General features: G+C 37.0%; 1 long non-coding RNA gene across 1 annotated transcript; it reads right to left on the bottom strand.

Annotated features, from left to right (window-relative positions):
- Nucleotides 1–7,056: 7,056 nt before the first annotated feature.
- Nucleotides 7,057–56,559, bottom strand: LOC143663482 (uncharacterized). Its single transcript, XR_013165954.1, has 6 exons — nucleotides 56,269–56,559; nucleotides 49,210–49,263; nucleotides 18,204–18,248; nucleotides 16,131–16,330; nucleotides 7,901–7,954; nucleotides 7,057–7,132 (listed from the first exon to the last, which is right to left on the bottom strand). It is a non-coding gene; the product is annotated as an uncharacterized LOC143663482 (long non-coding RNA).
- Nucleotides 56,560–59,545: the final 2,986 nt, after the last annotated feature.

Raw genomic sequence — 59,545 nt, 5'->3', positions numbered from 1 at the left:
CCAAGAGGGCTTAGAACTATTTCTTAGATTGCTTCAAAGCCCTACTCCAGTGCCTGAAGACAGGTCACCACTATTTCAACACATGTCTGAGGATGAGATGATTCTTACACATAAGCTATGGCATGCACACACTGACATGTACAGAGTAATTGTCCTTTATAATTGAAAATGTGACCACTGACAGTTTTATGTACCTGACAGTCAACCAATGTCAACAGGATTTAAGGTAAATTTACAGGAGCAAGCTCTGGGTCCTGGATTAATAGGCTTCTGCCTCTGTAATAGGGACCCATTAAAAAAAAAACAGATGGGAGGGCCTCTTAAACACTGGCTGATGTTCAGTCTCAGCTCATGTGAGCTCTGGGGCATTAAACGGTTTCCCAGCTCGGGAGTCGCATTTCCTTATAAGAGCAGCCTGATTTCACCTTCCAGTCATCCGGGTCCAGGACCCCAAGACTTTTGGCAACGAATCATCCTATCAGGAGCAGACCACCTCCCCTTTCCACAAATCTTGGGGAAGATTCCTCTGTGATGCTTGATGTTTAAGAAAGTGTGATGTTAGAAAATAAACCAGCAGCCCTGAACCTCAGTCTGAGAGGTTCAGAAATCAAGACTGCCAAATTTCCAACTACTGCAAGTAACTTAATGAGCAAGAGATGGAATTAGCCCTCACTGATGAGGGGCATGAGAGCTGCAAATATTACTTTGGCGGCAAGACTTCACAACACACATACTCTCAACATGTGCATTTAATTAAAATGACATCTACTTTTTCAGGCACTTAAAATGCCAGACACTATGCTAAGACTTATTTATCCTATTTAATCCTTAAGAGAGAGCTATTGCCATCCCAAATTAACAGCCAGGGAAACAAATTTAGAGATGCTGATTGCTCTGCAGGATGAGGTTTTGAACCCAAATCTGTCTGACGCCAAAGCCTGGGCTTTACATGCACTGTTGTATGTCCTTCTTCAACTTCCATCCCCATCTCCTCTCTGCTCCCCATCAAATATTTCATAGTCAAGAAGAGTTTTTAGACAATGAAGGAAAAATCTGACCATATGTCCCATGGCAAGGAGAGAGAAAGAAATAGTGTGTCAGTGAATGCAATAGATGTCCACAACCTCTAATGGGAAACTCCTGGGGTCAAACATGCATTGGGGTTTTCTGGAATTTTTGATTACCTATATTATTGGTCTCTCCCAGTACGGCCTGGAGAGCACCACATAAACAAATACATTAATATTTCTGCAGGGAAATGTGAAAATGCAAACTATGTGCAGCACATAATGGTATGAACAAATTCAGTTTCAAGCCATGTTTTACTTTCAAAATGAGTGTAGATAAGGTCAGCTCTGAGTTGTTTTCTAATGAGTTAGGAAACTAGACTTCCATTCTCTTGCCAAAGTCTTTAGTTTCTTTCAAGGAATCATCTTATGTAATTCTCAAAAACATTTTCTGGTGGAGAAGAAATCATTCCCTCTAGTTACTATCTGATGTCCTTTTGGCATCAAAAAGGAAAGTTCCTTGCCCAACACCTCCCACCACTAATTTGTGTTTAGACCTAGAATTCAGATGCCATAACTCCATTTCTGTGCAGCAATGGACAAAGCAGAAGGTTGGGGTCAGACTGTTCTGGGATTCAGATAGACCTGGATTCAGATGCAAACTCTTTCTGTTTTCCTCCTGTGCAATCTGAAATAAATGAACTCAAGTCTCTGCCTTCAGTTCCTGAGTTCCGAAATGGGCACAATGATATTGCCTCCTGCAAGCAGAGATAGGGGACAGCAGGCCTCCGAGGACCTATTTTGTGTGTCTTCCCTTCACCTCATCTAGAGCTCTTTGCTGTACCATAATCCTGCCTCCCTTGCTGTGATTCTCCAACTTTACAAAGTGCAAGTACCAAATTCTTCCATGATTATCTGGATGAATTTCTTAATGTTTACATAGTACCCCCCTTTCTCTTTTCCCTGTTTTCCTGGCTCCAGAAAGTATAAAGAATAAGAGGAAAGAATAATCCACCTAGTCAGCCACCCAGCATATGTGTTTTGTTCCCATCTAGAATGTGACCTTGCCTGCATCAAAATGTTATTGTCTGCAACAGACATCTGATTTACCAGATGTGAATGACATATGCTCACCTTACTTTTCAAAGAGAAAATACAGATCAAAGCATGTGATCAAAGTGTAAATGGTTCTATAGAAGTGTGGCACGTTATAGGTTCATTTTTTCACTCAATATATATTTGCTTCTCTTCTGGGTGAAAATCCCCGTGCCAGGGACTACATTATTTTTATTATCAAATTTAATTTTATATTTTAGATATAATATAACACATTATAGAAAATCTTGACAGCAAACCAAAAAGGAAAAGTAAAACAAATCCACTAATACTCTCACTTTGTTCCTTTTTAATGTGTCTCCTTCCCAATTTTACCTATACATATTTTTAACAATTTTACCTATAGTTATTTTTAACAATTTTTTTACCATAAAGGAATATAATTCCATGATTTTTAATACTTTTTCCTGAAGCATTTGTTACATGTGCTGTGATGTAATTTCAACAAGAGTGAATTCTCAAAGCAGTCTGCCTAGGTTGAAAAGTGGCTCTACCATCTGGTAGATTTGTCAAGTTGGGCAATAGTGTCTATCTCATAGAGTTGTTGTGAAGGTCTAATGTTACCCATCAAGTGCCTAGTAACAGTGCCTGGCATGGAGTAAGTCCTCAATAGATATTAGCTATTCATTGGTGATTACCCAGTTTCCCCATCTGTTAAGTGAGAGTAATGACACCCACCTAATAGGCTTGTAGAAAAGGCAGAGGCCACATGACCAGGAGCCTATTGTAGATTTGGAAACATGGAGGGGAGAATAAATTCTAAACCTTAAAAAAAGAAAAAGGAAGTAAATATGTTCAAATAAATATATATTTGAAAATATCTTTCCCAACTGTTTAGTCTTATATCTAGAAATCAAACCAATTGATTGTTTTGGCCCAGCACATATCTCACTTTTCCATACGATTTCTCCACAGAGCTCTCTTTATATCATGGGAGGGTGAAGTGGGGGGTGGGGGGTCATTCTGGTTACTTACTGTTATGTAACAAATTATCTCAAAACTAAACAGCTTAAAACAACCATTTAACTTGTTCTCAGATTCTGTGGGTCAGGAACATGGGCAAGGCATAGCAGGAATGGCTTTATCTGTGCTTCATAACACCTTGGGCCTTGGCTGAGAAGACGCAGTAGCTTTGGTGCCTCAATGGCTACACCCTGAATCATCTGAAAGTATTTCATTCACATGAGTGGTGGTGGCTGGGACCTCAGTTGGAGCTGAAAACAGGAGCACTTGCATGTGACCACACTAGATGGCCTGGAATTCCTCATGGAATGGTGATTTCAGAAAGGTCAGACTTCTCTCATTGGGACCCAGAGTAAGTTCCCTGTGACCCACATGGAAGCTGTATGTATTTAATGAGCTAGCTTCAGAAATCATACAGTGTCACTTCTGTGAGATTCTGATCAGAAACAAATAAGTCCCTAAAGTTAGACCAGAAAAAAAGAGAAAACAAATAGATACCCCTGTTAACAAGAGGAACATCAAAGACTTTGCAGACATGCTTACAAACCATCTCAGGAACTTTAGCCCTGATTATCACCAGAAAATATTTATTGAACCAATGAAATTAGAGGTAGTATCTAACCCAAGACTTCTGTTGGTTTATGAACAGTCTCTTGAGGGAATGGACTTTTGTTAGAAACAGCTGCATCCCTTATTCTACTCGGCCCAAGGTCCTCATGGATTTGATGATCATTGATTGCTTTCTGATTTACACTGAGCACTACTGCATTAACTTTTTCCCAGATTTCCATTATTATAGTGTCAATTGCACATATATATTAAACAGATCTGTTTTAGATGAGTTTTGCACTTTGGTTTATGCAAGGTTTTTTCCCCCTTGAGAATCAAATAATTTAATTTTTATAACTTGGTAGAGTTTTTTCCTAAATAAAAATTCACAAGTAATACTACTACTAATAAAAATTTGCATCAAACAATATGCTCTTATTTGATCTTAGAAAAGAATTACTTCTTTTAGATACGCTAATAGTTTGCCTTTTGCACATGCTAGCTCAGGCAGGCTGATATTCCACTAAGGACACAGTCTCTTGAATAAGATAAAACAGGTTTGACATTGGGTTCTGTTCCTTATTAACTGTATTAATGAAGGTAGGTGAATTTGTTTCCTAAGAGTCAATAGTAAACTAGAAAATAGTCATAAAGTTTATGTAAATAAATATGCATATAGCACTAAGCATGATTTTAGACAAATGGTAAGCACACACTCCCTTATTCCTCCTAACAATCTTATTTCATATAGCTCACTTTACTGATCATGTACTAAGAACTAGGCAATGTTACAACTTCATCACAAACTATGTGGTAAGAACTTTTACTGCTCTAGTTTGTAAGCTGCCAGAATGCAAGATAGAATGGCTTTTAAAAAGGTAATTTATTAAGTTGCAAGTTTACAGTTCTAAGGCCATGAAAATGTCCAAATTAAAGCATCTAGAGAAAGATAGTTTAACTCTAAAGAAAGGACCAATGAAGTTCAGGGTTTCTCTCTCAGCTGGAAGAGCACATGTTAATGTCTGAGAGCTTTCTCTCCTCTTTTCATAAGCTTCTCTGGGGGCATTTTCCTTCTGCACTCCAAAGGACTCTGGCTCTGTGGGCTCTGTCAACACCGAGCTTTATCCAAAATAGCTCCCTCTTAAAGGGCCCCAGGAAGCAACCCCATCTTGAATGAGTGGAGACACATCTCCATGGAAGCCACCTAATTAAAAGGTACCAACCATAAATGGGTTGGTCTGCTCTCCTGGCCCAAGGTTTCTTGGCTTCAGACCTTAGCTTCCATGGTTCTGCCTCTGAAGTTATTTTTCCTTCAATTTGTCCCTTTACTCCAGACTGGCAGTGGTTCTGTTTACATAGGTCCTGCAACACTCTTGTTAGTTTTCTATGTAGTATGCAGGACTCATAACCATCAGACGATAGGACTTGCCACAGATCCTTCCTGGATAACACCATCTCAAATCCTCACTTGTCCTGAAATGTCTGACTCTTTCTATGTTTGGATAAATCCTCATGTGTGGTACTATTCTCTGTAGTCTCCCTTTCTGGAAGTGCAGAATTTTCTGGAACATCAATTTCTGGTTTCTTTGTGCCCAAGAATTCAGTTCTCAAATTATCTCTTCCCCATCACATTTCATTATAAGCTGCAAGGAGAAATCAGTCTGCACTTTCCACATTTAATTTGGAAATCTCTCCTGCTAAATATCCAAGTTCACGGTTTTTAAAATATGCCTTCTATCCAAAGCCAGTAGTCAATTTTTCCAGATTCTTTGTCACTTTAAAACAAGCATCACCTTCCTTCCAGTTTGCAATAACAAATGCATCATTTCTGCCTAAGACATTATCAGAGGTATCTTTAGAATCCACATTTTTACCAAGAGTCTCTTCAAAAACATTCTAAGCCTTCTTTACCAAGTCACTCACAACTCTTTCAGAATCTTCCCCTTATCCATGTAAAAAGTTGTTTCAACATGTTTGATATTTGTAAACTACAGCACCCCACTTCTCCAATAACAAAATACATTTTTGTTTGTAAACTGCTGGAATGCAATATATCAGAAATGGAATGGCTTTTAAAAAGGGAATTTAGGGCAGGCACGGTGACTCAGTGGCAGAGTTCTCACTGGCTGTGCCAGAGATCTGGATTCAATTCCTAGTGCCTGCCCATGCAAAAAAAAAAAAAAAAAAAAGAGCATTCATTAAGTTGCAAGTTTATAGTTCTAAGGCCATGAAAATGTCCAAATTAAGGCATCCAGAGAAAGATACTTTAACTTCAAAGAAACAGCTGATGAAGTTTGGAGTGTGTCTCTAATCTGGGAGGGCACATGGCAATGTCTGCTAGCTTTCTCCCTTCATTTCATAAGGTTTCCTGGGGGAATTTTTCTTCTGCATCTCCAAAGGTCTCTGGCTCCAGTAAGTAACTGCACCTTGAAAGTGGAGACACATCTCCATGGAAACCACCTAATCAAAAGTTGCTACCCCAATTGAGTGGGTCACATCTCCACGGAACCAATGGCTTTGCTGGGGTATACAACAGTTTCAAACCAGCATAGTTATCATTCCCATTTTATAGATATGAGGACAGAGCCTCAGACAGGCTATCCTGCACGAGTTCACAACTTGTGACAGAACTAGTCACCTAGCCGGCAGAATTGAGTTTCAAACCTCAATTTCTATCATTCCAAAATACATTCCTTTGTGCTCAACTTTCTTTAGAGACCATAGAATGGGTCAGAAGCACTATCATTCCAGCATGCTGATCCTATGAATCTCCAAGGTTTTCTGCTTTTGATTGGACTAATTCACTATCAAGATAGAAGCCAATAACAAATATCTATTACAATAATATGAATAGAAAAAAAACAGCATTTTAGAGGAAAAAAGCAGAAATGGTAATATGGACTTTAAAGACAAACCTTAATTTCTTCTCTGTCACAGTGTAGAGCACCAGGAAACGTTCAACAGCAAGGAAGAACAACAAAGAAAGTCATTATTTGGTGGAAATATAAAATCTATATAACCTTAACAGACACGAAGTTTTTCATTAACCTAAAGTTCATGGTAGGTAGGGATGAATAGCTAGGCACATGGGTTTCTCTACTCTCCTGTTGCAAGATAAGAGCAGTCCCTGAGACAGCGGATAATATCTGAATCCAGCAAGCTTAGAACAGGAAGGGGTAAGGCCTCCCTGCAATTGGTACAGCAGGTGAATGCAGGCGGAGAGTAAGTAGTCTCCAGAACTGGTTTGCAACCAGGTATAGGAATCACCATTGCAATGTTCTAGGACACAGCACAATTGCAGACACAGAGGTTTCTTGGATGTTTCTATGAATGCTGTTTCTGTGAATACCCCAATGCTGGCCACCAAATCCCCAAATGGATCTTCTTGGGCTCGAATATTCATGGGGTAGACTTGAGGTCACTTACCTTGGCAGACTGACTGCAGAAATCATTCTGTCAGTGGAACTCAGATGGTGGGAAGAAAAGACTCAAAGTATCTGAAACAGTTGGAAGGTTCAAGTTCTTTTAGATAACAGGAAATAAGACATCTGCCTTAAAGCGTTTTGAAAAGGAAGCACTTTAAAAAGCCTCCTATAATCTGATCAATGTTGGGATGCATGTAGTATGAAGGAATTCCAGGTGTGGCTGTGCTTTGTAAAGCTGTTATATGCAGCAGGATAATCAAAGGTGAGTAAAGTATTGAGTTTTATCATTCACTAGGGAAAACCAGGTTCACCTCTTTGTGGGTGGGAAAGAGTTGAAATGATTTAACATAACTTCTGAACTGCGATGGAGTACATATGAAGAGTATTCTAAAGAAAACCAAGTAGCCTACAGGGCCGTTATAATCTGGATTTTCCTGGACAATAAATTCCCTCCAGGGGTCCTATACATGATTAAAACTTTTCATTGAAAAACTTTAGAAATTTCAATATTTTGTCGCTCAAACTATAGTCTCTATACTTTTTCTTCCAATTGGATAGGAAAAAGAAACTATCAGAAGCCTTCTGGATATACAATTTCATTTAATCATTCTACCATCCTTTTATAGTCATTATTAAATGCCACAGTTGTAGATAGCTTTCCTAAAGAGCCTTAAGTCCTTTTATAAGTAAATTGAAGAGACGATATTCATTTTTACATGTATTACTAAATGGATGGATGAATGGAGGAATGGAAGGATGGAGGGAGAAAGTATGAGAAGGAAGGAAGGAGAGATGATAGAATGGGAGAATGGGTGAGTTGATGAATACTCAGTTATTTACTTCTATCCTGGTCCCCATTTCCTGCAGAATGAATGACACCTTCTCTGACCAAACCTGAAGTGGAAGGAAAAAAATGTTGAAGTTGTGTTCAAAACTTGAAAGCTCACTTATTTGTAACTATATAATTTTTATAAATATATTGAATGTCAAATTTATAGCTAAACTGGCCAGCTGTATGAAGGTGAGATTGTGACAATATAAACATTGGAATAAAATTATTTATTTCTGTGAGTTTCAAGTTACCATATAACTCACAAGTATTGCTGAAGTCTGTATATTCCAGAGGATACATGCTATAGTTTATCGTGAGAAATGGTTCATAATTCATTTTCTGGGCTTCCTTTGGTATGCCCAGCCTGAACATTTCAGGATAAAATTCCTTTTCTCTTTGCAGAAATAGAAATGCCACTGTGATTTTCTGGCAGAAGAGTTATTTGTTTCAGAACAACTGTTTTAAGAAGCATTTGAATACGTGGCTCTGTTTGACAAATGCCAACAGTGACAGGCAGGCAGTAGAGACATCTATACTGATGTCACTCCACTCCCCCCTTTCCCAGCTTCACCCAGATTTCAAGGATCACCCAGTACTACAACAGAGCTCAAGAACTAAACTTAATGTAGCATATGTTGATACTTTTTAAAATTCAGAATTATTATAGAGATGACTAAATAATATAGTGTAACTGAAAGGAAAAAATGCATTGCTTCCAATGCAAGCTGCTAAGTGCTGAATTTTATTTCCCCCAAAAGATATGTAAACTTGTTTGGACTTAGGGTCACTGCAAATGAAATTAGTCTAGATAAGATCATACTGGAGTAGGGCTTTAATCCAATGTAGCTGGTGCTCTTATGAGAAGGGGAGTAAAAACATAGACAAGAGGAGAAGGCCATGTGACAATAGAGGCAGAGATGAAGTACTGCACTTGCAAGCCAAGTTAACACCAAAGGTAGCTCACACATACCAGAGTCTGGAAAAGAGGTAAGAAGGGACTTTTTTTCTATGGGTTTCAGGCAGAGTATAGTTCTGCCAGCACCTTGACTTTGAACTTCCAGCATCCAAAATTATGAGAAAGTAAATATTTTTTGTTGTAAGCCACAAAGTTGGTAGTAATTTGTCACAGCTGACCTAGAGAAACAAGCCCACTATCGACAGTAGTTGGTTTTAGTAATTTGATAAATATACTTAGATATTAAGCATTCCATAATGAGACTGCTCACTTAGAGCCTTTCCCCCTGGCCCAAATTCTCAAGTATGGTTATGGGAACTTTCTCACCTCTACCATGCATAGGGCTCTATGTGATTTCCAGAGATACAGTGAGGCAGGCTCCACCTGGGGAACCAGACAGGGACTAATGGGATCTCCTGACATGACTGGGCATTGCTCCTCCTGGGCCACAAGCTAAGGCAACTTGGGGAAGTCCAAGATAATGTCCCTCCTATATTTTAATAGCAACACAGGAGAGATGTTTAGACTACTGTCCCTCATTAGAGACACAATGTCTCTAATTTGCAGGCCTTCTGTTCTCTAGTGATTCTTCTTGCTTTTTGTATAAATTAGTGCAGCTTTCCATCCCACTGACTCTTTAACATGTTATGGTATGGAATGTACCATCTCCCCCCAGGCTTGCTATTCAGAGTCATGGTAGACCCAATGGAGAGTCAAAGTTTCCTTCTAATTCCCCGGTCCACTGTTTCTGCAAAGGGAAGGAAGACGAAGATTTGTGCCTCCACTATTAATCCATCTTCCTGCATTGCAGAAGCAGTTTTAGTTTGAAATATCTTGTCCTTCCTAGCCCTCCTTGCAAAAACAATGTAAAGCACCTTACAACTGAATGCTTAGTATTGAGTTTTGCAGTGAAGGAGCAAGGAATGATGTGGATGGAGAGTGTGGTCACATTAGTAGGAAATGAAAAATCTTAAAAAGTACACAGCTGATGTGACACAGGATAGGTTCCCACACCACGGAACCATATCCCTAAACACTCCTAATTTTAATGCTGAAAATGACAAGAATAAGTCCTCTGCTCTCTATGCCTGAAAAACTGCTCCAATGATGTTCATAACTGACATTCATACTGGGTCTCTGCCATCCTCCAACAAATATCAGCACCTGTGAGTTAGGAGAACCTCTCTCTTTCCTAGGTAGAAGCACAGATGTGGGAAAGCAATAACTTCAGAGGGTTTATTTTAGAAACAGAAAGTTGTCTCCTAGTGACACTTCATTGGTTATGCTGGCAGATCACCCTCTGCTGATCTGTTTTGTCATTTAGTTGTCTGTTGAGGAGACAACAAAATGTTCGTGAGCAGCTGGTAGCGGAATTATGTTTTATGTACAAAGCGTGGGAGAAAATTTTGGCCCAGTGTTATAATTGCCTGATTTGATAGGGGTTGGAGAATAAGCTATGCTGTTATCAAAATTAAATGTGTTTTCTTTCCTCCAAGTTCAGCATCCACAACTCTGATCAAAGTTAGTATGTAAAACCCTTAGGTTTTGTGAATTTCAGATGGGCTGTTGTAAAAAAACATGCTATGAAGTTGCTGGTAAGTCAGGGTCAGCCTGGAGTCTAGCAAGAATTTGGTGATGTGATTTCTTGGTCTGTCTGCAAGTAATCAAGACAGCCCCAGAGAAGTAGGTTCTGACAGTAAACTTATTAGCAGAAGGGCTGACTTGTGAAAAAATGGGGAGTGTGGGGAGTAAGCCCAGCAGCAGGGGATAGAAGGCAATCTGGTCAAACAGGAAGGACCCAGGAGAATAGAAACTTTTAAATCCAGTTTCTCTATTCCTTTTATATAACACAGTATCTAATAATCATGGCATACAAATTGCTTTGGCAGGTAGAGCCTTTTCAAGTACACCATATTCCTTTGCTTCAACAACTTGAGTTGTATGCTTCTAAAGAGTCCTATATTGTTGTTCCACAAACTGTTTATGCCAATTGAACTTCTTATATTAATTAGATCATTAATATTACCTACTGCTATATGAATATAAAAGGAAATTTATTGTTTCTTTGGAAGTTCATTTGAAAAATTTGTTGCAGTTGACTTATTATTGTTTCGTTGTGAGAAAGTTCATTCTAAGAATTGCAGAAAAATCACAAAGATCAAGAGGATCTACCCTATTTTTATTTGCATGTGTCCAAAAGATATCACTCCATTTTAAAGAATTGAGAATTAGGTATCAAAATGGTTCATTACGATTTTTTTCACAAAATAGAATAAGCAGAATGGCAATCATAGTACGCATGTTCAAAGAGGAAGAAATTAACCTTATACCAAAAGATTGGCCAAAAATGACTACTTGAAATGCTTAAGGTATATGTCGTGTATAGTTACTGTATAGCTTTCGTCTTTTGTCACTGTTTTGATCAAGTTGCTAGTCTCAAATCTGGATCTGATGCCTGGAATGTATAAAATCATTCCAGATGGTAAATTGGTAATGTCAGGGGGAAGCAGGAAGAGAGAACGTGGAACAGGAGCTTGGAAGAAGGGAGACACCCACATAGATAGATTGCAATAGGGAGGATTGTCATCAAGAAACAGGATCAAGTCTTTGATGTAGGTTTAGGGCTAAGGCTCATGTGAGAAGGGAGACCGGCTTATCCTACAGGGTCTGGGGAAATGGGGCAGTGAATAACAGCATGGCTGAAGTACAGAGAACAAAAGAAGGATAAGTACAAATACAGAAGAGCATTGTTGAACAGAAATTTTAAGCACTTTCGTAGCCCAGTGGAGCTGCAATGCTTTGCTGCTAGAAAGATAATTATTCTTTTAGAAGATCAGTTTCCTCATCTTGAAACTCTGGCTAATCATCTCTTTGTCATAGGATAGTTAGGAAGATTAAAATGATACTATATATGGATTTCCTGATACACATATATTAATTGCGCAATAAGTTTCTTCTTTTCCTCCTTCTAGTCATCTATTTAGTATTTACTGAGCATCCATTGTATGCCAGGAACTGTTCTCTTTATGCAGATAACATAATGAGTAAAACAAACAGAATCCTGCTCTTATGGCGCTTACACTTGAATGGGGAGACAGGCACTAAATAAATCAGAATATAAATTCCAATAAATGAGAATATAACTTAAAGTCAATATAAAGTCAAGGTGCTATGAGATAAACAATCAATCAGGTTAAAGAAAAGGAAAACCTTCATGTTCTTATGAGGAGAACCATAGGGAATAGGGTGGGGTATATCTAAACATCTTCATACAATCTCTATTTTTATTCAAACTAGAAAGAAGGCAATATGGCAGTGCAGCTATTGCTGCAATTACTGATGACTCTGCAACTGCCTGCAGCACAGAACAGGAATGACTCTTTGCTAGTAAGATTTAGAGAACTCTTAATTTTTAATTTGTAATTAAAACCTTTTTATGAGTTTTGTTCTGATTCTAAGTGTTGTATAATCTTGTTGTAAAGAACTCAAAACAATTCTGTAACTTATTAAAAAGTAAAGAAATTAAAAAAAAAAAACAGTACTCAAAATCCCAGAATCCAAACATGATGATTGTAACAGATTTATTTTTTGTTTTGAAGAAATTCTTTAAGACATCTCTTAGTGCTTATTAATTCCCTCTTTCTGTATGTAAAGTGACTATATTCTAAGGGACATATAGGAAAAATAGAGGCAATCACCAGAGTTCTTGATATATGTATATATATATACTATGACCACACCACACATATATATGTGTATGTATAAAGAATGGGAAGAACGAACAAAGCATTAAACATCTAGAGACAATCATTGACTTGTTCTGAAAGTTGGTATGTGAATAAGATGGTAATACTTCCTCAATATGTATTTGCCTCCTGACATTTCCCAGCTGCCTTACAGTTGTTCGAGTTCCCCTCCCCTATGTGACTGGTTTTGCACTAAGGCCTTGACAAGCCAAACACAATTCTCCAGGGATTCTTTTCCACTGCAAGTACCAAGGTCAGACGGTGCTGGACCAGGAGCACCACCAGCCTGGTGCAACAGGAGAGCAAAGCCCTCCCCAGTCTGCAAGGAGCAAGGATAATGAGCAGGAAATAAACCTTGTGCCATGTGAAATCACTGAGTGGGTCAATTACTGCAGTGTGATCCAGCCTACCCAACCAACCCGCATGAGAAGACATAGCTCAGTCTGTCATGGGGATTAAAACAAGATGAGGTATGAAGTTCGTAATAGAAACTCATATTCAGCTAAATACTAGTTCAATCTGAATGACGGGGACCAGTAGAAAGGACATGAGTTACACCACAAATACTTTGTGGTAACTTTGGGGGGCAAAATAAATAAAATACTGATTAGAATTTACAAAATAACTCCATATTTTGTCTTTTTTCAGAATCTCTTTTAAATTTTTCCATGCTCATTCCACCTCTCCCAGTTCCTCCAGTCTCAGGGACCATAATTAAGAAAACACTACACGTTAAAGTTGTCCAGTAGTTATTTTCCCACCAGTATTCCCCTGACCCACTTGGTCCAGCCATTCTAACGCTCCTGGCTCACACACAGCAATGTGGTCCTTGCCTCAGACCTACTCACCTCCCTTCCTTCTGCCTGCCATGCATTTTCAGTTGGTCTGTCCCTGGCTGGCTCCCTCTTATCACTCAGGACTTAGAAATAACCTTCTGGGTGAGGAATTCCTTGACCTAACACAGTGTGGCTCCTTAATCCTCATACCCTCACTTTCCATGACAAAGTCCCCTTTTATATTTCCCTGATTCTTATCAATGCCAAAAGTCAGTATACTCATGTACTTACTTATTTACTTTCTGTACCCTCTGTTAGGTTGTATAAGTTCCATGAAAGCACTAATTTAGCCCACCTTGGTATATTGACTGTTACATTGCATTCAATACCATTTGTTGAATAAATTCATAGATACTTACTGTATACTAGACACCGTGATAGGTGCTATAGTAGGTATATATTCGAATAAAATCAAGTAATAAGAAATAACTGCTAATTAAAGGCAGTGACAATTTTCTATAGAACTATCAGTAGAATTTTCTGGAGGCATTTTGAGAACTACATTCTGAACTATGGAGAATAAGATTTAGAATCATCAGCTATAATGACAGTGAGAAGAGAGAAGATAAAATAAATTCCATGACAGTCAAAGAGTAGAATCAAGACTCAAGCTCTGAAAATGCAGGACCCAAGTCAGCAATATTGAATTGTCCAGTGGAGCTGAACCTTACGTGGTTGAGAGGAAAGAAAACTGCAAAGGAGCACAGTGCCCACTTGTAAAGAGGACTTCTATGCAACACTGTGGAATGGACATAATTTTGTCCAGAATGGAGAAGCATGAAAACTTTGTCAGCAGGGACCTGACACTATAGATCTGTGTTTGATGTTTGCTCTGACTGCAGAGTGGAGGAAGACTAGGAGAGAGGAAAAAGGGAGGAAGCAGAGGGATGCTGCTGTGGTAGTGCAGGAGAAATAAAACTTGATGGCTAGAACAAGGGCAGTGATAGGAGGGGATAGATAGATCAAGAGACAGTCCTCAGTGGGGCTCATTTAGGACAATGATAAGCAGAAATAAAGGTGTTAATGAGGGACCTGAAATGTTACCATGGACTGAAAAAATGTTTCCAGGCCTTCATTTTACTAAACCCCATTTGTCATATATTTTTATCCTGAGCTAGAAAGCCCCCTTCCAGGACTGGGGAAAAAATGTGCAAATAATAAACCTTCCAACGAGGGGATTTCTGATATTCTTGTGAATATATGTGATTGCTGTAAGAGCTTGCAATCTAGGACCCTCTATAATAGGCCCAACCTGATAACCCATGCTCTCAACTTCAATTCACCGAGTTTTTATATTATAGTTAGTCCATTTGAGTGAGGCATGATAATATTTGTCTTTGTGTTCCTGACATTTCATTCAACATACAGTCCTTAAGTTTCATACACCTAGTTGCATGCCTCACAACTTTTTCCTTCTTGTGGCTGGTCAGTGGTCCATTGTATGTATACACCACCGTTCCTCCTTTCATACCTCAGTTGCATCCTTAGGCCACCTCCATTCATTTTTGATCAGGAAGCCAGAAACACCAGTGTGCAAATGTCCGTTCCTGTCCCAACTCTCAGTTCCTCCAGGTATATACTGGGCAACAGGGCTTCAGGATCGTATGACAACACCACACCTAGCTTCCTATGGAACCACCAGGCTGCCTTCCAAGGGGCTGCACCTCTCATTTTCCCTTCTGATAGCGAATAGGTACATCTCTTTCCCTGCATTTTTTTCTAGCACTTATTTCTCTCTGTTCCTCTTCACTCACACATTGTATAATCCACCCTAAGTGTACAGACATGCCTTTGCCACCATACTCTATTTGAAGACATTTCCTTTTCTTCCACGAGGAATCCATACCCCTTCCTCATGCCCTCTGCCTGTTGACATTTTAGTTTTGCCTTTGTTACATTCAGTGCTAGCATATTACAGTGTTACTGTTGACTATAGAGTCTAGCTTGCATTGATTGTACTTTTTCCCATATACCATCTATTTTCAACACCCTGCAATATTGACATTCATTTGTACTCCCTCATGCAAAACATTTTTTTATTTGTACATTTAATCACCATCATTGTTCACTCTAAGCATTCCTAAATTATACCATTTCAGTCAGTACACTTTATCTTTCCTTCTGCTTTCATATGTGCCCCCAGCACTTCTCCCTCTATCATACTCACGTTCAGCTTCATTCAGTACTTATAATATTGTGAGTAGCATTGATTCTTGAAGACATCTGTATGACTATATAGCTTTTACAGTGTGACCATGAGATTGTAAAAACCTTGTGACTGACACTCTCTTTATCCAGTGTATGGACAGATGAGTAAAAAAATCAGGACAAAAATTAAATGAATAATAATGGGGGATAAAGGGTATGGGATGTTTTGGATGTTCTTCATTTTCATTTTTATTTTTATCTCTTATATTTTTTAGCAGTAAAATTGTTCAAAAATTGATGATGATGATGAATGGACAACTATATTATGATACTATGAACCACTGATTGCACACTTCCAATTATTATATGGTATTACTTGTATCTCAATAAAATTGCATTTAAAAATGGGCTAGAAAGGGTGAAGCAATTTTAGCCCCTTATCTCAAACTTCTTGAAGCCTGTGTTGGCTCATCTCTCAGAAAAGAATATACCAATTACCCTTCCTCACATATCCACTGCAATAAGGTGGATTACGTATCCCAAAGAAACACACCTTCTTGGTCTTGGTCTGTGTCACTGTAGGTGTGAAGCCATTGTAGATGGAATCTCTTGAAGGTGCTGTTTGAGTTAAGATGTGGCCCCACAGAACAAGGTGGACCTTAATATGATTACTGGAGTCCTTTGTCCACAGAAGAAATTCAGACATAGTGAGAGAAAGCCTTGGGTTGAAGTGGAAGCAGGAAGTCAGTGTACCTCGGAAGACAGAAAATAATGCCATGTGATGAAAGCCAAGGAACCTAAGGACTCTTGGCCAGCCAGGACACTGCTGACAGCAGGAAGAACCAAGCCTTCCAGCCTCTCAAACTATAAACCAGTAAATCCTTGTTGTTAAGCCAACCACTGTGCTGTATTTGTCACAGCAGCCTGGAGACACACCTGCTGAGACTGCTACCAGGCATTGGAGAGGGATGTGCAATGTGTGCTACTAATATTTGGGCAGTTTCAATGTCTTCATCAACTCCTCTCCCTTTTGGGGAATTCTGAATAATGTAAATAAAGAAGATGTGGTGGAGGAGAAATTATTAGCGAAAGTTTCCTCGGAAACAGAGGCTGGATTATGAGGTAAGGCTCATGTGCTGACATTTCACTTAGGAGGTGCAGCATAAGGCATCCAGAGTGAGGGAAAAGGAATGGGAGGCAGGGAAGGATGGGGAAAAGATACCAGCTGTCCATACTCCCAGAAAAAATACAGCCATACAAACTGTGCTCACCCAAGGTACATTTCTCTTTTCTCTCTTTCTCTTTCTTTCACTCTCTTTTTTTCTCTAGGACATGGATGATTGACTTCTATTCCACCCCTGTCTATATTAACAAAGTCATTTAATGAGTGCACCCTTCCCATCTTAATATTCACATAAATAAAAGATTTCTAAATGTGCTCCAGAGCATACCCTCTGCTGTTATTCCCTGAAAGCTACACATGCCAGTTCTCTGGTTGTCTGTCATGGTCACATGAAGAAAGTCCTAATTCTAAATATAATTTTCCCAATGTTACATAAACAATCACATTTTGGATATCAAGCAGCCCTTCTCCAATCTTCATTCTTTCATTTATGTGTGATTGGAGTATATAGCTCAGCCAACTATATGTCAGTTATTAAAAACTTCTAGAGAAAAATGATATAATTGCATTATGTTTACTGTGGAGTCTTATGCCTTCTAAAGCCAGTGGAGCCTGAGGAAAGAGCTGAAGCCAGCCTTAGATATTTAATTTCTATCTTCAAATCTTATATGTCAGGAGAGGTTTGGGGGTGGCCATACATGTTATTTAGTTTTTTTAAGTTTAGGAACCAAAGAAGTTCCAAAAGCTTGCTCTCCTTTTCTATTTTATGTCATGGGACTTTCATTTGCTATTTATCTCCCAATTCTGATTCTCTCTACAGGAACTAAAACCCCATTATTCTTAAATGTTCTAGTTTGATGGCACCACAGCAGTGAAGCCATTATGATTCTCCAGGGCAATTTTTTTCCTGGACTAATAACGCTCCATTAACATCTTTCAAAGCCAGAAGAAAATCTGTTTTGAGGCAAAGGGATAAATGCAGCTAAAAGTGAAAAGTAGAATAAAATGCATCCCAATGGCTTTATGTAATTCTTTGCTGACATACGATTTCTCAATTAGACAGCCTCCTTATTCACTGCTGGCTAAGGAAGGAGAATTCTATTAAACTCGGGAAAGGTCTGCTTTCTTTTGCTGGCTCTGCCTGTCAGCGAACACATAGAAGTGATCCTTGGAACTTTTTTACCCCATGAACAATCCAGATGAGATGGAAAAAACTGACAGAATTGAATGCAGTTTCATCAAATTGGGAGTTAATTATGGTTATGTAATATAATATCATATATCACAAAACCTTATTTTTTTTAACTATTAAAGGTCCATGATGAATAAATATATAATTTCCCCCTCTTAAAAGTGATAATAATTATAAATTGTAAATATACATATATAAATTGTATATGTATATTTATTTGAATATGTATGTATACGAATTGCATGTATATAGGTAGCAGGAATAAATATTCCCTAGCATTTTCATAATTTTCTACCATCTATTGTTCTTACTTTAACTCTGCGGACTCTTCCACTGTCATTATGTTGGTCAGGATACTGGTTAGAAAAAACAAAGAGATAAAATTATTTTGTACTATTGAGGATGCTAACTGAAGAAGCAAAACATATCCTGAAAATTAGGCAGAGTAGGAAAAAGTAGAATTCTGGCTACGACTTCTTAGAAAGAGTTTCAGAGACTTTTGGAGATTGTGCATGCACGCCCCCTTCAATGATGTTTAAAATTATTTTTGGATATTTAACATTTTTGTTTTTGATTGCTGCATCCTTGGAGAGGAGTCATTAAGCAGCAACCCAGCTTTATAGTAGTATATATACAATATTAATATATAATATACTAATAAATAGGTGAATAAGCATACAAACCTAGTTTATAGACTCAGTTTCAGAGTGATATCGATAAATGGTGGTAATTTCATCATCTCTTTGCTAATAGCACGTTTTTCTCAACAGAAGTTCTTTTTGAATAATTAATATATTCATTGAGCTTGGAAACCAAGCAGTAAATAGAGGTGATATTGTATCTCATGAAATAATCTTGTGAGTGAATAATTTCAAGTGAAGACAGCATCTCTGAGCTCAAAGAATAAACTTTCACAACCATGTCATGACTTTGTCATACAATATTATGGATAGATTGCAGGCTTTAGAGCCAGACTGCTTGCCTTTGAATCTTATCTCATCACTTATTAGTTGTATGACCTTGGATAAGTGACTTAGACCTTTATACCTCCATTTCCTCATTTTTTAAATGAGGGTAACTGTACTTATCTTGCAGGGTTGATGAGAGCATTAAGTGAAGTAATGCATCTAAATCATTTAGAGCTGGGATCAACATAATCCTTAGATGATGAATAAATGTGAGGTACCATCTGCTGATGACTCAGTTCTGCTATACACCGAATAGAAATGATCTTACACCCTGCACAGGGTGGTTGCAATAACTAGAGAGCATGTAGTTAAAAAGTTCCTATTAGACTGCCTGCCATATAATCTTACTTAAGACACAGTCTGCTCTCACTGTTGCTTATAGAAATGTTGTATAGACTAACAAAATGTACGATAACTACATGCTTCACACATTTATAAAGCACTTCATAAGTTACAAAGAAGTTGATGCTAGTTTCCTTATTTAATTCCTATAACAACATTCCTAAGGTTATGCAACTATTCACCTATCAAATGAGAACTAGAATAGTGGTAGATTTTTTTTTAGCACCAACTCTTACCAGTAACTCCATTTGTCCTTGAACATTCATGATGCTATTTAATCTTTCAAAAATCCCAAAAGTTAGAGATGATTATACTCTGGGATGCAGAAAGCATTGTTTTCTACAGCTACAGAAGTGCCAGAATTTGTCTTTGTGACCGAGTTTGTCTGTAGATTCAGGCCATTGATGCTATTAAATAGCACATTGCATTGTGTGCATAGGAGCATATTACTTTTATGATGTCATGTTAAACTAAAGAAGAAGAATTGGATACCCATATATGTAAAATGCTGATTACATCTGTGAGCTTTGGAGCAACACATCTTCCTAGTTCCCATTTACTCACTCTGCCCTATATTCACCCAAGTTTCATTAAAAGAAAAGAAAAACAAATTAAAAAAATAAAAAATAAAAAGAGAAAAGAAAGGCAAGGCAAGGCTCTAGCAATGAAAGCTGCCCGGGTGTGTGTGCCAGTGGAGGACGTCTCTGGGGTCCGGATCAGCAACGCTGTCCCTTTTATCTTCTAGTGCCTTTAGCTACTGTGATCTGTTCAGCCTTCTGTGGCTACATATGTCTCCAAGCAGAGTGATTGTTCCTAACAGTGTGAAGTCTGCATTATCGTCCCCCCTGCCTTTTGAATCACTCTAAATTAAGCAGTGACTGTTTGTACTGGCAGAAGGAAAAGACTGCTTGTGTCCAGTCGAGCCTACTGATGTTTATGAATTCCCCACCCCACCCACACACACTCAGCACACACACAAGAAAGAAAAGAGGAAATCTAGCTCCCTTCTTTAAAACATAATATAAATAATTCTCTTTCCTTCACATAGACAGAAATACCAAGAGGGTAGATCTCATAAGAGATAAGTAAAATTATTTGTTCAAACAATAGCCAGTTGGATTTGTTGCCAACAGGAGGCGGAATGTAAAATTCTCAATGTGACAAGAAGGAGTTGGCATTTAAGTGATAACAGGAGAATGAAAGGCAGGAGAGAAAGAAGAAAAATCAAATAAATGAAATGAACTTAGTGGGAAGTATTGCTAAATTGATCTCAGTGAAAGGCCAGCAATGTAGAGGCTTGTGTTAAATGAGCACAACGTTGCCTGACACTCTGCTGGCTCCTGGCATTGAAGAGGTTTATCATTTGTGTATCAGATGATTATTGAGAATCTCCTATGTGCAAAGCATTCTGCTCAACATTCACAGAGAGAAAGGAAAGGGTGAGGTAACCAGAACATGAATCCCCCCTCAAATGGCTTAATGTGGAGTATGGTAGTGAAACCTGCCCAAAGAATATCATGGGGCTAAGGATGGTGGAGGCAGGAGGTAGCTGAGTGAGGACAGGGACATCTCCGAATAGGAAAATTAGATGCCACATCTAAATCCAGACTAGGCGCACGGGATATAGGCTTAGTGGGGTCTGAGTTTGGCATCCTAACTTCTAGACTTTCCCCTTCCTCCAGCAACAAGACACTTGCCTCCTGCTCCCCGCCCCCCCCCATAGAATCTGTGCCCCACACAACTGCTTACATTATTCTAATGCAAATTTGACCATCATCCCATCTGCTTAAAACCCTTCAGTTACACACCTCCATGCTTTACTGTACAAGATAAACATCAGAGATTCTTAATAAGATATATAAGACTTTTCATGATCTTGTCCCTGTTTTCTTTCCCTCTATCCTTTTCTCTGCTCTGCTGACTCTCCCTCTATGGAACTAATTGAAGTCCCTTCAATGGGCCATATTCTCTCTCTGCTCTGTATTTTTGCACATGTTATTTTTTCTCTCTGGAATATCCTCATCCCTTTTCTCTGTGCCTCATACATATTTATCTATCAGGTCTCAGTCATGTTGCCACTTTTTCTAGAAGTGTGGTTTTCTACCTTGGTTACACATTAGCATCACTTTTGGAAGATTTAAAAAGATACCATGCCAGGTCTCACTCCAAGTCTACTGGGGTAGAATCTGGGCATTAATATTTTGTAAAAGCTCCTTAAGTGACTCTAATACCCAGAAAGCATTGAGAACCACTGTGAATAGTATTATTTCCACTTTTCCCAAAACTGTGCAAAATGCTTCATCTTGTAGAACAAGGTTCTGCTAACTTTTTCTGGAGCAGATTCTGTCAAAACACCTCAACTCTATCATTACAGCTCAAAATCAGTCATAGTCAATATGTAAATAAATGGGCATGGTTGTGTTCCAACGAAATTTTATCTACAGAAACAGGGTGTGGGCCAGATTTGGCCTGTGGGTTGTAGGTTGCCAAACTTTACTCTATAGAATACCCTGATGTCCATATCACAATGGATTACTATTGTCATATATATATATGTGTGTGTGTGTGTGTCATATATATGTATATATATATACATATATACATATATCACACACATATATCCATCTCTCACACTCAACAGTAACCTTCTTAAAGGCAAACACTGTCTCACTCACCTTAGTAGATTTCTTGCCCATTACGGTATGTGACATACAACTGAAACCCAATGAATCCTTGTTGAATGAATACCTGAGTAAATGAATAAAAGGATGGAGAAGAGACAATGCTGATATTCTGTTTCAAGACTGAGTTCATATCAAAAACTACTTTTGGGCTCTGGGTTTGTGAAGCAGTCTGGATGGAGGGAAGGGACACTATATCCCAACCCAGCATTAGGATTGATTATGGAGTTGCATTTTATAAAATCTATCCTGGTTCTGACATTCTGTGACATGAGAATCATCTTTTAGAAAAATTCCATTGATAAACAGTTCTTTAGACCAAGAGGAGAACTCCATTCTGGTCTTCCTTCCCTACATTCTTCAGTGATTCACCTGGAAATGTGCAGAAGGTAGCAAAAGAACCATGGGGAGAGTCCTAACTCTATTCAAGGCTTTCATAAACAGCATCTCACTGATGTACACCTTCTTCTATGCCAGTCTATCTTAGATAAAGACAGCTGATTGATGTTCCTTAAACTACGCCTTTGGAAAGATCCCATGGTACAAGTTCTTCCACAGTTAGTCACTTCCTTAGTCTCAAGTGTAAAAGCATTAGCTTGGCTTTAGAGATTTTCCACAATCCTTCCTATTTTGATGAAGCATAACCTCAGCAGCTTCTCAAAATGCTACCTCCAGAACCTCTGGGATGATGCCAAATAGAATAAGCTGAGTTCAATTCTGATCCAGGAAATAATGAGAGAAGTGACAGAAAAATGACCAGGATTGCAGTTCCAGGGTGTGAGAGACCAGAGAAGGTCTTCTACACTATATAGGAAGGTCCTGGATGAAAAAATGGAGAAATGGGGACAGAGAGAACAGGATGAGTGTGCTCGGTTGGGACCCCGCCACGGGTAAGTAGAGGCACACAGGGAAGTGCAATTCTTGAAGGAGTGAAAACTTAGATATACATGAACAACCTACATTGACTCAAGAAGAAATAGAAAATCTCAACAAACCAATCACAAGTTAAGAAATTCAGTCATTTATCAAAAAGCATCCTACAAAAAAAAGCCCAGGACCAGATGGCTTCACAGGAGAATTTTACCAAACATTCCAAAAAGAACACCAATCCTGCTCAAACTCATCCAAAAAGTTGAGGAGAAAAGAAACACTACCTAACTAATTTTAGGAAGATAACAACACTTTCATACCCAAACCAGGTAAATATGCTACAAGAAACGAAAACTATAGACCAAACTCCCTAACGAAGATTGATACAAAAACTCTCAATAAAGTACTTGCAAATTGAATCCAAGTACATTAAAAGAATCATACACCATGACCAAGAGAGGTTTATACCAGGAATGCAAGGGTAATTAAAGGCAGGAAAATCAATCAATGTAATACAGCATGTTAACAAATCAAAAGAGGAAAATCACATGATCATTTCGATTTGAAGCTGAAAAAGCATTTGACAAAATTCAACATCTTTTTCTGATAAAAATACTCCAAACTGTAGGAATCAAAGTTTAAAGGAAACTTCCTCAGTATCATAAAGGGGATATATGAGAAACCTGTGGCCAGCATCATACTTAATGGTGAGAGATTGAAAGTATTCCCCATAAGATCAAGAATGAGACAAGGATGCCCATTGTCATTACTACTACTCAACACTGTACTAGAACTTCTAGGTAGAGCAGTCAGGCAGGAAAAAGAAATAAAAGGCATCCAAATCAAAACAGAAGAAGCAAATTTTTCATTATTTGAAGATGACATGATCCTATATTTGGAAAATCCTGAGAAATATATACAAAATTACTTGAGCAAATTCAGCAAAGTAACAGGATACAAGATTAATGTACAAAAGCCAATAATGTCTCTATACACAAATAATGACCTAGCTGTGGAGACAATTAAGGAAAAAAATCCATTCAAAAGCAGCTAAAAGAATCAAGTATCTAGGAATAAATTTAACTAGGATGTAAAGGAACTGTGCACAGAAAACTACAGATGATTGCTAAAAGAAATAAAAGAAAATCTAAATGGATGCAAAGATATTCCATACTCACTGTACTGGTTTGAAAGGATTTATGGACCCTAGAAGAGCCATGTTTTAATCAAAATCCCATTTTGTAAAGGCAGAATAATCCCTATTCAATACTGTATGTTTGAAACTGTAATCAGATCATCTCCCTGGAGATGTGATTTAATCAAGAGTGGTTGTTAAACTGGATTAGGTGTCGATATGACTCCACCCATTTAGATGGGTCTTGATAAGTCTCTGGAGTCCTATAAAAGAGGAGACATTTTGGAGAATGAAGGAGATTTAGAGAGAGCAGAGAATGTTGCAGCACCATGAAGCAGAGAGTCCGTGAGCCAGTGACCTTTGGAGATGAATAAGGAAAATGCCTCCTGGGGAACTTCAAGAAACCAGAAGCCAAGAGAAAACACTCACAGATTACTCTGGATCACCATGTGCCCTTCCAGCTGAGAGAGAAGCCGTGACTGTGTTCTCCATGTGCTTTCCCACTTGAGAGAGAGACCCTGAACTTCATCAGCCTTCTTGAATCAAGGTATCTTTCTCTGCATGCCTGTGATTGGACATCTCTATAGACTTGTTTAATTGGGACATTTTCTTGGCCTTAGATCTGTAAACTAGCAACTCATTAAATTCCTGTTTTTAAAAACCATTCCATTTGTGGTATATTGCATTCTGGCAGCTAGCAAACTAGAACACTCATGGATAGGAAGGTTAAATGTGGTTAAGATGTTCATTCTATCCAAACTGATCTACAGATTCAATGCAACACCTATTAAAATAGCAACCTACTTTGAAGACTTGGAAAAGCGAGTTATCAAATTTATTTGGAAGGGACAGAGACCCCCAAATGCCTAAATATATTCTAAAAAAAAGAAGAGCAAAGTGGAGGACTGACACACTTCTTGATATTAAAGCTTATTATAAAGCCACAGTGGTCAAAACAGCATGATACTGGCACAAAGATAGAAGTGTTGACCAATGGAATTGAAGCAAGAGTGCAGTGATAGACCACCAAATCTATGGACAAATGATCTTTGAGAAGGCCCTCAATTCCATTAAACTGGGACAGAACAGTCTTTTCAATAAACTGACATGGGTGAACTGATTATCAATAGCTAAAAGAATGAAAAAGACCCTTACCTTACACCTTATACAAAAATAGATTCAAAGGCCTAAATATAAGATCAAATAACCATAAAACTCCTAAGAGATATACAGGGAAACATCTTCAAACCTAGTAATAGGAGGTAGTTTCTTAAACTTTACACCCAAAGAATAAGCAATGAAAGAAAAAATTGATAAATGGGAACTCCCCAAAATCAAATGTTTCTGTACCTCAAAGGACTTTGTCAAAAGGTGAAGAGGCAGCCAACACAACGGGAGAAAATATTTGGAAAACACATATCAGATAAATGTTTGATACCCTGTGCACATAAAGAAATCACGGAACTCAACAACAAAAGACCAAACAACCCAATTGTTCTAGTTTGCTAGCTGCGGGAATGCAACACACCAGAGACGGATTGGCTTTTAATAAGAGGGGATTTATTTTGTTGGTTCTTCAGAGGAAAGGCAGCTAACTTTCCACTGAGGTTCTTTCTTACGTGGAAGGCACAGGATGGTCTCTGCTGGTCTTCTCTCCAGGCCCCTGGGTTCCAACAACTTTCCCCGGGGTGACTTCTTTCTGCATCTCCAAAGGCCTGGGCTGAGCTGCAAGTGCTGAGATGAGGAATGCTGAGCTGCTTGGCTGTGCTACATTGCGTTCTCTCATTTAAGCACCAGCCAATTAAGTCAAAGTCACTCATTGCAGCAGACACACCTCCTAGCCGACTGCAGATGTAATTAGCAACAGATGAGGTTCACATACCATTGGCTTGTGTCTGCAACAGAACTAGGTATGCTCACCTCGCCAAGTTGACAACTGAATCTAACTAACACACTAATTATAAAATGGTCAAAAGATGTGAATAGAGATTTTTCTGAAGAGCAAATACAAAGGCTACAAAGCACATGAAAAGATGCTCATCGTCATTAGCAACAACAGAAATGCAAATCAAGACTACAATGAGATATCACATCACACCTATAAGAATGGCTGCTTTTAAACAAACAGGAAGCAATAAATGCTGGAGAGGACATGGAGAAAACTGGAACACTTTTTCACTGCTGATGGGAATGTATAATGGGCACAGCTACTGTGGAAGATATTTTGGTGGCTCCTCAGAAAACTAAACATCAAATTGTCTATGTCCTGGCTATACTACTACTTGATATATACCCAAAAGAACTGAAAGCAGTGACATAAAGAAACTTTTTTACACTGATGTTCATAGAGGCATCATTCACAATTATTCACATTGCCAAAAAGTGGAAACAACCCAACTACCCAGTTCATTAGGGGGATTATAAGGAATTTTGCCATTTTTTAAAAATTTTTTTTATTAATCAAAAAAAAGAAAAGAAATTAACACAACATTTAGAAATCATTCCATTCTACACATGCACTCAGTAATTCTTAGTATCATCACATAGATGTATGATCATCATTTCTTAGTACATTTGCATCAATTTAGGAAAAGAACTAGCAAAATAGCAGAAAAAGATATAGAATGTTAATATAGAGAAGAGAATTAAAATAATAATACTAATAAAATATATATATATATAAAAAGGAAAAAGAAAAAAACAAAAACAAAAGATACAAGCACACAAACAAACAAACAAAAAACCATATTTCAGGTGCAGCTTCATTCAGTGTTCCAACCAAGTTACATTACACTTAGGTATTATTGTGCTGTCCATTTTTGAGTTTTTGTATCTAGTCCTGTTGCACAGTCTGTATCCCTTCAGCTCCAATTACCCATTATCTTACCCTGTTTCTAACTCCTGCTGGTCTCTGTTACCAATGATATATTCCAAGCTGATTCTCGAATGTCGGTTCACATCAGTGGGACCATACAGTATTTGTCCTTTAGTTTTGGGCTAGACTCACTCAGCGTAATGTTGTCTAGGTCCATCCATGTTATTACGTGCTTCATAAGTTTAGTCTGTCTTAAAGCTGCATAATATTCCATCGTAGGTACACACCACAGTTTGTTTAGCCACTCGTCTGTTGATGGACATTTTGGCTGTTTCCATCTCTTTGCAATTGTAGATAATGCTGCTATAAACACTGGTGTGCAAGTGTCCATCTGTGTCTTTGCCCTTAAGTCCCTTGAGTAGATACCTAGCAGTGGTATTGCTGGGTCGTAATCCATTCTGCCATTCTATGTCTTTTGATTGGGAAATTCAGTCCATTAACTTTTAGTCTTATTACTGTTTGGATAATATTTTCCTCTACCATTTTGGCTTTTGTATTATATATATCATATCTGATTTTCCTTCTTTCTACACTTTACTCCATACCTCTCTCTTCTGTCTTTTCGTATCTGACTCTAGTGCTCCCTTTAGTATTTCTTGCAGAGCTGGTCTCTTGGTCACAAATTCTCTCAGTGACTTTTTGTCTATAAATGTTTTAATTTCTCCTTCATTTTTGAAGGACAATTTTGCTGGATATAGGAGTCTTGGTTCTCTTTTAGTAATTTAAATATATCATCCCACTGTCTTCTAGCTTCCATGGTTTCTGCTGAGAAATCTACACATAGTCTTATTGGGTTTCCCTTGTATGTGACAGATTGTTTTTCTCTTGCTGCTTTCAAGATCCTCTCTTTCTCTTTGACCTCTGACATTCTAACTAGTAAATGTCTTGGAGAACGCCTATTTGGGTCTATTCTCTTTGGGGTGCGCTGCACTTCTTGGATCTGCAAATTTAGGTCTTTCATAAGAGTTGGGAAATTTTCAGTGATAGTTTCTTCCATTAGTTTTTCTCCTCCTTTTCCCTTCTCTTCTCCTTCTGGGACACCCACAATACGTATATTTGTGCGCTTCATATTGTCATTCAGTTCCCTGATCCCCTGCTCAAGTTTTTCCATTCTTTTCCCTATAGTTTCTGTTTCTTTTTGGAATTCAGATGTTCCATCCTCCAGTTCACTAATTGTAGCTTCTGTCTCTTTAGATCTACCATTGTAGGTATCCATTGTTTTTTCCATTTTTTCTTCTTTGTCCTTCACTCCCATAAGTTCTGTGATTTGTTTTTTCAGATTTTCTATTTCTTCATTTTGTTCAGCCCATGTCTTCTTCATGTCCTCCCTCAATTTATTGATTTGGTTTTTGAAGAGTTTTTCCATTTCTGTTCGTATATTCAGCATTAGTTGTTTCAGCTCCTGTATCTCATTTGAACTATTGGTTTGTTCCTTTGACTGGGCCATATCTTCAATTTTCCGAGCGTCATCCATTATTTTCTGCTGGTGTCTGGGCATTTGATCAGATTTCCCTGGGTGTGGGACCCAGCTGGTTGAAAGCTTTTTCTGTGAAATCTCTGGGCTCTGTTTTTCTTTTCCTGCCCAGTAGGTGGCGCTCGTGGTGCTCGTCTGTCTGCACAGCAGTCGGCCCGGGAAACCGCGCGTGGAGGCGGGGGTCGCTGGCTGCCGCGGCTTGGGGGAGTGCCGGTCCAAATTGCCCAGCTGGCCCCAGACGCCAAACGTGACGGGAGGGCCCCGCTATCCAACGTTCCCAGTCAGACCGGGGAGCCACGTGCGTGGAGGGGACCCCAGTCGCCAGCCACCCCGGCCGGGAAAACGCGCGCCCCTCGGGTATCTCACCGCAGCGGATTCTCCCTGCCCGTTCAGCCGTTCCAGAATGGGGTACACTGTCTTTTTGGTCTCTGTCGTGACTCCGGGAGCTGTTTCGTATTGTTTCTGTTTCTTTAGTTGCTTTTCTGGGGGAGGAACTAAGACCCGCGCATCTTACTAAGCCGCCATCTTCTCCAGAACTCTGAATTTTGCCATTTTGAAGGTGAATATGATTGAAAGGGGTTGTATAGAGCCATGTATCCCATGTATTAACACAACAAATATAAATGAGTTCTTGCATGAACTACTTCAAAGGCATGAATCTTGTACAAAGAGTCAATAATAGAGGGGTGCCAGGGGAAACTACTATTGCATACTACAGCCTATGGTTTAGCAGGAAGACATCAACAGTGCCACAGAAATACCAGCGGTCAATAATTGGGTGTGAGGGACAGGTGTTAAGGGAGGTTTAGATTTTCTATTTGTTGAGGATATGTTTACCTATTATTATTCTCTTTGGAACAATGAAAATTGTCTGAAATTAAGACTTAATGATTACATAACTAAGTGAGGATACTGTGAGAAATGCATTGTTTGGTTTGAAAATTATTCATGATGCCCCAAAATGGAGGTGGCTGAAGGTACATTAACTGAGAAGCACAAAGGCAAACTGTGGTGTATACATATGATGGAATATTGTGTGCCAACAGAAAGGAACAAAGTTGTGAGATATGCAATGAAATGAATGAAACTTGGGGACATTATGTTGTGCAAAATTATCCAGAAACAAAAGAACAATAGTGTGTGATGTCTTGGAGAAAATACTTATAAGAAAATTGGGACCTAGATTGTAAACTCTTATAGCAGTCCCATTTAGTTGAGAATTGTGCTATTTCTAGGTTCTGAGATGCTGTGCTATACGTGTATAACCTGATATTTCCCTGGAAATTTGGGTACCTCTGTGACACCTAAAACTCAGATATTAAGTTCTGCAGCACTGAAAGTCAGCATAACTACATATTCCAACTGTTAAAGAAAATGAAAAAGAGATCAGCCTTCAATTAGAAATAAGAATGAAGATGACTGAGTTGGGACTAAGGTAAATCAGTACACAGGGCAAAAGATGATATTGTTTGTATTTTAGAGCTTTACCTTCTGTATGTGACCAATGGAAGGGAGATTTATTTTGTCCAAATTTTCTGTAGCACAATCTAACTTAACCTGCACAGATACCTCATTTAAACAACCCAAACACATGGAACCCAGAATGGGAATGAGGGCTTGTAATTCTTAATGTATACCCAAATATATTCCAGAGTATGTTGGGTACCGTGCCAGTTTGAAGCTGTTATGAACCCCAGAAACACTGTGTCCTTTTTAATAATCCAATCTTGTGAGGCCAGACCTATTGCTTAGGGTGGAACAGTTGATTAGATTATTTCCATGAAGATTGACCCATTCAATTGTGGGTGTGAACTTTTAATGAGATTACTTCTATGGGGATATGACACACCCAATTTTGAGTAAGACCTTTTGATGAGATGAAAAGGTGACTATGCCCATTTGAGGAGGGTCTTGATTCGTTTACTGGAGTCCCTTAAAAAGGGAAATATTTTGGAGAAACTGCAGATGCAGACACTTGGAGTATCTGTTTCAGAGACAACAGAGGTGCGGATGTTTGAAATGCCGACAGAGAGAGCAGACACCTAGAGATGGACATTTGGAGATGCAGAGCTCAGTGCCTTCCCATTACGTGCTAAATATCTCCACATATTAGCTATGTGATCTGGAACACAAAGCCAAAACCCAGAGTTTTGCCACAGAGGAGCTAAGTGAAGGTCTACAGGCATTTACAGAGAAAACCACTGGCATCAATTAACAAACTGGGAATAAGGACCAGCAGACACCAGTCATGTACTTTCCAAAATGGCAGACATTAGCCTTCCTTAAGGAAGCCAATTACAAACCAATATAGATAGCCAATTAAAATGTATTGGAAAAGTGCCTTGAGGGATGGGAGAAAAAATATGGAACTACTAAAGTCCCATATTTTTCTCACCTGGGAACCCCCCTGATACTCTCTTAAACATTAGGGACTCCCAAGTTAATAGTCCAAGCCCTTAATCTTGAGGTTTGCTCTTAAGGAATTTATTTCTGTAACAGAGAAGTTAAGTCCACCTATAATTATGCCTAAGAATAACTTCCAAAAAACATGTTTTGTTGCTCAGATATGGCCTCTTTCTCTAAGCCAACTCTCCAAGTTAATCATTACCCTCTGCCTTATGTGGAACATGACATCCAGGGGTGAAGGTCTCCCTGGCAACATGAGACATGACTCCCAGGGAAGAGCTTAGCCCTGGCACCATGGGATTAACAACACCTTCCTCACCAAAAGGGGGAAAAGAAGTGCAACAAAATAAGGTTTCAGTGGCTGAGAGAGTTCAAATGAGTTGAAAGTCTATTCCGGGTCTACTGTTCTGCAACCTTCAGCTAGACATTGCTAATTGCCATCATTTGCCAAACCTCAACCAAAACCATTCTTGTCAACCCCAAAGAATGCCTAGGTCTCTATTTGAGATTCTACACAAGATTCATGCACTGTTATTACTTTCCAGAAACCTACAACCTTCAGATGGTTTCTAGGCCAGGTAAGTCCTGAAATCCAAAAGGCCCAACCTGTCCAAGAACATCTAGTTCCATTCCCCTACCCCATATCGTCAACAGCCCTTCCCAACATAAAAAAAGTTAGAATGAGCATAGCTCAAATACACCTAAAGACTGGGAGAAGGATCAAAGGAGAAGGAGGAGTTATAACAGAGAAAGTTTTTAATAAATGAGAATGACGGCTAAATCAGTACATTGACATTACTTTTGGTCTCCAGTGTTTTGGAGCAGCTAGAAGGAAAAACCTGAAATTGTAGAACTGTAACTTATACCAAACTTTGAAATCTGTCCTATAACTATCTGTTTAATTACACTGTGAAATTTATTGCTTTTTTGTATATGTGTTATATTTCACGATAAAAAATGTTTTAAAAAAATGGTACCTCCACTATAGGTCACACAAGAATCAGGGGAGACTATTGTGTTCGCCGTAGTGAACATGACCCATTTTAGAATTAATGAAAGATACACACAAATTGTAGTACATACACAGTTTAAAAATATTTTCACATACTTGCCATGTGATTTGGAACACAAATGCAACCTCTCTGTGTCTTAGTTTCCAATTCTTCAACAGTATCTGAATTGGAAAGCTGCCTTACTTTACGTAAGAGATAATGCATGTTGAATATTTAGTACTCTATCTGGCATATACACAGGTCCCCAAATGAGAGCTATTATCTTTAATATAATGCTGTTCTATATTTTTGATCCTCTCCAAAACCTTGTGATAGTTAAAGCAAGGATAATTATCCCTTTCTCGTGGATAATAAAACTAAATCTGATAGAATTTAGAATGTTTATCCAAGACTACATAGTACCATAGCATTAAGTCATAAGTAGATATAACCTTCTTATTTCCTGTAAGCTTCCCATCATGTCCTGCTCCTTTGGAGATCCTACCTATTTTGGAAGGATTATCATAGAATAGTCCATGGGTTTTATAAATGAAATTGGTACTGTTACTAAGATATGTTTAGAACTTTTTTAGCTACAAGGCAGCTGAATGTCTGGAAACTGCCAGATCTGCCTTTAGCAAGCCACATTTCATTGGGCAGATAAATGATTCTCTCAGGTCCCTTCTTCATCGACAGGAGATTGGGCAAGACGTATCTTCTGTATATGTAGGTATTGTCCAGCTCCAAGTTTTCCGGTTTTCCAGCCTCTTGATTCTTCATTATTCATGCTAATTGAAAGAGTAACTGAAATTCAGATAATCCCTCAAATTGTCTCCCAATCCTTGACCACCAAACCTTTATCCTTTCATTTCAGTTGCTGACAAGTAGATGTAATTGCAGCTTGATCTTCCTTCTGATCCTGTTCAGCCTCAAGAAGAAAGGACTAATGAGCAAAAAACAAACAAACAAACAACAACAACAAAAAAAAAACGGGGGGAGGGAGAAGTACAAGCAAAAACTGTCAATCATATTTAAGTCAGTTATTTACTTCTTGAGTTACTGACGATCTCCAGTGTTGCCTCATGCTATGAGAAGATGTGTATTTCCTGAAGAACTCGATGCAAACCAAATTTTTGTAAACTACATTGTATGTTCTGTGCAAGGTTGAGTTGATTTAAAAAAAATAATAATAAGCAAACAAAATCTGTGCCAAGCCATCGACTGGTTCCCTCCAAAATTCATTTTATCTAATGAAGTCACCTGAGCCTTATTGTCCTGTTGTGTCAGTGGAAGCAAGGGGGTGGTGCTTCCCTCTGAGAAAAGTGGCAGAGCGCAGATAAGGTGTGTACTGGTAGAAGTACTTAAAGTGGTTCAACATTCCATGCCTTGAACTCTGACAGTGTGATTTGCAAGTTATATATTTTTGAAAAGGATAGACTTAAAGAAATGCGGAGTTTACCTAAAAGGAAAGCATAATCTGGGTATGGAAATTGGAGTAGATTATAGAAAGAATAAAATATCAGTTTGTAGAAAGGGAGGAGATGATAAAATATTTCCGTAAATAGGAAGAACACACAACACTTCCAGATTATGCTTTCCATAAAATACAAGGAATGTAGATAGATTTCTGCCAGTTAGGAAGCTATTGTATGTTTCTGTGATCGGTTAGAAGCTATTTCCTAAAACAGTTATAAAGCTATTGTTGTAAGCCCAACAAGTAAAGCAACATAACATAATGTGTAAGGGTGCAGAGTCTGCAGCCAAATCCCAGCTCTGGTCCTTACGAGACCTTTGGTAGGTTACTTTACGTCTCTCTGCCTCAGATTCTGCATTTGTAGAATGGAGATAATAAAGGTAATTACCTCATAGTATATTTTTGCGAGGAATTAAGCAAACTAATATGCAAACATTCTTTACAACCATGTCTCCATGTGTCAATACATGGTAAATATTATTATTCATGAGATTAATTATATACATGTATATATGATATACACATTTTATTTCATGTATTGTCATCTCTCAACCTACATCGTTGCAAAATAGGAATCATCATTTCCTGTTTAGAGGGCAGGAGGGGGTCTCTACCCACATCTTTTGGCTGAAAATGCTTTTCCTTTTTCAGATCACATCATTACCTCCTCATGTGGTTCAAGGTTGAAATCTTATGTAACAAATCCTGGCTCCAATCCCCAGGCCGTCTGAAAAGAAACCTTGCCTCAGCTTCTATATGAGTCCCAGAAACCAATGAACTTGGTAAATACGTCATGATTCTTGTTTTTGTTTTGTAAAAATATATGAAACACACAAAGTTTAAACACTAACTCAGGCTCTGTATCACTCAATCCAATTAGAAATTCATCCAGTATGGAAAAATTAACACAAAAAGTAGCCTCTTTTCAGGTCTCAAGAAAGGTTAATCTCTTCTGAAGTAGTCAATTCACAATAAAGTAACAACCTTTATGAAGGCCTTTTCTTCGCATCTTCATAAATTCTGATTATATTCTTTAAAAATTGCAAAGTCTATGGGCTAAGGTAGTTTCTCATTCTGACTCTAATAGAAGTTGACAGGTTCATTACATGTTTAGTGGGTTTGCTCTTTGTCTTCTAAAACCTGCTGTTTTTTTGCATGGGTAGGCACTGGGAATCAAACCTGGGCCTGGCAGGTGAGAACTCTACCTGCTGAGTCACCGTTGGCCCAAGATCTGCCTTTTTAAATGGCTTGCACATTTTTCTATTAAATGACTTGTTTATCTCTTAACTGGTTTCTAAGTGCTCTTTGCAGATTTTGTCCATCGTAAATATTTCAGATATTCTTTCCAGGCTGTTACCTAGTTTAAGCTTTCTACATGATAGGGTTAGCCTATTATTTTAAGATCATGAATTTATTGTAGTTCAATTTATTCTATCTTTTCATGAAGAAATTCTGAATTTTCTTAATGGATTAGAAAGTTTCCTAGACCCAAAGATTTATGACTATTCTCTAAATATCTCTTCTAATATTTTATACTTTTTATAATTAAATACTAACACATCTGGAATATTTTATGTACTAAATTTTGTTTCCTTTCAGATTAATAATCAATTATGCCTCTATAATTTTTAAATAACACAATTTCTTTCTATGCCATTAAAATGTGATTTTTACCATACATTACAGATGGAATGGCATTAACTTCTGAATTTCTATACGCTTTTTTGATTTATTTGGTTATTCTTGGAAAAAATCTGTATGGTTTTAACTGCATTAAATGCCTCCCCATTCCACTAATCTACTTTGTCTTTCGTTTTAATTAGGTTTGCTACACTAATTTAAACATTGTTGTATTCACATGGAAAGTGACATTGCATAAGCACATTAATTTCGGGAGAGTTGATATTTGTAGTATATTAATTATTCCTATTTCTCTCCATTGGCCCAATTCTTATTTTATGCCCCAGGAAAATATTTTGATTTTTTTGGTATAGATTCTATGGTCATACTTTAAAATATTTATTCTTATATGTTCATAGATTATTTTTAAGTGGAATTTTTTCCATTTTATCTCCTAATATAAGGTAAATCATTAAATGTATATATTTATGTTGCAATTTTGCATATCTATTAATTATCTATAATTAATTTTGTATATTTATACAGTATCCAACATCTTACCAACTTGTTTCTCAATTCCAGTACTTGATTTTTTTGTCCTAGAGTTTTTCTTTCTCCCTTTCTTCCTTCATTCATTTCTTCATCTTTCATTTCTCTTTTAATATCTTCAAATATACAATCTTCAAGTAGAGATTGTTTTACTTTATTTTAATATGAGTACTGATACTCTTTTTTTTTTCCTACTCTATTGCATTAACAGAAACCTCCAAAGCAATATAATGGCTGACATCTCTGCCTTGTCTTAAATTTAATGCAAAAAAATTGAGAATGCTTATTTTTAACTTGATGTTTGCTATTGGAAAGCCATGTTTCTTCTATGAAATAGTGTTCTTCTATTCCTATATTATATTAAGATTGTACTTCTGATGATGGTTGCATCATTCTTAGTGTCATTTTAGTTTTTCTACATTGATCTTTTTTGTCCTGATGAATTACTAGCATTGGATTGCCTGATAACTGAACCTTTCTGCAATCTATTCCACCTCCTAATGCTGTCTTATTATTTTGGTATACTCTTCATTTTCTTTGTTTCCCCCAAATTTTAACATCTATATGTATAAGTAAAGTTAATATGTACTTCTGTTTATTGGTATTGTGTTTATCAAGATTTGACATCAACCTCATGCTTTATTCTTAACAGAGATTGGAAATACCAATTTCTATACCATGTAGAAAATTTGAAACCTTCTATTTAATGGTTAGATAGTAAGATATAAGGAAATAGAACATGTTTCTCTTATATTAGAATACCTTTACCTACTTTTCTAAGCTGTTCATATTTTCTACATATTTTTGAGTTAATATTGGCAGTTTATAATTCCCTAGAAAACATCAATTGCTTTACAGATTCAATTCCACTCCCAATCAATTGAAAATTTGGTCACAAATACCATTTCATTTTTAATAATTAAAAATAATTTCTGTATTTTACTTATTTATGCTTGCCAGGGATTTATGTAAGTTTTTTTTCTCACTTACCTTTTTTTTGTGTGTTTTGTGGTCTTTTCCTAATTTCATAAATATATTCTTACTTTTTTCCCTTATAATTTATTATAAAAATATTCATAAATCCAGTCATCTATTCATAAAAGTATTATAGATCAGTAAGAAACTAATAAATGTCACAATGAATTTTATATAAAACTATTTTGAGAAGAAAAAATCACTGAGAATAGGAGTGTACAAGAAAGTTATTCCTGAGAGATTTAGCTTTTATGAGTGATTAAGAGCTGAAAAGGGAAAAGAGGAACAAGTTCCCCCAAATTATGTAAGCTAATAGGTACTTGCACAAAGAGAGCTCCAGTTAGTTCATTGTGAGATCATCATTTATGTTAAAGGAAATTCTACTCTTGCCTGAAGTAAAGAAGGGCATCTTGGGAACTAATTAGAATCAACGGATTGTTTCTATGTCCAGAGCCTGACATTCATTAAACCTTCGCTTTGTTCACTGGATCCAATCCAATCCAGTATCCCAAATAATGAGAATAAAAAGAAATGCCAGTTAGGTATAAGGTCATAAATGCAGCTCAGTAGTTTGACAATAACTCTAGCACTAAGCATGCAAATATGGTGGCAATGTAATGCAGTTCTGCTCAAGGTTGAAAAAGAGTGCAAGCTGGCTTGAAGCAGGATTAAACACATCAGTGGCATGGAGACCCAAAATTCACTCTATGAAAGGTTTCAAAGTAAATATTACCATCTGAGATGAAAATAGGAAAAGAGAGCAAGCAATTTGCATTCTAGTAAATTCTAGTAAAACACTAGAGTATATAAAGACAATATAAAAATAAGAACACGTAGTGCTTCAAGTCACATATTTGATTTATACAAAGTCAGTGAACTTTGCATTTTCACAAAATAGCAAAACAACTACATCTGACTTCATCTTCATCTTTAAGACACAATTGTCTCAAATTATGAGATAAATGGTTTTCATTCAGGGAGGTAACCCCAAGGAAGCATTCTTGTCTTTAAAGAGCCTTTTTGCTTTCATTCAGAAGGTAAAAAAAAAAAAAAAGCAAAATTCAAAGACCATTTAATGCCATGTCAGCAGTGATGTGATATTTCCAATTTCTTTTTCATGACTTCGCTGAAAAACAAAGTCTCAAAAGTGTTATTCAATTGGAAAAAGAAATTCCCCAACAATTATAGATTCATCTGATATAAGGTGTCTGGTTTCTGGAAAATGCAGCAACAACAACAAAATATTCCATACTTTGCTACAATTTTAATGAGTCATAAAGAATTTCTTGAAGGCCTAGTACTTTGTAATAAAAAGTAATTTTTGCTAATATATTCCCTAGACATAAGGCATTGTGTTATATTAGATTGCATACATTAGACCAAATGTTCTCCTGTTCAAACTTTTATAATTCCAGAGACTTCCTGTAAGTTTTATGTATGTGAAGGAATTTGCTCATGGGTCATTACAAATAAGTTTTTCTTTTTTTCAAGAAGAGGAGTTTAAAAAGTACTGCTGTTGGAATAAAGCAGAAAAACTTCCCAGCAAAAAAGTAGCTGAAATTTTGAACTATTCATATGAACCAAAATGAGAAAATCAGGAAGGCTGCATTATTCTAATGGAGCAAGTTTTACATGTTAACAGAAATTTATTATGATAATTAAAATGCAACAAATGCATAACCATAAGTATGCAACTTAATGAACTTTTGCCAATTGTCATACACCAGTGTATCCATGGCCTAGATCAAGATATAGAACATTACAACAATCCAGAAATTTCCTTCTTGCCCTTTTCCAGTTAATCATCATAAAAGACAATCATTATTCTCATTTCCATCATCATGGATTAATTTTGTTGTTATTGAACTTCATATAAATGCAATCATAAAATAAGCATCCTGTTTGTGTCTATTTTCATTCACTAAATATGTTTTTGAGATTCATCTATGTTGTTGCATATATAAGTAGCTTTTCTTTTCTTTTTTTTTTTGATATTCCATGGAATGAATATTCCATACTTTGCTTATCCATCCCCTTGTATATGGACATTTGGGTTGTTTCCAGGTTTTAACTATTATGAGTAGTATGATTTGGATATTTTTTCACAGATCTTTTGTGGATGTATACATTTCTTTCTCTTTTCTATATAGCTGGACATGAGTTTGAGGATTACATTACATGGTGATTTTTTTAGGAAAACAATCTCAAAATTGAAACTCAAAAGTTTCAATTACACTGTAAATAAATTTTCCCTTGAGCTATTTCTAACATGGTGTCCATCACCCTGAAATACTTTCCTGTGCAGTTCCTATATATAAGAATGTGCTTTGTCATAATTATAATCAGTAAATAATATCAACACTTTCTACCATCCAAAGATTAAATGCTATTCAAGACTTTTCAATTACCCTATAACATCTTTTATAGCAAAATGATCAAGTCAAAAATCACAGTTTGCATTTAGTGTTTACATATCTTTGGTCCAACTTTAATCTGACAGCTTTCATATATCTTTCTTTGACATTCATGACCTTGACCCTTTTAAGGATTCTAAGCCAGAGATGCTGTAGAACATCCTTCAATTTAGGTTTGATTAGAGTAAGGCTATGCATCTATGGCAGGACTATCAGAGAAGTGATGCTTTTATTGGGTGGCATAGTTTTCTATTTATCCCTTTTCTAATGACGGCCACTTTGATCGTCTGATTAAGGTACTGCAAGCCAAGCTCCTCTTCAATAACATTACTCTATTCCCCTTCCCAATTATCAAGCATGCTATGAGGAGGTATTCTGAATGTATATAATTTCTCATCAAACATTCAATTTATTCATTTCTATATTTATACATATATAGATTCATGGATTCCTACTTTATTCAATTCTATAATTATTTTGATGATGGAAGTGTTCTAAATTTGTACAGTGAGAATACTCCATGCTGTCTTCTGTGTCTTTTTGATAAGTCCCCTCTTCATTTTCTGAACACGTTCTTACTTTCTGGTACAAAGAAAATGTTTCATTCTCATTTTGTACTTTCACTGCTTCAGCCCTGGATTCAGACACTTTTCCATGTTTCCCTGCCTTTTTTTTTAATGCAGCTTTATTGAGATATTTTACATATTTGCATGCCATATAATCATCCAAAGTGTACAATCAGTATCATCATATAGCTGTGCATTCATCATCACAATCGATTTTTGAACATTTTCATTACTCAAGAACAAAAGAATAAAAGTTTAAAAATAAAAATGAAAAAAACACCCAAAATACCCCATACCCCCATACCCAATATTATTTATTTATTTTTGCCTCTTTTTTTTTCCTTAGCTATCTGTCCATACACTGGATAAAGAGAGTGTCAGTCACAAAGTTTTCATAATCACTTGGTCACATCTTAAAAGTTCTATAGTTATTCAATCATCTTCAAAAATCAAGGTTATTGGATTGCAGTTCAGCAGTTTCAGGCATTTCCCTCTAGCTACTCTATTACATCAAAAACTGAAAGGGGTTACCTACATACTGCATAAGAAAACCCTTTAGAATGACCTCTTGACTCTATGTGAAATTTCTCAGCCACTGAAACTTTATTTTGTGTCGTTCTCTTCTCGGTTTTGGTCAAGAAGGTTTTCTCACTTCCACAATGCCAAGGCCAGGCTCATTACCAGGAGTCATGTCCCACATTGCTAGGGAGTCATGTACCATTTAGGGAGGCAGGGAAGTGAGCTCACCTGCAGTGTTGGCTTAGAGAGAGAGAGGCCACATCGGAGCAATAAAAGAGGTTCTCTGGTGGTAATTCTTACACATAATCATAAGTGGGCTTAGCTTCTTCTATGCACATCTAGGTTTCATAAGGGAAGATCTAAGACTGAGGCCCTGACTCATCAAATTGGCAGTCCCTAATGAACATGAGAATATGACTCAGAGCTAGAGTTCTACAGCTATGTAAATCAGTCTTACCCCATACAATAACTGTCAAAGACACTAAAAAACTGATCAGTCCTCAATTAGAGATATGAATGCAGTTTATCTGGGTAGGACTAAGATAAAGCAGACTAAAGGTTAAAGGATGATAGCAACTGTATTTTAAAACTTCAACTTCTGTTTGATACTAAAGGAAGAGATGTTTATTTGATGCAAAAGTTATACTTTTGGTAGCATACTATCTAATCTGACTTTTATGGGCAGCTTATTCAAACACCATAATTACATAGAACCTTGAATAGGGAGTGAGATCTTGTTGGTTTGTACAGCTTGGTGGGATGCTCTGATAGATCCCAGAGTAATCTGGGCAGAAGATTAAAAAGTATTTGCATAGATGAGAGGGTCTATATCTGAGCACTCTATTTGATTCCATTGGTCAATGTATCCATCTTTATGCCAGTACCATGCTGTTTTGACCACAGTGGCTAGCTAAGATCTGGCTGCTATGTGTAAAAACTCCATATAAACTGCATGCAAGCAGTTAGGTGGGAATAATCTTATCTGAGAGGAGGACACTCTGCTCAGGACTTTTCCAACCAGACTCCAAAAATGCTATCTCCAGGATTCCCCAGTATTCTTCTTTGAGTGTTGGTGAAATTCTGCCTGATGATGTAACAACCTTATTTTATTTTTCTGTCTTTTTTCCATTAATTAATAAACAGCTGTTTGCTTAAATTCAAGAAAGGTGTGTTACTCATGTCCAAATTGAAACCTGACCCATGTTTCCTAACAAAACACTGGGGAAGACCTGATATTCTTACTTCTTCCTTTTAGTGGACTATGGTAAATAGAAGCCAAAATCTGGGTACTGGGTGTTCTTATTGCTGCTCCCAGACCCCCTCAGTGGACTGGGCTAAGGAATTATGTATGCATACACTAATATATATGCACACATGTTTACATCTTTATATTTCTTCATATGAGTATTTTCTCATGTGTGTTAACCAATACCTCCAATTCCAATCCAGCACCACAGACTCATTAGACTTTTTTTATTTCTGTATTTGTAACTCTTTTCTGTGACAAATTATGGAACTCTGGCTCTCATTATAATAGGATAATTTCATTATCCCATTATACTCATTTGATCATTTCTCCTGTATGTAACTGGTACCTCATCATTAGTATCACTTCCTCCATGTAAGTACCCTCTTGACTCCACTCAGGCTCCAGGACCCCATGATGGTCTGCCACTGCTACAACCCTGCTTGTTCTCCCTCTTTACCCAAACCAAACGCTAATCAATCATGCTGTATGCTTCCTTTCCCTCCTTAGTTTCTGACCTTGAACGCAGGTGGACTATCTTTTCTAATCTATATCGGCTCTGACACCCTGCATTTTACATCTTCCAGAATGAGCAATCTTAACACTCTTCCTGGGCTTTGACACCAAAGGCCATCTTCTCCAAGAGGACATGCACTTTAACATGCTTAGGCAATAATAGCTAATTCTGGGCCACTGTGACCACCCACAGCATCCTAGGATGGACACCAATATTGTTTGGTCCCACCTAATAGCTTTAGGACTGAATTCTTCTTGAAATGAATGAAAAGGAAGAGGAAGGCAATGACAATTTGTAATATAAGTGGAGATGAACTATGTTAGCTCTATGGTACACCTAGAATACTTTTGTTGATTTTTATTCAACTCTTGTATCCACAGCTAAATGAAGGTTGCAATTCAAACATTGCATCCCAATCCATTAACTGTTTTTCAAATAAATTTATAAACTCTGATACTTGAGCTAATATTAAATTATTTCTCACCCTTGTACAAATTATTTGCATTATATTGAAACCTCTTTTGAGCACTGCCAAAAACCTTGATGCATAATATTTATTATTTCTGTGGTATAAGAACTAACACTGTAACCAATTTCAAAGTACCAATATGACATCACTGAGCATGGAATAGAGAAGAGAGCTACAGTAGTATTTCCATCACAAAGATACAACAAACATAAATAACCTCAAAGAACACACTAATATTAAAACATAAAAATAATGAGAAAGCAGTTGTTTTGATTACACTTGTCTTTAATATAATTTATTATTTAATATAATTTATTTATAAGTTTACATAATTTAATTTTATTAATGACTGTTTCTAACCACTGGTTTGGAAAATTTCTGAAAACCTAACAATTAGAACTGTGAGCAAGTATGCTAGCCCCAACATACCATTGAGAGTTTCTCAAAATTTTTTGACCACAGAGTATTTTTCTTACTATGTCCATTATTAACATACCTGGAGAAATACTCCCTAGAGAGTGTATTTCACAGAGAAACTGTGAGAATCAGGTAATTCATATTTCCCATCAAAAATAAAATCAGAGGGACTTCCTGGAAGATGGCGGCTTAGTAAGACGCGCGGATCTTAGTTTCTTCTCCAGGACACCTACTAGGGGAGTAGAAACGATACAGAAAGCGCCCAAAGCCACAACAGAGATAAAAAAGACAGCGTACCCCATCCTGGAACGGCTGGCTGGCTGAGAGAAGCAGCTCGGGTGAGATCGCCGAGGCGCGCGGGCCTTACCGGGCGGGGTGGCAAGCGGCCGGAGTTACTCCCTTCCCCCTTCCCGGGCCGGCTGGGAGAATTGGAGAGGCGGTCCCCTGAAACAAAGACGGCTGGCGCCCACACCACGCACAGCCCCCGGACCAACTGAGAGAATTGGATCGGAAACCCCCAGGCCGCGGAGAACGGTGACGGGTGGGGGAGGCCCCTTCCAAACCCGTGACTCCCGGGGAACGTGCACTCTCTCGGGCGGGCCGCTGCCGCTGGCGCCCTCCCGCCACGCTTGTTGCCCAGGGCCGACTAGGAAATTCGGACGGGCTCTTTCCCTGGCTGCGGCGACCAGCAACCCTCCCTGCGTTCGGACCCCGGGCCAGCTCAAGCCGTTTCGGCTAGCGAACCCCCAGGACGGCGAGAGTTTTCCAAAGTTTAAGGTCCCACAGCACCTTTTACTGGTGGGACCCGCAGACAAACGTGTGCCACGAGCGCCACCTACTGGGCAGGATAAGAAAAACAGAGCCCAGAGATTTCACAGAAAAATATTACAACCTTGCTGGGTCCAACACCAAGAGAAATCTGAATAAATGCCCAGACGCCAGCAGCAGAAGATAACTGTCCACGCTCAAAAGATTGAGAATATGGCCCAGTCAAAGGAACAAACCAATAGCTCAAATGAGACACAAGAGCTGAGACAACTAATCCTGAATATACGAACAGAAATGGAAAACCTCTTCAAAAATGAAATCGATAAATTGAGGGAGGACATGAAGAGGACATGGGCTGAACATAAAGAAGAAATAGAAAAACTGAAAAAACAAATCGCAGAACTTATGGAAGTGAAGGATAAAGTAGCAAACATAGAAAAAATAATGGATAGCTACAATGATAGATTTAAAGAGACAGAAGATAGAATTAGTGATTTGGAGGATGGAACATCTGAATCCCAAAAAGAAACAGAAACTATCGGGAAAAGAATGGAAAAATTTGAACAGGGTATCAGGGAACTCAAGGACAACATGAACCGCACAAATATACGTGTTGTGGGTGTCCCAGAAGGAGAAGAGAAGGGAAAAGGAGGAGAAAAACTAATGGAAGAAATTTTCACTGAAAATTTCCCAACTCTTATGAAAGACCTAAAATTACAGATCCAAGAAGTGCAGCGCACCCCAAAGAGATTAGACCCAAATAGGAGTTCTCCAAGACACTTACTAGTTAGAATGTCCGAGGTCAAAGAGAAAGAGAAGATCTTGAAAGCAGCAAGAGAAAAACAATCCATTACATACAAGGGAAACCCAATAAGACTTTGTGTAGATTTCTCAGCAGAAACCATGGAAGCTAGAAGACAGTGGGATGATATATTTAAAATACTAAAAGAGAAAAACTGCCAACCAAGACTCCTATATCCAGCAAAATTATCCTTCAAAAATGAGGGAGAAATTAAAACATTCTCAGACAAAAAGTCACTGAAAGAATTTGTGACCAAGAGACCAGCTCTGCAAGAAATACTAAAGGGAGCACTAGAGTCAGATACAAAAAGACAGAAGAGAGAGATATGGAAAAGAGTGTAGAAAGAAGGAAAATCAGATATGATATATATAATACAAAAGGCAAAATGTTAGAGGAAAATATTATCCAAACAGTAATAACACTAAATGTCAATGGACTGAATTCCCCAATCAAAAGACATAGATTGGCAGAATGGATTAAAAAACAGGATCCTTCTATATGCTGTCTACAGGAAACACATCTTAGACCCAAAGATAAACATAGGTTGAAAGTGAAAGGTTGGGAAAAGATATTTCATGCAAATAACAACCAGAAAAGAGCAGGAGTGGCTATACTAATATCCAACAAATTAGACTTCAAATGTAAAACAGTTAAAAGAGACAAAGAAGGACACTATATACTAATAAAAGGAACAATTAAACAAGAAGACATAACAATCATAAATATTTACGCACCAAATCAGAATGCCCCAAAATACGTGAGGAATATACTGCAAACACTGAAAAGGGAAATAGACTCATATACCATAATAGTTGGAGACTTGAACTCACCACTCTCATCAAGGGACAGAACATCTAGACAGAGGATCAACAAAGAAATAGAGAATCTGAATATTACTATAAATGAACTAGACTTAATAGACATTTATAGGACATTACATCCCACAACAGCAGGATACACCTTTTTCTCAAGTGCTCATGGATCATTCTCAAAGATAGACCATATGCTGGGTCACAAAGCAAGTCTTAACAAATTTAAAAAGATTGAAATCTTACACAACACTTTCTCAGACCATAAAGGAATGATGTTGGAAATCAATAATAGGCAGAGTGCCAGAAAATTCACAAATACGTGGAGGCTCAACAACACACTCCTAAACAACGACTGGGTCAAAGAAGAAATTGCAAGAGAAATTAGCAAATACCTCGAGGCGAATGAAAATGAAAACACAACATATCAAAACTTATGGGACGCAGCAAAGGCAGTGCTAAGAGGGAAATTTATTGCTCTAAATGCCTATATCAGAAAAGAAGAAAAGGCAAAAATTCAGGAATTAACTATCCATTTGGAAGAACTGGAGAAAGAACAGCAAGCTAACCCCAAAGCAAGCAAAAGGAAAGAAATAACAAAGATTAGAGCACAAATAAATGAAATTGAAAACATGAAAACAATAGAGAAAATCAATAAGGCCAGAAGTTGGTTCTATGAGAAAATCAATAAGATTGATGGGCCCTTAGCAAGATTGACAAAAAGAAGAAGAGAGAGGATGCAAATAAATAAGATCAGAAATGGAAGAGGAGACATAACTACTGACCTCACAGAAATAAAGGAGGTAATAACAGAATACTATGAACAACTTTACGCTAATAAATACAACAATTTAGATGAAATGGACGGGTTCCTGGAAAGACATGAACAACCAACTTTGACTCAAGAAGACATAGATGACCTCAACAAACCAATCACAAGTAAAGAAATTGAATTAGTCATTCAAAAGCTTCCTAAAAAGAAAAGTCCAGGACCAGATGGCTTCACATGTGAATTCTACCAAACGTTCCAGAAAGAATTAGTACCAATTCTCTTCAAACTCTTCAAAAAAATCGAAGTGGAGGGAAAACTACCTAATTCATTCTATGAAGCCAACATCACCCTCATACCAAAACCAGGCAAAGATATTACAAAAAAAGAAAACTACAGACCAATCTCTCTAATGAATACAGATGCAAAAATCCTCAATAAAATTCTAGCAAATCGTATCCAACAACACATTAAAAGAATTATACATCATGACCAAGTAGGATTCATCCCAGGTATGCAAGGATGGTTCAACATAAGAAAATCAATTAATGTAATACACCATATCAACAAATCAAAGCAGAAAAATCACATGATCATCTCAATTGATGCAGAGAAGGCATTCGACAAGATTCAACATCCTTTCCTGTTGAAAACACTTCAAAAGATAGGAATACAAGGGAACTTCCTTAAAATGATAGAGGGAATATATGAAAAACCCACAGCTAATATCATCCTCAATGGGGAAAAATTGAAAACTTTCCCCCTAAGATCAGGAACAAGACAAGGATGTCCACTATCACCACTATTATTCAACATTGTGTTGGAGGTTCTAGCCAGAGCAATTAGACAAGAAAAAGAAATACAAGGCATCAAAATTGGAAAGGAAGAAGTAAAACTATCACTGTTTGCAGACGATATGATACTATACGTCGAAAACCCGGAAAAATCCACAACAAAACTACTAGAGCTAATAAATGAGTACAGCAAAGTAGCAGGTTACAAGATCAACATTCAAAAATCTGTAGCATTTCTATACACTAGTAAGGAACAAGCTGAGGGGGAAATCAAGAAACGAATCCCATTCACAATTGCAACTAAAAGAATAAAATACCTAGGAATAAATTTAACTAAAGAGACAAAAAACCTATATAAAGAAAACTACAAAAAACTGCTAAAAGAAATCACAGAAGACCTAAATAGATGGAAGGGCATACCGTGTTCATGGATTGGAAGACTAAATATAGTTAAGATGTCAATCCTACCTAAATTGATTTACAGATTCAATGCAATACCAATCAAAATCCCAACAACTTATTTTTCAGAAATAGAAAAACCAATAAGCAAATTTATCTGGAAGGGCAGGGTGCCCCGAATTGCTAAAAACATCTTGAGGAAAAAAAACGAAGCTGGAGGTCTCGCGCTGCCTGACTTTAAGGCATATTATGAAGCCACAGTGGTCAAAACAGCATGGTATTGGCATAAAGATAGATATATCGACCAATGGAATCGAATAGAGTGCTCAGATATAGACCCTCTCATCTATGGACATTTGATCTTTGATAAGGCAGTCAAGCCAACTCACCTGGGACAGAGCAGTCTCTTCAATAAATGGTGCCTAGAGAACTGGATATCCATATGCAAAAGAATGAAAGAAAACCCATCTCTCACACCCTATACAAAAGTTAACTCAAAATGGATCAAAGATCTAAACATTAGGTCTAAGACCATAAAACAGTTAGAGGAAAATGTAGGGAGATATCTTATGGATCTTACAACTGGAGGCGGTTTTATGGACCTTAAACCTAAAGCAAGAGCACTGAAGAAGGAAATAAATAAATGGGAACTCCTCAAAATTAAACACTTTTGTGCATCAAAGAACTTCATCAAGAAAGTAGAAAGACAGCCTTCACAATGGGAGACAATATTTGGAAATGATATATCAGATAAAGGTCTAGTATCCAGAATTTATAAAGAGATTGTTCATCTCAACAACAAAAAGACAGCCAACCCAATTACAAAATGGGAAAAAGACTTGAACAGACACCTCTCAGAAGAGGAAATACGGATGGCCAAGAGGCACATGAAGAGATGCTCAATGTCCCTGGCCATTAGAGAAATGCAAATCAAAACCACAATGAGATATCATCTCACACCCACCAGAATGGCCATTATCAACAAAACAGAAAATGACAAGTGCTGGAGAGGATGCGGAGAAAGAGGCACACTTATCCACTGTTGGTGGGAATGTCAAAGGGTGCAACCACTGTGGAAGACAGTTTGGCGGTTCCTCAAAAAGCTGAATATAGAATTGCCATACGACCCAGCAATACCATTGCTAGGTATCTACTCAAAGGACTTAAGGGCAAAGACACAAACGGACATTTGCACACCAATGTTTATAGCAGCATTATTTACAATTGCAAAGAGATGGAAACAGCCAAAATCTCCATCAACAGAAGAGTGGCTAAACAAACTGTGGTATATACATACGATGGAATATTATGCAGCTTTAAGACAAGATAAACTTATGAACCATGTAATAACATGGATGGACCTAGAGAATATTATGCTGAGTGAATCCAGCCAAAAACTAAAGGACAAATACTGTATGGTCCCACTGATGTGAACGGACATTCGAGAATAAACTTGAAATATGTCATTGGTAACAGAGTTCAGCAGGAGTTAGAAACAGGGTAAGACAATGGGTAATTGAAGCTGAAGGGATACAGACTGTGCAACAGGACTAGATACAAAAACTCAAAAATGGACAGCACAATAATTCCTAATTGTAAAGTAATCATGTTAAAACACCGAATGAAGCTGCATCTGAGCTATAGGTTTTTGTTTTGTTTTGTGTTGTTTTGTTTTGATTTTACTATTATTACTTTTATTTTTTTCTCTATATTAACATTCTATATCTCTTTCGGTTATGTTGCTAGTTCTTCTAAACCAATGCAAATGTACTAAGAAATGATGATCATGCATCTATGTGATGATGTTAAGAATTAATGATTGCATGTGTAGAATGGTATGATCTCTAAATGTTGGGTTAATTTCTTTTTTTCTGTTAATTAAAAAAAAAAGAGAGAAGGGATAATTGGAGATGAAGGGATACAGACTGTACAACGGGACTGGATATAAAAACTCAGAAATGGACAGCACAATACTACCCAATTGTAATGCAATTATGTTAAAACACTGAATGAAGCTGCATGTGAGGTATAGGTTTTTTGTTTTTGTTTTTTTTGTTTTTTTTTTCTTTCCATTATTGTTTTAATTCTTATTCTGTTGTCTTTTTATTTCTTTTTCTAAATCGATGCAAATGTACTAAGAAATGATGAATATGCAACTATGTGATGTTATTAAGAATTACTGATTGTACATGTACATTGAAATGATTTCTAATTGTTTTGTTAATTCTTTTTTTAATTAATAAAAAAAAAAATGAAAAAAAAAAAAAAAAATAAAATCAGTGTTCTTTTGGAAAAAAGGAAATAAATTTCATATCACACAAACGATCACATTTTACTAAATATTTGATCTCAGAAAAGCCAGTTAATTTTGCTCAGACTGCATTTTTAAATGGACTATGACTTCCAGAATTCCTTTAAGGATGTTTAAGTCTAGTCTTGTTATTCATAAATGGGAATAATTTCTTACCTGGTTTATAGATAATTATGGAGTTCTATCATGTGCTGGCTTCTGGGCTAGTATCTGCAATTACAAAGAAGAATTTTATTTAGATAATACATTGAAGAAATTTAACATCTAATAAGAAAGAACAAGCTCAAAAAATGACTGTAATACGAAGTGATACATTAAATATGATTGACATTGATAGGATATTGTGCAAAAGACAGTGAAACAGAGCAGGTAAGACAAAGAACATGTTGAAACACAATTTTTTGCTGATGCCCTTTATGCTAAAGATATCATTGCATTGATTTGATCTTCTTCCCATCTAGGCATCCTTAAACACGTACACCTCCATAAATTAGCAGCTCCTTTTCAATAATGCACCTAAAGTTCCCAATCTTGGATTTTGAGCTCTTTGGTCCCTCCTTCTAGGAAACAATAACTTCAGATTCATTCTTTAATTCTTAGCTCCCAACTTGACAGGGACAGCCTGCAAATGAATAAATAGTTTTGTTGTGATTGTGGTGGTTGTTGTTTAGTACAAGATGGTTCAGTTCTGACTCAAGCATAAACATTGAGGTATGAATGCTCTCAGCCCTGTGGGTGACAAAAAGGATTCCATAAAAGCAATATTAAAAAACTACTTATGACTATAGCAGAATTAGAAAAGGGAATCTCAGCTACTCTTCCCAAAACTGTGCTAGCTCCAGTAAGAGATAAAAGACACTTAGATGATATAGCACCAGCCTTCCAGGAAGTTAGAATTTAATCAGAAATGACAATCTGTCTCACATAAGATAGACAATATTATAATACAGAATGGATTAAAGGGTGAATGCAGAAAGCACAGCAAGGGGGTAAAATACTCTGAGAAGTCAGCAAAAGGAGCAATTAAATCAGTCACGGTAGAAGGGAGAGTAGATGGGGAAATCTTTTTTGAAGACATGGCATTAAAAATGAGTTTAATAAGATAAATAGATGTGGTGCAAGGTGAAGCATTTATAGAAGAGTGAATGCATCCCAAAATACCGTGATATAGGAAAGTGATGTATAAGTTTGTAGCCAGCTATGAGTCCTCCCACATAGATATATGTGAAGAAGATGCGAGATCTTAAGTGACAGGTTAATGAAGAAGGCTTTTGTCCTAAAGGGAAAGAGTTATAGGAAATTTTCCTTTTATTTTGTATGCTGCATTATAGTTTTCTAACTCTTACAACTTAACACGAATATATGCAATGAGTAAGTACTGAATATTTTTAATATGGCCTAACTATGCTCTAGGGAGGTGATTTCGGTAGAAGCATGAAGAATTGGACTTTAGCACCTGTCTGGAAGTTCACTGAGCATTGGAGTGGTTATGTAAGAGTGCAGGTGAGAATGAGGATGTGACAGTGGGCAAGGAGAAGGTGCTTGGAGAGCAGAGGTAAAACTTGCAATCTTAACACTATAATGTAGATAACAAAACTGAAGAAGTGAGGGAATTCCAAATACTGGAGCCTGAGTCTTTGGGAAGATATGGAAATCCTTAACCATACTTCCCACACCAAACTGAAGACCTGAAGAGAAAGACTTGCTTCTAAAGTTGTCCTGGGACTTCCAAATTTGAGCATGTAATGAGACTACCAGGTAGCCATGTCCAGCAAGAAATTGTAAATGGAGGAGCAAGCTTTAGGGTACGTATATTGAATTGCCTCTTCCCCATAGAAAAAGTTACAGCCATAGCATAATGAGAGTTCCAAAAGGAAAATACAGAAATGGTCTAAAGTCTTGACAATCCAGGAAGATTTTTTTTTAAACAAACAAAATGGAGTTCAAATGAGAACCAGTTCTCTCCTCTCAAGGGTATTTTCAGCTTACTTTCATCATTAGATTTCAGTACAAACATCAAGCCTCCTGACAGAGTCACTTACTCTAGACCCATCAAATTTATCCCTAGTTCTAGAAATTTAGGAACTAAAGTAATCCAATTTATTTTAAGGAAGATAAATGGATGAGGGTGGCTTTCAGCAGCTTTTGAGGAATAATGCTCTGATATTGATTAATCTGACTCATAACTTTATAGAACATGATACCCAGTAGTCTATGGCAATATATTAAATACATGTAATTTAATTTTTTTGCAATTCTATGGTGAATTAATTATAGGTACCCATCTTCCTATACCTCTATTGTGATAACCTTTTCTATCTGTGTTGTTTTCAGGTCTTTGTCTTCACAATTATTTTATCAGTCTTTTATACTTTGATACACATGATAAGAATAGGCACACTTGTTTGAAAATGTCAAAGGAATTATTTTGAAACTCCCTTAAGGATTTTATCTGAAGAGTGCTTTTGTATATGTGTGTAACTCACTTTATATATAAAAATAGAGATATATATTATATGAGTATATTGTTCTACTTCACCTGTTATTATATTTTTCATCTCAGTAAACAGACTTTGAGCATTCACAGTGGACATTTTTTAAGATGTAAGACCTGGTATTTATATTTCTCTACTTGTCTATTAAGGGTGTCACAGCTGGCCTAGAAGATTATGCTACCAAAACAAAGAGATGGATGCTAAGAAATGTAGCTAACGAATTGCTATACTTTCTTTATCAGCTTTCTGAAAATGGCAGTGTAATTTAAACCCTCTCTCATAACTCCTGATGACAGCCAATGTTTCCTTTCAAATGTCATGCTGCTAATTTTTCTGTTGGCTCTTGGATTCATACCCTCCCCGTGTCATGTTCTATAGTGCAATTAGCTGAATTTCCTAAGCTCCTTTGCTTCTGTATTTAGTTTGGCCAGTGGGAAAAAACATCATCAACTGGAGGATGCTTACAGAGTAAGGAGGAGGGGAGAAGCAAGCCTATCTTTCCTTATCTTTCCCCAACTTGGGTAGCATTTCCAACAGCAGCTGCTTCTCTTCTGTGGCTCCATGTCCTCCAGGCGAGGCCCTTCTTGCATGTATCCATCATGATTCCAACTCCTGCAAGTGACCCTAAGTTCTGGGCTCTTGTAAGAATATGCCGATCCTGTGTCCTCACAGATTACTTAGTAGTTTCACGTGGCTGGTCACTTAGTGACCTCATGGAGCCCAATTTGGGGTTGCAGCTCTCCCATCACACATGTAATCAACTTTTCATGTTAAATTCTCTCAATATGAAATACCAACAGTGGTTTCTGTTTTTTAGCTAGACCCCAAAGGAATTCTTTCTTTGTTTCAGTCATCTGAGAGATATTAATGATTAAAATGAGATGTTCTTTCCAAGGCAGTTAATTCCTAGTGGAAAGACATTTTACTTGTATTAGGAACCTGGATTTAGATATTTTTTCTGTACATCTTTTAAAATTTTTCTGACTGCAGAAAAACACATTGTTATTTGTAATTCAGAAATAATATAATAGATGCAAAGAGTCACAAAGTACAGCTAACTTCATTGTATATAACTTCCTAGATATTTTCTAGTTACAATAGTATTTATGCACATTAACATATGTACACACAATTTGTTATTGTGTACTAAATTGTTTTTTTACTGTTTAGTATCCATATTCATTTTTTAATTATATAGTATAACATATATACAAAGCAAAGAAATAAAAAAGCAATAGTTTTCAAAGCACTCTTTAAAAAGTGTTTATGAGATAGATCCCAGAGTTTGTCATGGGCTACCATACGAACCTCTCCTGTTGTTCTTTCTAGCTGCTCCAGAATATAGGAGGCTAGTGGGTTTAAATATTTTTTGTCATCACAATCGACTTTTTCTTTCCTTCTTTTTTTTTGTGACAATAACATATATATATATCTAAAAGCTATAAATTTCAAAGCACAACACCACAATTAGTTGTAGAACATATTTCAGACTTTGACATGGATTACAATTTCACAATTTTAGATTTTTACTTCTAGCTGCTCTAAAATACTGGAGACTAAAAGAGATATCAATTTAATAATTCAACATTCATATTCATTTGTTAAGTCCTATCTTCTATGTATAATTCCACCATCACCTTTGATTTTTCCATACCTCTTTTTGGGGTTGTTTGGGCTATGGCAACTCTAATTTTTTTATATTGGAAGGGTCTGTCACTAATATGGGGTAGGGAGATAAAACTATCTGATGTTCTGGAGAGGCTAGGTTTTAGGACTTATCTGGACCAGGGACCCATCTGAAGGTTGTAGGTGTCTGAAAAATTACTCTAGTGCCTGGAACTCTTGTGGAATCTTATATATTGTACTAATTGTTCTTTAGGATTGGCTAGAATGGTCCTGGTTGGGAGTTGGCAGGTTATGATAGGTAGCAAGGTCTACCTGAAGCTTGTATAAGAGCAACCTCCAGAGTAGCCTCTCAACTCTATTTGAACTTTCTCTGCCATTGATACTTTATTAATTACACTTCTTTTCCCCCATTTGGTCAGGATGCAATTGTTGATCCCACAGTGCCAGGTCTGGGTTCATCCCTGGGAGTCCTCTCCCATGTAGCCAGAGAGACTTTCACACCTGGATGTCATGTACCACATGGGGGTAAGGGCAATGATTTCAGTTGTGGAGTTGGGCTTAGAAAGACTGAGGCCACATCTGAGCAACAACAGAGGTCCTCCAGAAATAACTCTTAGGCGTGCCTATAGGTAGTCTAAGCTTCTGTGCTTCCTACATAAGCTTCATAAGAGTAAGCTTCAGGATCAAGGGCATGGCCTATTGCTTTGGGTGTCCCTAAAGTTTGACACAGTATCAAGGAGATTCCTTGATTGTAAGGTTTAATAGTTTCGTAGTCTTTCTCCCCTCCCTCAGGGGACTTTGCCAATACTATTTGATTATCTGGTTAATATACTGTAGGATGTTTCCAGGCATTACAATCTATACAGGATTAAAGGACCTCTTTCTCATTCTGTGCTCTCCGTCTTTCAGTTGTTCAAATGAGCTATACAAATAGGTTGAATTAGATTATGCACTACAGAAAATTTCAGTTCCAGATCAAATAAACCTTCCTTCCATTGGTCTCAAAAAGTATGAGTGGTTCTAAAATATAGACACTGTCTTCCTTAGTCCTATGTTCTGAATTACTTTAACCGCAACCTGTTCGACTTCATTCTTATCTCTAAATATCAGGTTATATACATATATAGAACAGCCTCTCAAAATCCAGAAATAATAATCACCACTCTGGACTTAATGTGTCTGCTCTAAAAGCTTACAATCCAGGCCCTTGTTTTCTTATAAGCATTTTCTAAAAGTGACCATACCATTATTGTTTTTTTTGTTTCTGGCTTATTTTGTCTCACCAAATATCCCACATGTTCATTCACATGGTAGCATGCCTCACAACAATGTTTCTTTTTGTAGCAGCACAGCATTCCTTCATAAGTATACACCGTCGCTGGCCATTCTACATCTCTATCAGTGCATCCTTCAGCCACCTGAATTAATCCGGCATCACGTAGAGGGCCCAAAGTCCACCGTCCGTCAACATTCTCAATTTTAGATAATTCCATTGTTCCCAAGAGGCAGAAAACCAGTAAACACATCCTCACCAAATAGGAGATCTAAACCTCTTCTTAATTCTTATCCCTCACCTCATTATTTACCTCTGCTGTTGCTGTGGTAGTGCTAATTGTTTCTTTTTTGAACACAGCTCATAGCATGCTATAGAAGATTTCCCCCCATACCCTGGACTTAAACACTCTTTATACAAGAATCAGATCTTTCAAGTAATTCTTACAAGAACTCATTCATACTTCTAGAATGAGTCAGTGGGATATGTAGGTCTATATAATCCCTTTCAATCTTGTTCATCTTCAATATGGTATTATTACTTCTAGACTTACTAGATAATTACCTTTGCGCCTATCTACTCCCTTACATTGGAGTTCAATCTCGTTAGCTAATGATTCACCCATCTCTAGCTTCTGTGTATTTCTAAGTCCCCTGTATTCTTTATCATAAGTCTTTCATTATACCTTTATGCTGTTCACAAAAATCATACAGTATCTGTCCTTTCATGCCTGGCTAATTTCTCTCAGTATTATGTCCTCAAGTCTAATCTATCTTGTCATGTGCTTCAGGACATCATTTTGTCTTACTACTGCATAATATTCCATTGTATGTATATACCACATTTTGTTGATCCACTTGTCTGTTGATAGGCATTCTGTTTGTTTCCATCTTTTGATGATTGTGAATAATGCTGCTATGAACATCACAAATGTTTGAGTTGTTGCTTTCAGCTCTTCTGGGTATATATCAAATAGTGCTATTGCTGAGTCATAAGACAGCTAGATATTTAGTTTCCTAAGGAACCACCAGTCTTCCATAGTGGCTGCACCATTATATATTCCCACCAGCAGTGCATATGTGTCCCCGTTTTTCCACATCCTCTCCAACCTTTATAGTTTCCTGATTGCTTAATAGCAACCATTCTTATAGGTGTGAGGTGGTATGTCACTGTAGTCCTGATCTGCATTTCCCTTATAGCCAGTGAAAATGAGAATCTCTTCATGTGCTTTTGGCCATCTGTATTTGCTCTTCAGAAGAATGCCAATTCATATCTTTAGTGTACTGAATTGTTTTTTAAGCAATTTTGTTGAGATATATTCACATACCATGCAATCCATCCAAAGTGTACAATCAATGGCTCTGAGTAAAATCACAGGATGGTGTATTCATCACCACAATCAATTTTAGAACATTTACATTGCGCCAAAAGAAATCCACAACCCTCAGCAGCCACCTTTCAATCCTGCTATCCCTCCCAAACCCTACATAACCAGTAACCCAATTCTGTCTCTAGATTTATTTATATTTTATTTTATATGAAGGAGTCATATAATATGTGTCATAATATTTTGTGTCTGTTTTTTTCACTTAGCATAATATTTTCTAAAATTATCTTCTTATTTTTCATTAGAGAGGTTGTAGCTTTATAGAAAAGTTATGTAAAAAATACAAAATTCCCATATACCCCCATATTGCTGACACTTTGAATCAGTATAGTAGCTTTATTACAATTATTGGAAGAATACTAAATATTAAAGTATTATTGTTAGCTATAGTCCATAATTTACATTAGGTATATTTTCCCCACATATAAACATACCTTGTAATAATGTTGTACTTTTGTTATAATTCGTGAAGCACATTCTCATATTCATTCTATTACCCATAGTTCATCATCCACAATAGTTTTCACTGTGTTATACAGTCCCATGTTTCATCCTTCTAGGAAGTTACGTAACCCTAAACTCCTCCTTTTGACCACTAATATCCTACAGCACTCTTGTTCTCTCTTATTTACACTAACAATAACATGTTGCTACCACTACTATCCATTTCCAAAAGTTTACAATTAACCAAATAGAAATTCTGTGCAAGTTAAGCACAGCTCTTATTTCTCTACCCTATTCTATCTCCTAGGTAACCCATATTCTTAATTCTAAATCTATCAGTTTGTTTAATATAATTAGTTCATATTAGTGAGATAATATAATTTTTTTCCTTTTGTATTGGGAAAATGTCTATTCAAGTTTTTAGCCCATCCTTACATTCGGCTGTTTGTCTTTTTATTGCTGAGTTTTATTATTTATTTGCATATTCAGGACATTAAACCCTTATCAGATATTGGTTTCCAAACATTTTATCTTATTGAGTAGATTGCCTTTTTACTTTCTCGACAAAATCCTTTCAAGCATTAAAGTTTTTATTTTGAGGTGGTCCCATTTTTCTATTTTTTCCTTTGTTGCTAAGAAACCATTGTCTACCACAGGATCTTGAAGACACTTTCCTACATTTTCTTCTAGGGGGTTTATAGTCCTGCTTTGTATATTTAGGTCTTTTATCCATTTGGAGTTAATTTTTGTATAAGGTGTGAGATAGGAGTCATCTTTCATTCTTTTGCATATGGATATCCAGTTCTCCCTTTACCATTTGTTAAAAAATCTATTCTGTCCCAGTTAAATCTCAATTGGCCATAGAGATGAGAGTCTATTTCTGAACTCTCAATTTGATTTCATTTGTCAATGTATTTCTCCTTTTTGCCAGAGTCATACTGTTTTGACCACTAGAGCCTTGGAATGTGCTTTAAAGTAGGAAAGTGTGTCCTCCAACTCCATTCTTCTTTTTCAAGATATTTTTGAAATCTTGAATGGCTATTTGCAGCCCCATATCCTTACAAATAAATTTGATAATTGACTTTTCCATTTCTGCAGATAAGTTATTGGAATTTTGACTGGGATTGCACTGAATCTGTAAATTAATTTGAGTAGATTTGACATCTTAACTATATTTAGTCTTCCAATCCATGAACATAGAATAGTTTTCCTTTTATTTAGGTGTTCTTTAATTTCTTTTAGGAATGTTTTGTAGTTTAATGTGTACAAGGTCTTTACATCCTTTTTTTCAGTTTATTCTTATATATTTGATTCTTTTAGTTGTTATTGTAAACGGAATTTTTTTCTTGAATGCCTCCTCAGATTGCTCATTAATAGTGTCTAGAAACACTACTTATTTTTGTGTGTTGATCTTATTATTCACCACTTTGCTGAACTCACTTATTAGCTGTGGTAGCTTTGTAGTAGATTTTCAGGATTTTCTGTTTATAGGAACATGTCATCTGCAAGAGTAAAAGTTGTACTTCTCTCTTTCCTATTCAGAAGCTTTTTATTTCTTCTTGTTGCCTAATTGCTCTAGCTAGAACTTCTAGCACAATGTTGAATAACAGTGGTGAAAATGGGCATCCTTGCCTTGCTCCAGATCAAAGAGGGAAAGCTTGCAGTTTTTAACCATTGAGGATGATGTTCACAGTGGGTTTTGCAAATATATCCATTATCATTATGAGGAAGTCCTTCTATTCCTATCTTTGAAGTATTTTTATCAGAAAAAGGTGCTGGGTTTTTTTTTAGATGTCTTTTCATCAATTGAGATTATCATATGACTTTTTCCCCTTTGATTTGCTAATGTGGTATATTATATTAACTGATTGTTTTATGTTGAACCCCCCCCTTGCATACCTGGGATAAAACCCAATTGATCATGATGTTTAATTATCTTAGTATGCTATCGGATTTAATTTACAAGTGTTTTGTTTAGGATTTTTGCACCTATATTCATTTAAGAAATCTGTCTGTAACTTTCTTTTTGGAGCATCTTTGGCATTAGGGTGATGTTGGCCTCATATAATCAGCTAGGACGTGTCCCTTCCCCTTCAATTTTTTGAAAGAGTTTGCAGGGGATTCATGTTAATTATTTTGGAAGGATTGGTAGAATTCATCTAGAGTAATCTGGTTCTGTAATTTTCTTTATTGAGAGGGCTCTGATGACTGATTAAAGATCTTTATTTGCAATTAGTCTTTGAGGTCCTTGACTTCTACAGTCTGTATAAGCTGTTTGTTTATTTCTAGGAATTTGTCCATTTGATCCAGGTTGTCTAATCCATCGGTATACAATTGTTCATAGTATCCTCTTAAGGTCCTTTTTATTCCTCTGGGGTCCTATAATATTTGGTACCTCCCCCCCCATTTCTATTTTATTTATGTGTATCTTCTATTTACTTTTCTTTGTCAGTTTATCTAAGAGTTTGTCAATCTTACTGATCCTCTCAAAGAATCAACTTTTGATTTTATTAATTCTCTGTATTTTTTTAATTCTCAATTTAATTTTTCTTGCTCTAGATTTGGTTATTTCTCTCCTTCTGCTTGCTTTAGTTTGTTGTTCTTTTATTCATTCCTCTGGGTGTACCATTGGTTGTTTGATTTTAGCTTTTTCTTCTTTTTTTAATGCAGAACTAGGGATATAATATTCCCTCTCAGTTCTGCTTTCACTGCATCCTGTAGGTTTTGATATGCTGTGTTTTCATTTTCATTCACCTCAATTTATTTACTGATTTCCTTTGCAATTTCTTTGTTGACCCACTGATTGTTTTAGAGTGTGTTGTTTAACTCATATATTTGTGAGTTTTCTAGTCTTCCATCTGCTATTGATTTTCAGCTTCATTCCATTATGGTCATGGAAAGTGCTGTGTATAATTTCAGTCTTTTTTTAAATTATCAAGATTTGTTTTTTGGCCCGACATGTAGTCTATCCTTGACAATGATACATGTGCTTTTGAGAAGAATGTATGTCCTGCTGTTTTGGGATGCAGTGTTCTTTATATGTCTGTTAGGTTTAGTTCATTTATCATATTATTCAAGTTCTCTGTTCCTTTACTGATCCTCTGACTAAATGTTCTATCTATCGATGAGAGTTCCGTATTGAATTCGCCAAATATAATTGCAGAGACGTCTATTTCTCTGATCAGTTTTGTCAGTGCTTGCCTCATGTATTTTGGGGTACCCTAATAAAATGCATAAATATTTAGGATTGTTATTTCTTCTTAGTGT

Source organism: Tamandua tetradactyla, chromosome 19, assembly GCF_023851605.1.
Source record: "Tamandua tetradactyla isolate mTamTet1 chromosome 19, mTamTet1.pri, whole genome shotgun sequence".
Classification (NCBI taxonomy): domain Eukaryota; kingdom Metazoa; phylum Chordata; class Mammalia; order Pilosa; family Myrmecophagidae; genus Tamandua; species Tamandua tetradactyla.
This window is presented reverse-complemented; position numbering and strand designations above follow the sequence as displayed.